The 63101-nt window shown below is 47.4% G+C and overlaps 2 protein-coding genes and 2 non-coding genes across 10 annotated transcripts; 2 read left to right on the top strand and 2 right to left on the bottom strand.

Moving 5' to 3' along the window:
* Window positions 1–2522: 2522 nt before the first annotated feature.
* SUPT16H (SPT16 homolog, facilitates chromatin remodeling subunit) lies at window positions 2523–22681 on the top strand. 5 transcript variants are annotated; one of them, XM_088655187.1, is made up of 27 exons: window positions 2523–2631; window positions 5565–5732; window positions 6414–6506; window positions 6609–6779; window positions 7492–7644; window positions 7729–7875; window positions 8534–8685; window positions 9193–9365; window positions 9899–9989; window positions 10097–10170; window positions 10373–10485; window positions 11071–11136; window positions 11548–11643; window positions 11822–11937; window positions 12068–12221; window positions 12477–12604; window positions 13152–13287; window positions 13462–13588; window positions 13879–13997; window positions 15069–15194; window positions 15317–15429; window positions 16664–16739; window positions 17568–17737; window positions 18176–18305; window positions 19459–19588; window positions 20702–20779; window positions 21490–22681. In XM_088655187.1, exons 4-27 carry the CDS (start codon window positions 6645–6647, stop codon window positions 21651–21653), a joined length of 2967 nt encoding a protein of 988 aa, XP_088511313.1. In that variant the 5' UTR covers window positions 2523–2631; window positions 5565–5732; window positions 6414–6506; window positions 6609–6644; the 3' UTR covers window positions 21654–22681. The 5 variants fall into 5 exon arrangements, with proteins under 5 accessions (XP_088511313.1, XP_088511311.1, XP_088511312.1 ...); XM_088655185.1 differs by having other exon boundaries at window positions 20699–20779; XM_088655186.1 differs by having other exon boundaries at window positions 6276–6506; window positions 20699–20779.
* Window positions 21803–56586, bottom strand: RPGRIP1 (RPGR interacting protein 1). Of its 3 annotated transcripts, none has more exons than XM_088655181.1 (26): window positions 56475–56586; window positions 54680–54793; window positions 52200–52259; window positions 50718–50856; window positions 49711–50018; window positions 47450–47549; window positions 45311–45436; window positions 44147–44252; window positions 43252–43275; window positions 42995–43141; window positions 41011–41084; window positions 39980–40110; window positions 39367–39506; window positions 37657–37830; window positions 36538–36655; window positions 34448–34900; window positions 32173–32342; window positions 30613–30949; window positions 28781–28962; window positions 27981–28109; window positions 26935–27070; window positions 25833–25927; window positions 25184–25376; window positions 23574–23658; window positions 23353–23483; window positions 21803–22909 (listed from the first exon to the last, which is right to left on the bottom strand). In XM_088655181.1, the coding sequence occupies exons 1-26, from the start codon at window positions 56482–56484 to the stop codon at window positions 22794–22796; spliced, it is 3798 nt and encodes a 1265-aa protein (XP_088511307.1). In that variant the 5' UTR covers window positions 56485–56586; the 3' UTR covers window positions 21803–22793. The 3 variants fall into 3 exon arrangements, with proteins under 3 accessions (XP_088511307.1, XP_088511308.1, XP_088511310.1); XM_088655182.1 differs by lacking the exon at window positions 56475–56586 and adding an exon at window positions 54907–55122; XM_088655184.1 differs by lacking the exons at window positions 49711–50018; window positions 50718–50856; window positions 52200–52259; window positions 54680–54793; window positions 56475–56586 and having other exon boundaries at window positions 45311–45471; window positions 47450–47545.
* TRNAN-GUU (transfer RNA asparagine (anticodon GUU)) lies at window positions 29277–29350 on the top strand. The gene has a single exon. It is a non-coding gene; the product is annotated as a tRNA-Asn (tRNA).
* On the bottom strand, window positions 32662–32743 carry TRNAS-AGA (transfer RNA serine (anticodon AGA)). The gene has a single exon. It is a non-coding gene; the product is annotated as a tRNA-Ser (tRNA).
* Window positions 56587–63101: the final 6515 nt, after the last annotated feature.

Below are 63101 nucleotides of genomic sequence, written 5' to 3'. Positions count from 1 at the left end.
ATGCTGGATAGATGTATGATTTTGGGGTGTTCTTTGGACAATGTCAAAAACCTTTAAAGGTTCCTGCACACTTTTGTTCAGGGTCTTCCTCCTTGGAAGGAGGGGAGGGAACTGTTGCAACAGAAAAATATCCACCTTGTTTTCCACTGGATCCTGCCTCCATCCATTCTTCTCTGACCAATCACAGACTTGAGGGACTGAAGAGCCCCATGAGGAATTGGGCAGCAAAAGCCAAACCCCAGTTTTTACATCAGGAGCAGCATTATTGCTGTGGGTGTGCTTGTAGCCAATTTTTATCTAGGCTAGGGCCTAATCATCCGCCAAAACCAGAGCACAACCTCCTTTTTTCTTTCACAACACATGCTGAGATGGAACATGGCAAGCTATTCGTCAAGCGGCCATATGCTCTTGTGCATAGACTTAATTTTACTTCTGTTTTTGTCATACTCTTATTTTGAGGGCAAATTTTGTTTTGAAGAACTGTCCCGTGGGTGTCTTGACCATCAGCTCTGTCAACTGCAGCTAACAGCTTGAGCTTTTCCTGGGCTAGTAGTGCTGGCAGCTTTTTGGACACTGTTGACAGAATTTTCTCGAAGAGAAATTATAGGCTAAGTCTTCCAATGGTAGAAACTTTGGCCCTGATTTCATTTGGGTACCATTGGTTTTGGCTGGAAAAAAATCAAGGTCTTACATATACATTAGGAAGAATTTCCTGACAGTAAGAGCTGTTCGACAGTGGGATTTGCTGCCAAGGAGTGTGGTGGAGGCTCCTTTGGAGGTCTTTAAGCAGAGGCTTGACAGCCATATGTCAGGAATGCTTTGATAGTGTTTCCTGCTTGGCGGGGGGGGGGGGAGATTGGACTGGGTGGCCCTTGTGGTCTCTTCCAACAACTCTATGATTCTATATAATAAATGTTCATCAATGTACCAATCAGATACGTACACAAATGTACTGTATAAACCACATGTGTGAAGCAGCCACGATGACGCAACTGGACAGCAAATGAGGTTAACCGGGCGTATACTACGTATTTGGAATGCTGAGCGCTCGGTTGTGCTCCTGCGCATGCGCTCTTCCGGCCAAATGGCCAGCTGATGGGACCTGAAACCCGCGCGGTGATTTGATTGTGTCAAGCTGATCAGAGAGCCACGAAAATTTAGTAAGCCATCTCGCTGTCTGGATATGGAACTTCCGGGTTCACATGAGAGAAGCCATTTTTAAGCAGCGCCCCGCGAGAGGAAATGGTAGCCGCTCATAGGAAGCAGTGGAGAAATTCAGAATTTCGCCGTAGTCTTAGTTGCGGGACACAAGAAGCCCAGAACCCATGGCCCGCATAGCTCTTGCCTTACTTACCTCTCGGCTTGCAAAAGACTGGCAGGCGACGGACCCTGCAGTGCAGTCTACTTTTAATATTACAGGTTATTCTAGCCAAAAGGTCACCGATTGTGACACCCCGTAAGTTTGCAGCAAAATTAAGTTTTAGCAGCGGCTTCTCTACAGGACCCCAGTTCCAGCACTCGGTCGCGTTTGAGAAACCTTCAGCTTCATTGGCTTGTAGGGAAACTTGATGGAATTTATAAACTGTTATTTAAAATATAATGAATGGATCGTTCGGGGCGGGGGAAAGACCCGAGTTATGGAAGAGTAGGAGCTCGTCTTGGCTTCCGCCTTTTGGCGTTTGTTTGTGTTGGGTAGAGGGGTTGGATAGGGAAGTTGCTGCTGTCCCAATCATAGCTACAGTACAGCAAAATCCTAAAATAGTCCATTGCTATCTGTAGGTAGCAAGGAAGGTTGTGGGAAGTCATATCGACCTCGGAAGTTCAAGCAGATGTGTCACTCTATTTCTAAGAGATCCGAGAGGAGCAACATGGGCGGGGCTCGGGAAAGGCTCACGCGGCCTCCGCTACTAAGATAGAGGGGCGGAGGGAGGGAGCGAGCAGCTCCCTTGGTCACGTGCCCGATTGGCGCCGGAGGGCGCGAAATCTGCGAAGAACGGAGTCAGAGCTCCGACTCGAGGCAGGCGGGTCCTGCTCACGTGACGCCGTAAAGCCTCGCGCGCTTCTTTGAGGCAGGCGCGCGACGTTGGCTGGGAAACGGGGTGAGGGGCGGGGCTGAAGCGAGGCGCATGCGCAGCTGCCCCACTTTAAAGAGTGGCGGGGGGGAGCGGGGCGGAATCCCTGTGACGGAGCAATTAGGTCAACATTGCCGCTGTTATATATAATTTATTTTAATTATTTTTTTAAAAAAATACAAAACTATATTATTGGATGTAAAATCAATATTGCTTATATTTAGATATGAACACACAGGTTTTATTTACGACGTCCTCTGTTGTTTTTAATAAACAAATAAACAAATAAAATAAATAAAATTAAACGAGACGATAAATAAGCAACAACAGGAAGTTGCGTCCTGGGTCAAAGAGCCGCGGGAGGGAAGGGGCCGCGGGGGTTGGCCGCGGGAAGCGTTCACTTCCGGGGTCGGGGAGGTCGCGGCGGCGGGGCGCGAGCGTGCGAGGCGCGAGAGGAGGCGGGGCTTGCGGAGGGCGCGTAGGAGCCGCTTCCATGGCGCTGAGTCTGGACCGCGAGGCCTACTACCGCCGCGTCAAGCGCCTCTACAGCAACTGGCAGGTGAGGGCGGCGGGGGTGGGACGGAGGGAGAGAGCGAGGAGGGCGGGGGGCTGGGCCGGCTGAGGGATCCCCCCTCCACCACCACCACATACCTCGGGTGGGGTGGGAGGATGAAAGCGGGACCGGACCCTCCCCTTGTGATCCATGGACGCCAAGGAAGCAGGAGGGATAGATTCCTATCATGCAGGCGCTTTTAAGCAAAATAAATAAATAAATGCGCAGGTATTCCACCTTTGCAAAAGTTCCAAGGTGCCCGATAAAGAAGGGTAGCGAGGAAAAGCTTCCAAATGCATGTTTGCATTTCCGTTTCCTTCCTTGCCCCACTTCCTTGGCATCTCATCGTGTCCCCCCTTCCCCCTTCCTTTCACCTCTTTGTCAAATGCCATTTCTCTTTAATTTTCTTTCACGAGTGACTCCCCACCCCCGGTTTTGTCAGGGATAGTGAGGGTATGCTTTTTTTTAAAAAAAAAAGGTTTATGGTAATACAGGTGTTGTAACGCTGTGCTTCTGCTCTGAATTCTCAGTAGGGTTTGCTTTAAGAAGCCACTTTCTCTCTTAGTGTCCTATTTGCAGTAGGGGGGTAATAACAATGATCTGCCTTGCAGGGTGCTTGTAGTGATATAAATAATGTTAACTCTGTAATGTTAACATATCCGGTAATTATCTATATCCAATTTATTTGTACATAATGTAAGATTTCTTGCTCTGCATTGTAAAAGCAGCTTTCACTGTAACTGATAATCATGTATAGCAGGAGGAATGGAAACTTGTAGCCATTCAAATGTTGTTTCTTAGATCAGCCTTAACTAGTATGGCCAGTCATCAAGGATGATGACAGTTGTTCTCCAACAGCATCTGAAGGGTTGCCACTTCCCCATCCCAATGTATGGCTTTAGTTCAGCATTTCTCAACCGCTGTTCCGCAGCACACTAGTGTGCCGCGAGACGCTGGCTGGTGTGCCGCGACATGTGGCGACGAGAAGGACGATTTGCATTGTCACGTGCCTGGCGGCCGCCAATATTCAACACTGACCCGCCGGAAAGCAATATTTCTCCTCCTCTTTCCCAAAGCTCAGTGCAAACGAGCCTGGCGGCCGCCAATACACAACACTGACCCGCCGGACGGCTTGTGAAGCCTTATTACAGGAGATTGCAACCAACACAGCAATTGGCAAGTGTTTCTTACAGTCATAATTATACTCAATATAGGGCGGCACAGAGTTAAATTTTTTAACTTTTTTAATGGTGGTGTGCCTCGTGCTTTTTTTCACGGAACAAGTGTGCTGTGGCCCAAAAAAGGTTGAGAAACACTGCTTTAGTTGAATGTGCAATCTTACTCAGATTTACGTGCTTGGCAAACCAAATTTTAAAAAAAGTTAGAAAGGGGGCAGCTGTCCAAGGGGAGAAAAAACTTTGGCAATCCCATCTGTCATTGCACCAAATAGCTATTGACTATGTGCAATTTTGACTTTAGGCGGCATTTCCAGATCATAACCTCCCCCCCCCCCCCGGTGCATGTGCCAAATGTGAAGGCTTACTATACTGTATATGTTTTGCTACTCTTCCCATATGTCATTCTATTGCTGTGTTGCCTGTTAACTCACCATGTGATTGTGCCCTTGTATATGACCGTGCAGATCGCAGCTGTTGTTTTGCTCATCGCCTTTTGCTATCCTGATTGTGAGTGTGGTTGGGCAGTGCATGTTAATGGGCCACTAATCAGCATTAAGTGACTCCATTGAAAATACATTAGTTGCAGGAGGTAGTAGTGTGCATATTTTCTATCTAGCTCCATGTGACTAGCATGTAACTTGCAAATCATTTTTGTAACACTAGCAGAAGATACCAAGCTAGTGTTGGAGAATCTCTTGCAGCTGTTCTGGGCAAAATTTCAAGAGTGCCCAGGGTGGAGATACTGCGTTTGGACGCAGAGCTTGCAAAGATAACAGTGTCAGTTTTCTTCCTATCCCCCAGTTCTTGTTATTTTACCACTCTCACCATCTCAAAATGAAAAGTAGGATTCATTGCTTCCAGGACATACGGTAGAAATGCAAAACGGTCCATGTGGGTCAAGAGCACTTCTAGGCTGTTTTGGATAAATTGCCTGTACAGCAGGTGAAACCCAATCATAGCGATTGGAAACTTCACAGGAGAAACACCTTGCAAGCTAACATGTAGGACTTATGAGCCAGATTTCCTAGTATCATCATCACTATTTGTATGCCACCTTTTGAACAATTTCATAGTAACAGGAATAATAAAACAATAACATAATATCAAATGTATCAACAGTAAGGTGTTCTAGAAAGGGGCAGCAAAATATAAGATTGCCCTCCCAACCTGCCGTTGGGGTAACTCAGAATAGTTGGTAGCAATAATCAATACAGGGGTTAATCAAGGATGGGGTTAGGGAATAATCATAGGATACATTTGGGGAGAAAGCAGGAACTTTTGGAGGAAAGGCAATAAGCAGCAGATCATACAGTGGACGTGGCTTTCAGCTGTACAAAATTCTTTTTATGTAGCTCTTACCGGTATGCGTAGTTTGTTGGACTAGCCAAATTTGGTATGATGCCAAATTACAGAGAGTGATGGAATCTTTCCAGCTTAAGGGAGAAAGCCTTGACATAGAGCACTATTCCTACTTGCCTGTTGACGTGGAAATCTTTTATGAGCTGGGAGTAGTTGGACATTGCAGCTTTAGATTGCAGATTGTTCCCAGGGATGTTAATCCAAAAATGCTAGTAGTTCTCCATTCACTTCCTGTCTTCACCTCCCTCCTGGATGCTGTGTCCTATCTTGGTAGTGGGATTTCTCCCACATTTGATAATACTCTGTGTCTTTTTGAGACAGCATGTCTAGCTGTTGAAAGCTTTCCTTTTGGTGCCGGGACAAGGAAATTTGGTTCACGGTGCATTTCTTTACCTTTCCCAGAAGAACATTCAGGACCCAAACAGCAAAATGGTGTTACCCCTTATAACAGCCTTCCTCAGCCTGGTTCCCTCCAGAGGTTTGGAGGTTGGGCTCCCATTATCCTTGACAATTGAGCATGATGACTGAGGGTGATTGGAGTTGCTGTCTTAAGCATCTGGAGAGCAACAGGTTAGGGAACATTGTGTTATAATGCAATATACAGTTATCATTGGTTCTCCCATTTCTGATGTGTATGCTCTTGCTTATGTGGCCAAAAAGAACTACCCACGCACAAGTCTGAGGTTTGTGCTGGCTTCAGGGCCCTAGTGGTTTTGAGAAGTACGAATAGTGGGGGCAGGGATAGGAGGAAGGGACAAGAGTGGCTGGAATCCTGGATGACAGCACTCAACACTACAATACTTTGTTGCAGGTCCCAAGTTCAGGCGGTAGTCCTTCAGGAAGTGTTTTATAGTGATCAGGCATACGCTTTATTTGGTGTAGCTACTTTAAGAGATGCACATATGTAATGAAATGACAAAAGCAGAATTACTGGTGACATTTTTCCCAGAGTAGCTGTGGGGGTAGAAAATGCTGTGCTGAAGAAGTAATGGTGTTTGGTGACTGTTAGGGGAAGGATCTAGGGAAATAACAAGGTGCTAAAGCTGGAAACTGCTCCATTGTCAGAAGACAATGGTCAGCTGTTTCCCATTTTTCTTTCTTGTTTCTTCTTAGGAATTGTAATCTACTACTGTTGTTGGGAGGAGATCAGCTCCCTCTCACGTGACAACAGATGAGAGGCGAAATTCACTTTGGCTGGGCTTAATGCAAGTTCGTATGCACAGCACTATCTGAGGCTTTGTTCTCTTGCAGAAAGGAGAAGACGAATATGCCACCATTGATGCTATTGTGGTCTCAGTTGGAGTAGATGAAGAGATTGTCTATGCCAAGTCCACTGCCTTGCAGGTGAGCGGGGGTGAGGCGTGCTCCTGCCTCAAAGTGATGTAATGATTAGGCAGAAAGGAAAAGAGTATCTTTGCTCCTCTTGGAATCCCCTTTCCCTTGCAGACATGGCTGTTTGGCTACGAACTCACCGACACAATCATGGTTTTCTGCGAGGACAAGATCCTCTTCATGGCCAGCAAGAAGAAAGTGGAGTTTCTCAAGCAGATTGCAAACAGCAAGAGCAATGAAAGCACCAACGGAGTGCCGGCTATCACATTGCTTGTACGGGAGAAGGTGAGTGGGCCTCTGTTTAGCTCTGTCCGAAGTGGCAGGTACCCTGTTTCTCCGAAAATAAGACGTAGCCATGAAATAAGTCATAGCAAGATTTTTAAGCATTCAAGGAATATAAGCTAAAACCTGAAAATAAGCCATAGTGAAAGGCAGTTTAACCTTGTAGGTTAAACTCTACCATACTTAATTAAAAAAAAAAAGACATCCCCTGAAAATAAGCCATAGTGTGTTTTTTTGAGGAAAAATAAATATAAGACTGTTTTATTTTCAGAGAAACACGGTAATATGGAAGGAGAGAGCTTTGAGCCTGAAACTCGGAAAATTAGAATATTGTCGAAAAGTGCATTTATTTCAGTAGTGCAACTTAAAAGGTGAAACCAATATATGAGATAGATGCATGACATGCAAAGCAATATATATATATAGTCAAGCCTTTATTTGTTGTAATTATTTGTCGTTAGGCGGGTCAATTATAAATGGAATAGAATTAATGAACTGTAATAGCAATGTTTATTTTTGTATTATTGTAACTATTTGTTTTATTACTGTGGAATTTCCAAAAGAAAGCATTTGTAAAAATTTAAAGAAAAAGAAAAAACAATAAGTTGCATTATTGAAATAAATACACTTTTCGACGATATTCTAATTTTCCGAGTTTCACCTGTAGAAACTGCTAACACTCCCCCCTCCTTCCTCTTTGTTCTCCCGACTCCAGAATGAAAGCAACAAGGGGAACTTTGACAAGATGATAGAAGCCCTAAAGGGCAGCAAGAATGGCAAACGCATTGGGATCTTTAGCAAGGACAAGTTCCCCGGGGACTTCATGAACAGCTGGAATGATGCTCTCAGCAAGGAAGGCTTTGAGAAGGTGAGGAGCACCAGCTCCGGCGTGTGGGTTTGAGAAGGAGGGTTGAATGCTGCTCTTGCTGATCCTCCTCTGACCCTGGTGCAGGTGGACATCAGTGCGGTGGTGGCCTACACGATTGCTGTCAAAGAGGATGGGGAGCTCGCCTTGATGCGCAAAGCAGCCGCCATCACTTCAGAGGTCTTCACCAAGTTCTTGAAGGAGCGTGTCATGGAGATAGTAGATGCTGATGAGGTGAGGAAGGAGCCTGGCCGTGGGTTTGACATCTTGGCTCGGATGTAAGGATGCTGTCTAGGTTGGCATTACATATTGGCCTTGAGTAAAGTGGGCTATTTTAAGTGGGGGTGGGAAACCTGTGGCCATCCAGAGGTTGTAAACTCCTCAGCCAGCATGGTCGGGGTGATGGGAGTTGTAGTCCAAAAATCGACTGAAGGGCCACCATCTCTGACTTTGGCCCATCTTTTTTCTTGGATCAGTGGGATTTCACAAGCAGTTTAGCCTCTGTCTACCAGGCCTATTTGCTGCTTTCTCCCACTGCATGGAGTCTCCCTGTCTCTCCTGGTCCATTTAAGATGGGACTCATTACTAGGATGGCCATGCTGCCTTGGAAGAAGAGAGAGGGTTGAGGTATACGGGCTGTGTGCATGCTCTCTTTTTGTCTTAATGGTCAGTGGAAATACATCTTTAAGGGTCAGAGAAGAGAGGTCCGCTGCAGAATCCACATTGCTGTAGTGCCCTAGGTGCATGCCCCTCTTCAGCAAAAGAATTGGGAAAACTGGCATGTTGATCTTGCGATGGCTGTGTATGTGTGTCAACCCTTTGGGGTTATAATCCCCCCCCCCGCCCAATCCTCAAGTCTACTGACCTCTGAATCCTCTTTGTCCTCTGGCAGAAAGTGCGGCACAGCAAGTTGGCAGAGTCTGTAGAGAAGGCCATTGAGGAGAAAAAATACCTGTCCGGAGCTGATCCCTCCACTGTGGAAATGTGCTACCCTCCCATCATCCAGAGTGGAGGAAATTACAACCTCAAGTTTAGCGTTGTCAGGTAGGCAAATCTCCATGGGGGCATGCAGACTGTTTTCAAATCACCAAGGAAAAATGTTTCCTGGTTTGTAATTCATGCACTTCCTAAATGAGCATGCACTCTTAATAGTTTGATTTTATTGTACTGTACTGGTTTCCATTCAAATGCAGCCTACTTAGGATTGTATCCTAAAACCTCGGGTCATGCAGCCTCCGTTCCTTTGGCATTGTTATGATATATATTAAGAAACAGGACAGTGCAGAATGCTGAAACTTAAGAGATTTCAGTTTGCCACTCTTCTACATTTCTTTCAATACATTTTTATCCCATCTTCCTCCAGGAAGCTCAGAGCAGCATATGTGGATCTTTTTTCCTAAATAAATATAGGATGAGATTTGTTGGAGGCAAAAGTTCTGCATGGAAGTCCCAATTGTTTGTGTTTGAAGCTGCCTGTGTGTGGCTTGCCAGTTGGCCTCTCCATATAGCTATCTGCTCTTAACCTCCCCCCCCCCGCTTCTTTGTCCCCAGTGAGAAGGGCTACATGCATTTTGGTACCGTCACTTGTGCCATGGGCATCCGCTACAAATCCTACTGCTCCAACCTGGTGCGCACACTCATGGTGGACCCACCCCAGGACACTCAGGACAACTACACCTTCCTGCTGCAGTTGCAGGAGGAGATGCTCAAAGAACTGCGGCATGGTGAGTGGCAGAAATGGGGTGCTTGGGCATGAAGGGACGCGGGTGGCGCTGTGGTCTAAACCACTGAGCCTCTTGGGCTTGCTGATCAGAAGGTCGGTGGTCTGAATCCCTGTGACGGAGTGAGCTCCTGTTGCTCTGTCCCAGCTCGTGCCAACCTAGCATTCAAAAGCATGTCAGATACCACTGCGGCAGGAAGGTAAAGGTAAACGTCATTTCCGTGCGCTCTAGCTTCCGTCACGGTGTTCTGTTGTGCCAGAAGCAGTTTAGTCATCCTGGCCACATGAACCGAAAGCTGTCTGGACAAATGCTGGCTCCCTTGGCCTGAAAGTGAGATGAGCGCCGCAACCCCATAGTTGCCTTTGACTGGACTTAACCATCCAGGGGTCCTTTACCTTTTTACCGTTTCAGTGCAAGTGATGGTTGGAGTAGGCAGGGGCAGGGCAAGGGGCAAAACTTATTGAAGCATCTATTCCAGTAGGACCCAGCTTGCTCTTTCCCTCCTTGACTCTCCCCCCCCCCTCCGCTTATCCTAGGTGTAAAGCTGTGTGAGGTCTACGCTGCTGTCATGGATATGGTGAAGAAGCAAAAGCCGGAGCTCATGAGCAAAATCACCAAGAACTTGGGGTAAAAAAAGGCTCTCCGTTGGGACAGAGGCATCCTTCGTGCCAGTTTACAGGCTCATGAATGGTTTAGTTGGAGAGTTCAGTGTTTTCCCTGCTCTTCTTTCCCAGGTTTGCCATGGGCATCGAGTTCAGAGAGAGTTCACTCGTGATCAATAGCAAAAACCAGTATCGGCTCAAAAAAGGTGAGAACGTCCCTCCGTCAGACTTAAAAAGAAAGGATTGTAGAGCTGGAACACACTGGCAAGGATGTCCTGCTTAATTCGTTCATTTGTATATATACTGCTCTAAGCTCATCTGCATTTTGGAAGTGGGTAGCTCACTTCCGCTTGTGAAAAGGTTTGCGGAGGCTCGCTCTCCTCTGAAGCTGTGTTCTGTCTGATGCAGGAATGGTTTTCAGCCTCAACGTAGGGTTCTCAGACCTCACCAACAAAGAAGGAAAGAAGCCGGAGGAGAAAACGTACGCATTGTTCATCGGGGACACAGTGTTGGTGGAAGAGGTACGAGGAGCACATAGAAGGATGGGGAGGCGGGAGGAACGTGAGTCATGGTGGAGAGACCACAGTGGACAAGAGGGAGCAAGACCTTCAGAAAGTGTGACGTCTCATCCAGGGAGAAGATGCCTCCTACATTCAGTTCTGTTTCTGCCTTTGAAAAGAAGGCCTTGTCTCTTCAGTGCTCTCAGTAGGCCTGCACTGTGAGAGCATGATCTGCAACCCCACCCCACCCCCTTTCCTTTCCTTCTTCTCCCAGACTTTGCTCATTCCCAATTACCTGCACACTTACTTAGCTGAGAAAGGGAGTTGCATAGGGGCTGGGCACACCTTCCTCAGCTACAAACAAAGAGTCCATGGAGTCCTACCAGACATACATAGCTTGGGACATCCCATCTCATTTGCCCCCTGTTCATTCCCAGAGTTCCAGCTGTCTTGCTGTTTCTCCTTGCACTCTGCACCCCCATCTGCAGGTGATCAATATGTGGACTTTAAGCCTCTGAATACACCTCCCTCACCTAAACATCCAGGGTGGTGGGGAGCTCTATGCTCACATTGTCTGTGGTGATACTGTTATTTTTCCTCCTCCAGGATGGTCCAGCTACTCTCCTGACTTCTGTCAAGAAGAAGGTCAAGAATGTCAGTATTTTGCTCAAGGTTAGTCCTGGGACAAATCTTAGGCACTTGACAAGTGGTTTGCTCTGTGGTATGGTCAGGAAAAAGCATCGTAGTTTTGAAAAACTTGTGGTTAGAGCAGGAGCAGAGTTGTTACCTATAGGTATTTTGAAATCCTGTTAAGTTCTCTTAAGCTTCTAACCCTCATTGTTGAGGACGTGGTTTTGTTTCGAGCATGAAAATAACATGTAGGCAATTTGGAACAAAAAGGGGCGCCCAGTGTTGTAATTTCTTCTTGTTTTTAACTGCTAAATAGAACATTTTGAAGGAAATTCATGAACAAGAATACTGTGGAATAAGTTTGGGAATGAAAACCTAGCTTGAGGAAGGCAAAACAAGTGTATGTGTTTATGTGGGTGTAGGTTCTAAGTTCTGCTTTTTTTATTATTCTAGAAAGAGGATGAAGAGGAGGAGGAAGAAGAAGACGATACGGAGGGAATACTGCTTGGCCGTGGTTCCAGGGCAGCACTGCTGCCAGAAAGAACTCGGGTATAGAAGGCTTGAGTGGATGGGTGGGTGGGTGGGTTTACGTATTCAAGGACTGAGAAAAGGTCTTCAGGGTGTCTCCATGTGGGAAGCTGCCTGTATTCAGCTTGAAGAGGGGGGTGTCTGGCAAATGGTATGTGGGCAAATAATAAACTCGCCGTCTTCCTTTCATCCGGTCCAGAATGAACTGACAGCTGAGGAGAAGCGTCGGGCGCACCAGAAGGAGCTGGCTGCCCAGCTAAATGAAGAAGCCCGGAGGAGGCTGACAGAACAAAAGGGGGAGCAGCAGATCCAGAAGTGAGTAGAAGTGATGCGGGCTTCTGTTGCTTGTAAAGTGGCTACCTTCTGGCAAGGTGGTGAGTAGCTGCCTGGAAGCCCCCCCCCCCCTGCTTGGGTCTGGTTTCTTCACCTTTCTGGTCCCTTGCAGGGCTCGTAAGTCGAATGTCTCCTACAAAAACCCGTCTCTGATGCCAAAGGAGCCTCACATCCGGGAGATGAAGATCTACATTGACAAGAAGTACGAGACTGTCATCATGCCTGTCTTTGGCATCGCCACCCCTTTCCACATCGCCACCATCAAGGTACGGCAGCTGCAGCAGCTGGGGGCCTCGATGCCTGCTGTGTCTTGGGATAAATGCCGGTCGCCAGCCAACAGAACCTTCCCCAAAGAAAATGCACTGGCACTCCTCTTCGCAAAGTTGTAGTCGCAACTCTGATTTGTGTGTAGAAAAGGTGCTTGGGGCAGGACAGGGAGTTGGCTTTGCATGACGGGGGTATATATGTGAAAGGCAATTCGCAAATCAACAAACCATTAAACCCTCTCACCTTCCTTACAGAACATCAGTATGTCAGTGGAGGGCGACTACACCTACCTGAGAATCAACTTCTATTGCCCGGGCAGTGCTTTGGGTCGCAACGAAGGCAACATCTTCCCCAACCCGGAAGCCACCTTTGTGAAAGAAATGTGAGTCACTCTTGCATAGTCTGCACCAACCGCAGGGTCTAGTCAAGAAGCCTCATTGCCCTGCAAGCCCCGCACCTCTTTATGAGTCACCTCTTGCATTTTTGCAGGGCTTGAGATTTGGTGTCTGTACATCTTGCTCTGCAGATTCATCGCTGTGGGTCTTGGGAGCATGCCCAGTGGCTCATCCCATTTATGCAATGGAGGTCAATGACCTTCCTTTTCCTTTAGCTTTGCCTGATGAGCCTGCTGCATTTCACTTGATTTGCCTACTCAAGGTCCCAGGCTCGATCCTGGGATATTTAGGTAGGGTCCGAAACAGCTGCCTCTCATTAAGCTACGTGGGCCTGTGGTCTAATTCTGTATAAGGCTGCCTCCTATGTTGCTTCTAAAAGGCCTCAGTAGAGTTTTGTATTTTTCAGTCCCGTCTTTCTTTCTGCCATTCCAGTAGCAGGTTCTGGGCGAGTCTTCTCAAAGCTCCCCCTCTATCCAAAAGGAACTGGGCCTGCGTGTTGTAGCCACACAACTCTGCTCTTCTCCCCCCTCCCAGAACATATCGGGCATCCAATATAAAAACACCCGGGGAGCAGATGGTGCCAGCTCTCAACCTCCAGAACGCCTTCCGCATCATCAAGGAGGTGCAGAAGCGCTACAAAACCCGTGAGGCTGAGGAGAAGGAGAAGGAGGTGAGGCACAGAGGAGCTCCCTTGCACACCTTTCCAAAGAATTGCTGAGAAACTGCAGCGATGGAAAGGACCCCTTGAGTTGGGGAGATGGCTCTTGGGGAGGGCGAGGGTGGAGTTGGTGGAGCTATGTGGGAATTCCACCCTGACATGGCTGTTCGCTTTCTGTTTCCCCAGGGAATTGTCAAGCAAGACTCTCTAGTGATCAACCTAAACCGCAGCAATCCCAAGCTGAAGGACCTTTATATCCGCCCCAACATCGCCCAGAAAAGAATGCAGGGGTCTCTGGAGGCCCACGTAAATGGTACAGAAGTCTGTGGGGTGCCTAGAACTTCCTTTTGGAGGCAGACAAGTGTTCGTACCCTTGAGGCTAGGAGGAGTTCATTGAGAGGACCTCTTTCGTAAGGGATTTTGGCCTAGCTCTCATGAACGATCCTATACCTAGGTTCATTCCAGCGCTACCCATCGGCTTCTTTCTCATCCTCTTGTGCTGGGGGTGGGCGGGCAGTAATTAGCACCCACCGTGCCAGCAACTCTGGCCCAACCACCAGCTGGGAACAGGTGGCTTCCTTCTCTGACAGGCCTCCTTTGCAGGTTTCCGCTTCACCTCGGTGCGTGGGGACAAAGTGGACATTCTGTACAACAACATCAAGCATGCCGTGTTTCAGCCCTGCGATGGGGAGATGATCATTGTGCTACACTTTCACCTCAAGGTAGCTATCCAGCTTAAAAGGGATGCGGGTGGTGCTGTGGTCTAAACCACTGAGCCTCTTGGGCTCACCAATCAGAAGGTCGGTGGTTTGAATTCCCTCAACGGAGTGTGCTCCTATTGCTCTGTCCCAGCTCGTGCCAACCTAGCAGTTTGAAAGCACGCCAGTGCAAGTAGATAAATAGGTACTGCTGCAGCAGGAAGGTAAATGGTGTTTCTGTGCGCTCTGGTTTCAGTCACAGGGTCCCATTGCGCCAGAAGCGGTTTAGTCATGCTGGCCACATGTCCCGGAAAGGTGTCTGTGGACAAATGCCGGCTCCCTCGATGTGAAGCAAGATGAGCGCCACAACCCCATAGTCACTTTTGACTGGACTTTACCATCCAGTGGTCCTTTACCTTTACTGTACCTGCTGTCCAGCTTTAAGTTAGGAGGAGTTACGAGGCGTTATTAAAACATGCTGTTGCATGACCCCAGTGGAACATCCCCTATCTGTGTCTTACTCAAAGCAAAGGTGTGGGTCCCCTTCCTTGCTCCTAGACTTCTCTGTATGTGTTCTGCGCAGAGAATTTGGATTCAATACAGAATTCCTTTCCCCCAGAAAATCCGTGTCCTTATAAAAAGAAGCTTGGAAATAAGCTTGTAGTAGGTGTCACTTGCTTGGATGAAGTCACAGCTAATTAAAACTTGTTATTTGGGATGGGGGTGTAAGAAGGAAGAGAGAAGAGCAGGTGCTTCTGACATAGCTCAGTCGGTAGAGCACGAGACTCTCAGGGTCATGGGTTCAAGCCCTGTGTTGGACAAGAAAATTCCTGCATTGCAGGGGGTTGGACTAGATGACCCTTGTGGTCCCTTTCAACCCTGCAATTCTTTAATTTTCTGGTTTTTAAAATTATCCCCCCAAGCCAGTATAAGCATAATGAAGTGTGAAAAATAACTGCCCCAGAAGTGCAAACTTATCCCTTTTAATTGGGGCAAAACCTATGTGGCCCAAGCAACAGCTTTCCACTTATTTGCTGGTAGTGCGCACAAATGAGCAGGCCCTGCTTAACTCCTTTCTCTCCCCCTGCACCCCAGAACGCCATCATGTTTGGCAAGAAGCGCCACACCGATGTGCAGTTTTATACGGAGGTGGGCGAAATCACCACCGACCTGGGCAAGCACCAGCACATGCACGACCGCGACGACCTCTACGCTGAGCAGGTGAGAGAGGGGGCTGCTTGTGGCCCTGTCCCGGGAAAGGGGGGAGCAGGGGCGGAAATCGGATCCCGGCAGAGCTAACTCCGGGCTGTGTGGCCGATCCCGATTGATCCTGTTTGGCACAGATGGAGCGTGAGATGAGGCACAAGCTGAAAACGGCATTCAAGAATTTCATTGAGAAGGTGGAGTCTCTGACCAAGGAGGAACTGGAATTCGAGGTGCCCTTCCGGGAGCTGGGGTAAGGACCCATGTGACAGGGCAGCTTCTGTTTTTCAGGACAATAAAACATGTATAGTTTGAGCTGAACTTCCAGGATTCTTCTGAGTAGGAGAGGGGATGGCTGGGGATCAGAGGATGAATTACACAAGGAGAAAATACACAGGGGGCAAGGAATTGTGGTGCCATTGGAATATCCAGCTTACGTAAATGGGCTATAGAGTGCCTGCATACACACACACACAGTCTATTTCCACCCTACCTTTTGCCTCAGGGACGCGGGTGGCGCTGTTGTCTAAACCACAGAGCCTAGGGCTTGCTGATCAGAAGGTCAGCAGTTCGAATCCCTGCAACGGGGTGAGCTCCCATTGTTCAGTCCCAGCTTCTGCCCACCTAGCAGTTCGAAAGCATGTCAAGTGCAAGTAGATAAATAGGTACTGCTCCGGCTGGAAGGTAAATGGCGTTTCCGCGTGCTGCTTGGGTTTGCCAGAAGCGGCTTAGACATGCTGGCCACATGACCCGGAAGCTGTATGGCAGCTCCCTCGGCCTATAGAGCAAGATGAGCACGCAACCCCAGAGTCATCCCGTGACTGGACCTAACGGTCAGGGGTCCCTTTACCTTTACCTTTTGCCTCAGGGAACCAGGAAAGCACTATCTGGCTAGTGGTGGGAGTAGGAACTAGTGGTGGCGAGGAATAAATGCACCACATTTGTGAATCTTCCTGACTTCTTCTTTTTAATAAACATTTTAATTAGATTTTCCAATTTAAACATCTAATTCATTCTCAAATTATACAAATATCAGTTAAACAATTAATCCAAATCTTCTGCCAAATTATACAAATTTAAATTTGACTTCCCATGCTTCAGACTCAGAAAGCCCATTCCTCATATAGTCACTGCTTTCTAGTCCATAAATTCCAGATCTTATCCAATAATCTATTAAAATCCTTTCATCTTCTTTCAAGCCTCTGAGTTTTCTCAGGCAAGCAAGTTTGACCAAACCATATATGTGACCAAACCATATATGTGAATCTTCCTGACTTCTAAATCATGTAGCAGAAGCTGCTGGGGGCATATTTTGTCCCGGAGGAACTCCATGCCCTCATTATATTCTGACTTCGCAGGCACTCCTAGGCCTTACTTGAATGGGCGGCTTGGTTGCAAACATTGAGATAATTGGCTGTTTCTCCTGCACTAGCTGCTTCACACTCTTCTTCTCTCTCTCTCCCCCAATCCCCAATTTGTCGCGGCAGATTCAACGGCGCCCCCTACAGAAGCACCTGCCTGCTCCAGCCAACCAGCAGCGCCCTGGTGAATTGCACTGAGTGGGTGAGTGTGAGCTTGTGTTTGACTGGGGAGAGCACAAGTTGACCGCCTGGCGGAGGAATATCCTCAGCTTTCTCTCGACCACAGAGACCTTTTAAAATGAAAACTCTAATTATCAGAAATTGGCATGATGTTGACCCTCTTGTATGAGACTGAAACGGATCTAGGAAATCAAAATGGGGCCAGGCTCAATTGTTTTTCATTTTTGTCGTCCAGGCATTTGGGTAGTACCCATGACTGGGTGTTTGTTTTCTGACTTTTTAAAAACAGGGTTAGATATCTTTATCATTTCAACTTTGGTTGTAAGTCACTTTGGGGCTTTTCATAGTGGGAAGCAATATATAAATGTAATAAACTTATGAAGAAACCATGAGCCTTAAAATTGGTCTTCATTGCGGGGTATGTCGGCCTACTAATGAAAGTCCGGCAAGGAGATCCCTCTTTTATGCAGGCATTATTATGTGCTCTCAGTACAGTGGTACCTCTAGTTGTGACCACCTCTGGATACGTATCCTTTGGGCTACGCACGCGGCAAACCCGGAAGTAACGGAAAGGTTTCCGTCACACGCAGAACAGGCGCCTCTGGATGCGAATGTTTCGGGATAAGAGTGGACCCCCCAGAACGAATTAAATTCGTATCCAGAGGTACCACTGTAGTGATATTTGCTTACTGTACTTCACGGTCTGTCGAGATCAGAACAGCACTGGAGGTTCCAGAACAGAAATTTGAGGTGGTTGTGGATTGCGCTGCCTCACCGCATCCCACTTCTGCCCTTCTGAATAATTTGGGAATTTTAGACAGCTAATACTTCCTCTTCATTCTGCCTCCAGCCTCCATTTGTGGTGACACTGGATGAGGTGGAGCTGATACATTTTGAACGTGTGCAGTTCCACCTGAAGAACTTCGACATGGTCATCGTCTACAAAGACTACAGCAAAAAAGTCACAATGATCAACGCCATTCCTGTGGCTTCACTCGACCCCATCAAGGAGTGGCTCAAGTGAGTACCCTGGGGGGGGGTAGGGGCTGGGAGTGCTCTTGGGATCACCCTGCAAGCAGCCGCTGGCAGCATTCCTGTGTTAAGTTATTGCTGGAAAGCCCCTCAGAATTGCCTTCTGCTCCCTCCTGTCTCGTCACACCCCCAAAAAGTGCTCAAAAGAGGCAGTGCTGGCAGCTTCAGATTAGAACATGTCAATTTTTTACCTCTGCAAAAGTAGTTGGGTCAGGAGTCCTCTTTGGACTGCATTGCCTCTTCAAGCGATGCAGAATGGAACTGCAGCTATCCCCCCCCCTTGCCATAAGTGAAAAGCTATGGGAGAATATTTACTCCACCCTCATATGAACTAGCTTTTGGAAGCAAGTTAGTAGCTACGGAAGCAAGTTAGTGCTATTTTGACTCTGTGCATTCATCTTTTCCCTCCCTCTCCACCCACATCAGCTCTTGTGACATTAAGTACACAGAAGGAGTACAATCCCTTAACTGGACCAAAATCATGAAAACTATTGTGGACGACCCAGAAGGCTTCTTTGAGCAAGGGGGCTGGTCATTCCTCGAGCCTGAAGGAGAGGTATGTTGAGCAGGCACGTACAGGGGCAGCCGGAAAACAGGCGTGGCGAATTGGGAACAAGACCTCATCTTTAGCTGTTAGGTTGCTACCTTTTCTCGAAAGGCTGAATGGCTTAAAGTTGGGATGTTTGTACAGTGGTACCTCGGTTTACAACCACAATTGGTTCCGGAAGTCTGTACTTAAACCGAAGCATACTTAACCTGAAGCGAACTTTCCCATTGAAAGCAATGGAAAGTGGATTAATCCGTTCCAGACGATGAAAAACACCCCCTAAAACAGCAACTTAACACGAATTTTACTGTCTAATGAGGCCATTGATCCATAAAATGAAGGCAATAATCAATGTACTGTACTATGAAATAATTAAGACAGTATTGTAGAAGAATTTTTTTTAAAAAAATTCTTACATGGGCTGATGATAGTCATTGTTTGGATGGGGGCTCAATCACTTCTCTCCTGCCATTCCGCAGCTGCCTGGAGTGTCCATGACTGGGCCGCAGCCACGGAAGCGCTCTGATGGCTCCGCGAAGGCCCGGCCTCCGCGAAGCCATCGGGCACTCAGATGCCTTCGCTCCAGGCCTCACGAAGCCATCGGAGCGCTTCTGCGGCTGGGCCGCAGCTGCGGAAGCACTCCCATGGCTCCGCGATGGCCCAGCCTCCGCGAAGGCATCGGAGCGCCGTAGGCCTCGGAAACCTCGGTTTACTTACTTCTGGGTTACGATTGTTCGTAGCCCGAAAATTCGTAAACCGAGGTGTTCGTAAACCGAGGTTCCACTGTACAGAAGTTGGGGTTTTTTTTTTTGAAATTCCTCCTCAGAAGCTGGTGCAACAGGAAACGGGTGTTGGGATAAAGAATCCTGCATTAGCCCAACTTTTCCATCCCCACAAAAAACAAAAGCAACCCTAATGCTGGGGAAAGGACCATAGCTCCATAGTAGAACATCTGCTCTGCAGGCAGAAAATCCCTGTTTTGATCCCTGGAATCTCCAGGGAGGGCTGAAATCCGGGAGACCCACTGCCGGTCAGGGTGGACAGTGCTGAGTTGGATGGACCAATCTTGACTTCATATTCCTATCCAAAACTTTCTGTTAGGAGAACGGAATTCCTTGGATTACTGCCACGTAGTTAAGACTGTTCTTCCTTCTCCTTGCAGGGAAGTGATGCCGAGGCTGGGGAGTCAGAATCCGAGATTGAGGACGAGACCTTCAACCCTTCCGAGGAAGAGTATGAAGATGAGGAGGAGGACAGCGACGAGGACTATTCTTCTGAGGCAGAGGACTCTGGTAAGGGGAAATAGCCAGCCCTAGGCCCAATGAGAGCAGCCCTTGCTTCCCCTTGGGTCTTGTTTTTTCAGCACACCCAGTACACACACAAGCACCCTGTACTCAGGATGTTCCTGGGCTGTTTTCTTCCCACGCTGTCTCTCTACCTGTGTGTGGATGCACATTTCACTGTTCCTCTTGCTCTTTAAAAATGTTCTGCTTAAGCATCCATATCCACCAACCTTTTCTGCACACCCAGTCCTTCCGAGAGAAGTCACTCATCTTTGCTTTCTTCATTTTTATAAAAGGAGTAGCCTCACCATTTCTTTTTAAAACCTTGGGAGCTGGTTGCTGATGGAGGGGTGTGTGTGTGTGTGTGTGTGTGTGTGTGTGTCCGTGTGTCCCCAGCGTGACCTGAATAGAAACTTAGAGGTGGCTGCTTGAGTTGCTATCCACTTGTGTGGCATAATATGTCCTAGAAGCTGCTGCAGCAGCATCAAAAAGGGTTCTGTGCCCTGCCTTGCCTGCCTCCCTTTCCCTGCATTGTTCATGGTGTTGTAGCGTAACAAAAGTTGCACGTGTTGCTCAGAAAGTTGACCTGGAGTGTCAAAAGTGTGTGGAAACATTTTGATCAGCGATGTGCTGAAACGGCACCGACTGCAGATCCAGCTTAAGAAATCTCCTCATAGGAGAGCTATTTAGTCCTTCCCTTGTGAATTGTCTTGAAATAGTAGCTCTGTCCTTTGACTCTTATGCTACATGCGCCAACACACACTAACTCCCAAAGTCTTTGGAAACTCATAGAACTGGAGCCGTTCTAAGGCTGCAAACCTAACCACAGGTACACAGAGCAAATCCCAGTGAGGCTTACATCTGAGTGAACAGGCATCCTACTGTACTGCAAGTTAGTCGAACACTCATGCCTGACCTGGTACTCCAAGTCCCCGTTGATCTTTTAAGTGGGAGCTAAGTGACGCTAACTTGGTCTGTTTGCATCCTGTTATCACTGGAGAACCTGAAATCAAAGATAGAGCCTGGCAACTGCAGGTTGCTCCCTATCAGGGTCTCCATCGTCACCCCACTTCCTCCTTGGTTGCACGGCAACTAATTCTGGGCCCCTCCCACTTCCAGCAGATTACTCCAAGGAGTCCATGGGCAGCGAGGAGGAGAGCGGCAAAGATTGGGACGAGCTGGAGGAAGAAGCGCGGAAAGGTGAGAGAACCTTTGCTCAGCCCAACTTTGGTGCAGAGGCGGGCGGCTTCTGGGCTCGCTGCTTTGAGCGTTTGTAAGGCTGTTCACAGGAGCAACAATGGGTCCCAGGGTAGGACCTGGAGGCACATGAGGCCGGCTGCTTCCTTGGTTCTGGCCAACGTCTGGATAACTGACTGCTTGAGAGGTGTATGTATGCCACCTTTGGTTCCACAAAGGAAGGGGGGGGGAAAGGCAGGATATATCCCCAGTTTGTGGCGAATCTGCCACAAGGGAGGCTGCTGTTGCACCCAGGACCTGAATATAGACTTCTCACCAGCACCTGCTTAACCACTGCGACAGCAGGACACGGATATGGAATGGGCCTTTGACCTGATACGGCAAGGCTCTTCTTAAATTCTAAAAAATACTTTGGGGAGCCGTATTAGGGATTGGAAGCCAGTGCTTCTCTAGATGTGTTGGACTCATAATGTTGTGGGGGTTATTGGTTTGTTGTTTTTACTGTGCACTTTGTGATTTATTAATATGTTGTGATCTTCGGATGAAGGGCGGCATACAGATTCAATAAATTACTAAAGGTGCTTAGCATAGCACAGCAAGTATCTCATAATATATGTGCCCAGCCGTAAGAAATAGCCATGAGTTGACTACAGGAATGTAGGCATCTTCTTTTCCCACCACCACTGAGTCCTGCCTTTTGCGTCTCTCTGCAGCTGACCGCGAGAGCCGATACGAGGAGGAAGAGGAGCGTAGCCGCACCATCAGCCGGAAGAGGAAGGTCCCGTCATCGTCGTCCCAGAGTTCGAGGCACCACCGCAGCTCCCACAGTCGCAGCCCCGGCCGAAGCTCGGGCCCCTCCAAGAAGAAGAGGAAGTAAACCGCGAGCCCTTCCCACCCGCCAATCTTTAGGGGGTTCAGGCTTTCAAGGCCTCATCCAGCAGCCAACGTTTAGGGCATGGGGGCAGCCAGCCAGCCCCTCCCCACAAACTTCTCCCCTCTTTCCCTCACGCACCCTCACCTTTCCCCCCCCCCTGTTTCTCTGGGGAGTATTTTGCTTTTGTTCCTTGAGTCTCTTTTTTTCTTCTCTCTGACCATTTGTACGGACCAATCAGCTGGGAGAGAATGCCAGGCCCTGCAGTTACGTCAACCACGGACGCAAACTCTGCCAAGGAAGAAAGGCAGGGGAGAGGCTCAGGAATCTGGTGTCCGTGATCTGCTGTTCCCACCTACCCTTTTCTGTCACCTGCCCCTTGGCCTCTCCATTCCCACTTACATCTCTTCCCCGACTCTCGGTGTCTTTGTTCTCGGACGGATTGGGGGCAGGGAGGCGCAGGTTGCCCTGAGATCTACTCCAGAACCAGAGCATGTACTTCAGCAAAATGAACTCTGCAACTTTTCGTGGTATTTTGTGCTGGGGCAAGGGGGGGAGGGTGGTTGCGTTCCACGTTTTTGAAGCAGGACCCCCACCCCACCCCGGGTTGTAGAGGAATCCCACTTTGGAACAGTGACAGAGAAGAGGGCAAGAGTTTTTGAACAGGTGGGAGACCAGGGGGACGCAACTGAATGAAAAGGGTTCCTGCTTTCTCTTCTCTTTTTTTTTTTTAAAAAAAGACAAAAAACGTCAGGCACTGTCTGTATTTATCTGTTTCCTTGGCTGCAGAGTCTGGTCTCCAGTGAGCAAGTGTTTTAGGGACAAAGGGTAGGGGGTTGAATGCTTTGTCTGCCCTCTGCCTCCCTTCTCTCCTGTGGGGAAGGGGGGGAGTCAGTGATCCACCCATGGGAGGGCAGGGAAAGGCTTTTTCAAAACTCCTTTCTCCCCGCCCCCCTCCATCCTGTAGCAGTTAGCACTCTTGGTATTTTTGACTTTGGAAAAAAACCTGATCAATAAAAATGTTTTTTTAAGTATTTGGAAAGTTTATTCGTTGGCTTCATCCTTGTCTTGTGTCAAACGCCCGAAAAGCATCTTTTTGGTCATGGAATCCTGTTAAGTTTCTGTTGTCTTCACCCGTTCAGCTTATCATTCCTCACTGCTCTTCCTTTTGCCTGCCCAGTAAATGGCTCTCAGGGCAGAAGCTGCTTCCATGGACACTTTCAGCTTCCCAATGTTGGCATCAGGATCAAAAGGACTGATAACTAGAATGACAAGGTTAACATAGATTTTTGTGTGCAAGAGATGTGGAACCAAGTCTGTTATTACTAAAGAAGGCAGGAGAGCCTCAGTCTTCATAAACAAGGACTAAGGTTATAGCACCCACTCCTGTTACGGGAGCATGGGGGAACCTGCGAATGCTGTTTTTTTAAATATCCACTGTTGATAAAAAGCAGTAACCAAAGGAGATTGTCATTACAGCCGATAGGGCTGGTTTGAAATGGCAGGTCCAGAACAAGTGGCATAGCAAGCTAGCATATTTGTAGACCAGCCTTCCCCAAACCTGGTGCCCTCCAGATGTCGGGATGCAACTCCCAGCATCCGTGGCTAGTGCTGATGGGGAGTTGTAGTCCGACATCACTTGGAAGGGCTCTGAAGGCTACGTCTGACATGGCTTCAGTTTTGTCACGAGACGCCAGCTTCTTACCGTCAAGTTCTCGCTCCAGCATATCGCTACCTGTCAGAAGGATCTCCCGCATGTCCAGGGAGGCAAAGCCGACGTCTTCGCATTCTCCTCCGGTCCCTGGCAGCGGTTCGCTCACCACTGCAAATTGCAGCCTGTGTCAAGGAAGAGGACTACATGAATAGAGGCACTGGGATCAGTCTTTATTTGCCTGAGGTTTTCAGAGGAAGGGAAACGACACTCACCAGTTATGCTGGGGCTCCTCCGCATCCAGCATAGAAAAGAGCAGCTGCCTCTGAAGGCTCTCTGGGTCTGGGTCCACTTTGATCACTGCAGAAGGAAGATTCAAGATAGAAGACATTTACTGGAGCCGCTGCTGCTCTCTGTGATACAGCTCTTGGCGTGTTGAGTGCAGGGAGACAGATAAAAGCAGACTCGGTAGACAAAAACCATGCTGTCGATACTAAAATACGCCTTCTCCAGAACGAGAGGACCACAATGGAATTAGTCCTTTGCTACTTGGGGGCCAAAATTCTTTATCCCATGGTCTCAAACCTGCCTTATGCCTGGAAAATGGGCCATGTGGAACATGAGTTCCTCAAACTGGTCCCGGGGGGGGGGGGATTTAGGACGGCGGACAGTGGCGTATAACAGATTCTTGCCCCATCCCCGTCAGTCGTGCAATGGAGTAGCAATCTGCAAGAAGGGAAAATGAAGATAGGAGATGCTGGCCTTTGAATGCGGGGAGGCAGCTTAGAGTTAGGTTTGAATGGCGGTTGTTTTTTTTGTCGGTGAGACCTGACATGAGATAATGACTGCAGCTGGGGTGGGCTGGGAGGCGAGTTCTAAAATGGCCGCAGAAAAGTAGCCTTCTGCGGGTATCTTTTGCAGCCTAACGCACCTCACGGGGTCGTTTTTATGGTGGGGATAAAATTGGAGGTTTGGGTGGGGGAAGGGAATTGTGTATCCCGCTTTTGGGAGCAAGGTGAGTGCAGTAATTACCGGTAGCATGGAGCCCTTCAGATGCGCACTAGATGGTGCTATTGAGCATTGTATCCCAAAGCACCTACCGGTAGAGGGAAGTAGGTTCTGATCTAAACAGCTGCAAGGAGCTAGAGAAGGATTGGACAGCTGAATTTCATGTGGTGGGAGGGGGGGAGAAGAAATGGGGGCTGCTGTGCGTTGCGAACCACCCTAAGATCTATGGGTATAGGGTGGAATACAAATTTAATAATAATCGGCCCCTGAGAGTTCATCTCTGATGGAGTGTGGCCCTCAATGGTCTTTGTAAAATGTTCCACACTGCTAGATGACTGTTTCCCAAACTTGGGTCTACAATGGTGTTTGGACTACAATCCCCATCTTCCCTGACCACTGGTCCTGCTAGCTAGGAATGATGGGAGTTGTAGTCCAAAAACAGCTGGAGGCCTAGGTTTGGGAAACACTGGTATATAGACCCTTTCTCTGCCGGAGGGCAACATTCACTCCTGGGTGGGGCTACATACAAAAGTGGGCGGAGCAACAGGTATAAACCTTTGCTACAGGAGTTCTCTCTCAACTCCAGCCTGGCAGGTAAGAGCCCTGCTAGTTCAAGGGCACATTCCAGCCAGGCAAAAATACTCGAGGAGAGTTGTGAAGTCACAGGCAGCGAGGGGTGTGGCTTGGGAAGCAGGGTTACATCCCCTCCCCCCCCCCCCGCTTGAAATTCCTCACCCCTGGCTTAAGAGGCATGTAAGTTTGGGCATATAGCAGGGAGCCTTGTAGACCATGCCAGCTCTTACAAGTTTATGGGTTTTTCTTCCCATAGATCACAGTTTCCTTCTGCGGCAAGGAAACCAGACACGAGCCTCCTCACCTTTGCTGAAGTGGAAGTAGATTTCCTGGTTTCCTTGGGGCTTCCGCAAAGAGAAGGGGGTCTCCGTTTCCTCCAGCAGCAGGCCAGGGAAGCGATACTCCACGTACAGCTGCTGGATGTTTTCATCAGCAATGGGTGGGCTGTCCGGGTGCAGGCTCAGGGAGATAACCTCCACGCGGATCCTGTCCGAAGGCTGCCGGTCAAGGTGGGAGAGGAATAGGAATGGAATAAAACCTTTGCAAAAAAAAAAAGTTTGCTTACCAAGAAGCAAATCAGTTAAGTAGAATGATGCTCACTGAGAAGAGAGAGATGGGGAACGGGATCAGGAAGGCAGGTGGGTCAGATCCATATCTTTACACCCACATGGCCATGTTTATCAGATGTGTACCTACCTATCACCCGATGTCAAAATGCAATCGTTCCCGCACCGCAATTAAGGTGTGGGAAAATGTATTATCTACTGGCGAAATAAGGCTTCTGTCACGCCTCATTCCAGCAGTTGGCATGAGAGCCTGTGGGGCCCAGGGAAGATCCCATTGGCACATCGTGACCCATGTACTACATACAGCATTGAATAAGGCCAACTCAAATTGTATTTGGTCAATGTTTTCAACGCACACCCTACAAGGTTAGAAAATCCAGTACCCACCGGTCCCAGAGACTCCTGGAGCCCGGATGATTGCACCACCACTTCGTCGCTCTCTGTGGTCTGGGCTTCACTGGAAGTATCTGGTCTCTCTGAGGCTAGAGGCAAGATTCGAGAGACAGACAACCTCCTTATTTCCCCCCCCACTCCTGTTGCAATCTCACTGCCAAACAAGACCTAGTCCAGGAAAGCTTATGCCACAACTGATCTTAGGCTTGGTTCTAATATTTACAAGGTGTGACTGGAAAGTTCAGTGAATAGTCACAGAAACCGGACACTGAGAAATATTCGAATATACATGCCTTGCAGGCCTTCAAAGTACCGGTAGGCCCCCTCTGATACAATGCACCGTTGACAACATTCATAGAACTGTTGGAAACTTCTGGAAAAGTCCTCTTTTCGTACTGCTTTCAGTTCCCTCGTCACAGCAGCTTGGACGTGTGAAATGTTGGGAAATCTGTGCCCTTTCAGTGCAGATTTCAGTTTTGGAAAAAGAAAGAAATCCGGTGGGGCCAGATCGGGAGAATATGGAGGGCGGGACAACTCGGTACCCTCAGTAACGATTTCACAGGGAATATGCTATTCTTCCGCCATCATTTGGACGAACAAACACCGATCCCACAGCAATAACTCGAAAACTCTGCCAACATTTGCCGCCGTTCTGCTCCTCGACGGTCTGCCAGACCGAAGGTCATCTTTGATGTTTTCCTGCCCTTCACGGAGACGCTTAAACTGCTCGTACACTGTCTTTCGAGTTACAGCTTCATCTCCCTACACAACTGTGAGCATTTTGTGGGTTTCCGGTGCCGATTGTATGTTCGAATATTTCTCACTGTCCGATTTCCGTGACCATTCACCAAACTTGTATTTCGTTTCATTGCTCCAAAGGGCAACAGTAGCGCGACCCCACCCATAACAGAAAGAGCCCATGTTGCGTCTTCCAGCTGTTACTAGACTCCATCTCCCATCATCCCTGACCATTGGCTATGCTGGCTGGGGCTGATGCGAGTTGGAGTCCAGCAGCAAGTGGAGACACGCCGGTCCCATCTCTCCCGCCGCTCCCCAATCCGGAGAGCTACTGATTGTAAGCTTTCCGTGACAGTACCATTGTCACTCAGCACGGCTGCTTCAGCCAATGGCCTTGATTTCGCTTCCAATTCCTGGTGACTTGCGGTCATCATCTCTTCTTCCACTGCTGCCGCCTTGTGCTCCTCTTCCTCTCTTCCTCCTTCCAGAGCCACCTGCGCAGACAGATACCCCACCGAGGTCAGGGTCTGAGAACAGCACAGCAACGGGGCTTCTCTCCTCTGACTTCTAACAGAAACACTGGTGTTAAATAAGCAAGTATACAAATCTGCTTTCATATGGAGGGTCTGAACATGCTCCATAATTTAGCTTCTCCTAAATGTGGAAGTCGGGTGGCGCTGTGGGTTAAACCACAAAGCCTAGGGCTTGCCGATCAGAAGGTCGGTGGTTCGAATCCCCGCGACGGGGTGAGCTCCCGTTGCTCAGTCCCAGCTCCTGCCAACCTAGCAGTTCAAAAGCATGTCAAAGTGCAAGTACCTTTTCTAGCGGAAAGGTAAACTGCGTTTCCGTGTGCTGCTCTGGTTCGCCAGAAGCGGCTTTGTCATGCTGGCCACATGACCTGGAAGCTGTACGTCGGCTCCCTAGCCAATAAAGCGAGATGAGCGCCGCAACCCCAGAGTCGGTCACGACTGGACCTAATGGTTAGGGGTCCCTTTACCTTTAAATGTGGAAGTGTGTATGAGCCCTTACGGACTGCAATCTCCTTTGGGCAATCAAAGCACTATAAAAATGACCTGACCCACCAGCAAAGGTGCCATATGCACTATGCATTTAAAGCACGCTTGAACCACTTTTGGGTTTCCCCCCAAAGAATCCTGGAAACTGTAGTTTGGTCAGGTTGCTGGGAGCTGTTAGGAGACACACATCCCTTCCCTTCACAGAACTACCATTCCCAAATGGGCATTGTAGCACCCCAAGAGGAATAGGGGCCTCCTAAGAATTTTTCAGCACCCTTAGCAAACAACAGCTCCCAGAATCCTTTGGGAGAAAGCCACGGCTGTTTGAAGTGGCATAAGAGTGCTTTAAATGTATAGCGCACACAGGGCCAAAGTCTTCCTCTCTCACCTGCTGGATGGCTCCGTTTTCTGGCCTGGCATGTTTCCGAATGCGTTTCTCCGCCTCGGACATACAAAGTCGTGGCTTTTTCCTTTGGAGACTGGAAGGCAGACGGTCACTACCACTTTCTCGCAAGACCTGAACGGGCATAAGAGAAGCCAGAAGTAAGTAAGGGACCAGCCTATAACTAAGCCATCTGGCACCCTCTGGTTTCTGTTCTTAACTTCACAAATACTTATCTCGAAGAGTTCACTACAGTCATACCTCGGATTAAGTACGCCTCGGTTTGAGTATTTTCAGTTTAAGTACTCCGCGGACCTGTCTGGAACAGATTAATCCACTTTCCATTACTTTCAATGGGAAAGTTCGCTTCAGGTTAAGTACAGACCTCTGGAACCAATTACACTCATAGCTCGGGTTAAGTATGCTTCAGGTCGAGTACTCCGCGGACCCGTCTGGAAGAGATTAATCCACTTTCCATTACTTTCAATGGGAAAGTTCGCTTCAGGTTAAGTACTCCACGGACCGTCTGGAACGGATTAATCCACTTTCCATTACTTTCAGTGGAAAAGTTCGCTTCAGGTTAAGTACGCTTCAGGTTAAGTACAGACTTCCGGAACCAATTGTGTTTGTAAACCGAGGTACCACTGTATCTCCAACTTCCCATCAGGGTTTTGTGGAGGGGCCGTGTCAGAGAGTTGTTTTACTTAAAATGTCCATCTGATTTTAATGCCCGCTTGCTCTGTGACAGCCAAGGGGACTGCAAAGCGTGGCAGCCAACTCTGATCCTTGACACTGACTTTACATACCCGGCTTCGCAGCTCGGCTTTCTCTTCCTCGATCTGCTGCTCTAAAGACTGCCGCTGTTGCTCCCAGTCAGCGGACGCCTGATGGCGGAAGTCCTCTGGGGGCATGTAAAGGAGTTTCCACTCCAGACGTAGGCGGATGGAGCCATTGGGTTTTCCTGCTGGATCCATAAGAACAAAATCTCCTGCAGGAGGAAGAGATCGACACAGGTGGTTTGTGTTTGGGTCTCAGCTGAAATGATTTTGTCACACTGAATGATGACGCAACCCAGGCTTGACACTGATGACTTAAAAAGGTGCAGTTCCTACAATAAGGCAGCCACTTTATTTATTTACCTACTGAAAATCCTCTCCCACCTTTCCTCTAAGGAGCTGAGGGTGCCATACATGATTTCCATTCATCCTTGTTTTATCTTCCCAACAACCCTGTGAGGTTGATTAGGCTGAGAGATAGGGACTGGAAATCGTGGACGACAAATGATAGAGGGCCTCTGCAGAGGTCTCTGTGGTGCAATCGGTTAGCGCGTTCGGCTGTTAACCGAAAGGTTGGTGGTTCGAGCCCACCCAGGGACGGTTCAGTTTTTTTATTATTAATCACGATCTAAAATTACAGAGGTTAGTAATTTAAATGGCCTCTTAACTTAAACACCAATGTTCCGCCTAAGACATTTTGCTTAATCTTGAGGCAACATTTACTATTTGAACAGCTTAGGTGCATGTGTGAATAGCTGTTTATAATCATTATAGTTGCTGTTGTTTACTGCACCATCAGTGGACATGGCTTTTTTTACAAAGTACAAGAAATCCAAGTGGCTTACAACCCAAAATCAACACAGGAGAAACAACAAAGAGGTGGTCGTGAAGGCAGGAAAGCAATAAGTGATTGATGCAGTCATAAGGGCTTTAGCATTATGCCAACAATAATAGTTGCATGAAGAAGGGCTTCTCCAAATTGGTACCCTACAGATGTTTTGGACTACCTTCTATGCTGGCTCAAGCTGATTGTGGCAATTGTCCAAAGCACCAGGTTACAGAAGGCACTAGGTCAGGCATCCCCAAACTGCGGCCCTCCAGATGTTTTGGCTTACAACTCCCATGATCCCTAGCTAAGAGGACCAGTGGTCAGGGATGATGGAAACTGTAGTCCAAAACATCTGGAGGGAACAAAGTCTGGGGATGCCTGCTCTAACCTCTACACCAGCAAAAAAAAAATATGTGTAGAAAGATGCTCATTGTAGTGAAAATGCATTATATCGGGGGGAATTCCTTGAAAAAATGTAAACAGACAAAAACATTACCAGGATTACTGTAATAACCTGCAGTTTCAAAAGAGTACCGGTATATATTTACACTAGATAATTAAACAAGCAAGTTACCGTAAATGAATTTGGATATGCAGAATATGTTTTTTTTAAAAAATTAAGGAACTGTAGAAAAAGGGGGAAGGAAGTCAAATCTTGAAATGTTACGAATTGATTGTAAAGCTAACGGAATGTATAAACTTGAAAAGTATACCGTAAATAAAAGCTTTTAAAAAAGTATGAGTTGAGCCACACATTATTTATTTATTTATTGAGATAATATTTATGTGAAATGAGAAACTATGGCTGCATCCACACCCTACACAGAAAGTTCATTTAAAGCACACAACTTCCCCCAAAGAATCATGTGAACTGCAGTCTGCTAAGGGTGCTGGGGATTGCAGCTCTGTGAGGGGGAAACTACAGTTCCCAGGATTCTTTGGGAGGAAGTCACGTGCTTGAAACATGCCTTAAATGTATCGTGCACCTGCAGCCCGAGAGAAATTCCTCCACCCCGAGATGTGCCCATCTCACCTGCGACGCTGCACCCTTGTGCCAGGGGCAGCAGCGGGATCTGGGCCTTTCCCAGGTAGCTACCCGCTTCCTCGTCTTCGTCGTCGAACACATAAACCTGCAGGCTGTCCCAGAGCAAGTAGTGGTGCAGCTCAGGCGTGATACGCAGAGCAAAGCTCTGGGCATCCCCAAAGTGGGGGTTGTTGCTCGAAGGGATGGTGATGGTGTCGTGGTCCGGGAAGGTGAAGAACCGGTACATGGCGTAGGGGCTAGGCTGAGAGCCCAACCAGCGACTGCGCAGGCTGGAGCAGCCTTCGATCCGCACACAGACCTCATTCCAGCCTGCTCCCAGGGCCTGCTACGGGGGGGGGGGGGAAGAGGATAGGGTAATAATTTCACACACACACACACACACACACCGCCCACCTGGCTGGGTTGTTCCAGCCAGATGGGCAGCTCCCAACAGAATATTAAAAACATGATAAAACATCAGACATTAACAATTTCCCGATACAGGACTGCCTTCAGGAGTCTTCTAAAAGTCATATAGCTGTTGACATCTGATGGAAGGGCGTTCCACAGGGCGGGCACCACTACCAAGAAGGCCCTTCGTCTGGTTCCCTGTAACCTCACTTTTTGCAGTGAGGGAACCGCCAAAAGGCCCTTGGCGCTGGACCTCAGTGTCCGGGCAGAACAATGGGGGTGGAGACGCTCCTTCAGGTCTCAGGGTGATGATGGAAGAGTGAAAAGGCAATGTAGGGAGCCTGGGGCCCTTCAGATGACTTTCGACTCCCACAATGAGTTTGGATCTACTTATTGTGTTTCATTTCTTCAGTGCCCCTACCCACCTTGAGCCTTTGGTGGGGATGGGGGAATGGACGTCACATCTGAATTGTAGAGTTGGGGGGGACCCCGAGGGTCATCCAGTCCAACCCTCCGCAATGCAGGAATCTCAGCTAAAGCATCCAGGACAGATGGCCATCCAACCTCTGCTTAAAAGCCTCCAAGGAAGGAGAGTCCACAACCTCCTGAGGGATTCTGTTCCACTGTCAAACAGCTCTTACTGTCAGAAAGTTCTTCCTGATGTTTAGCCGGAATCTCCTTCCTTGTAACTTGAAGCCATTGGTTCAGCTTCTACCCTCTGGAGCAGCAGAAAGCAAGCTCACTCCATCCTCTCCGTGACAGCCCTTGAGATATTTGAAGATGGCTATCGTACCTCCTCTCAGTCTCCTCTTTTCCAGGGTAAACATGCCCAGCTCCCTCAAGCATTCCTCATAAGGCTTGGTTTCCAGACCCCCGATCTTTGGTTTGAGCTGGTTGTTGTTGTTGTTTTTTTTGCAAAGAACCGGTAACAAGTTCATTAAAATTGCTTTCTTAGTCCCCTTTCCAAAGCTTAAGGTACTGTCCAGTGATGGGTAGAAGAAAATAAACCTGATATTTAAATATGGTTATCACCTCTCCTCTCAAGCTCAGATTAAAAAATATTTACACAATCGCCGTTTTGCCCATCATCATGAGGACTAGAACACTGGAGCTATTTGGCAATGTACACAACAGTTCCCCCCACTCTGCTGTCCTCACCTTCTCCTCTTCCTGCCTCCAGCCCTGATGGGCCACCATTGCGTGCTGGACTCCCGCAGACAGGTAGCCCAAGGCTTTGGTTCGCTGCCGGTGGAGCCTCAGGATCTGCTCGATCGGGAAGCGAAGCCTCGCCCAATATTCCAGGATGCCGAAATCCTCGCCATTGGAACCTGGAGTTACGTGGTGCAGAGGTGTGGGCAGGAGGTTGCGGTAAGGATTGTGGGAATAACAAAAGAGAGGTGTCAGTCCCTCCTCCAGAAGCCTGCCGGAGTTGGGGAGGGAGGGAGCAGGGGTGTGTGGCCCCCAGCCCTAAAAGACTCCCCACATCCCAAAAACTTAAGAGCAGCCTGCCGGATCAGGCCAATGGCCCATCTAGCCCAGCCTCCTGATCTCATAGTGGCTGACCTGAGCATGTGGGGAAACCGTGAAGCAGGATTCAAGCCCAAGAGCCACTCTCCTCTCCCACGTTCAGAAGGAAAAGCACAATTACGTAGTCGGCAGGATTCGAACCTGCGCAGGGAAACCCCAATGGATTTCTAGTCCATCGCCTTAACCACTCAGCCACGACTACCAGCTGCTCAGCCAAGAGATTAAGTGATGTAGGGAAGGAGGTTCTCCATCCCTGTTCTGTAAGAACATAACCTGCTTTGGAAAACAAGAGAGGGATGTGTGCTGTCGAAGTCTGACAGCAGAGCCATAGCTGCTGATAGCCTCATCCTCCATGAATTTGTGGTTTAAAGCCCTCCACGTTGTTGGTCATCACTGCATTCTGTTCCATCGTTTAACTTTGTCCTGCGAGAAAAGGTACTCTAATTTATCTGTCCTGAATCTTCCAATATTCAGCTTCATTGCAGAAGTGCTAGCGTTATGGCTGGGGGGGGGGCTACTTTTCTCTATCCACTTAACCCATGCCATGCACAATTTTATAAAATTCTATCATGCCGCCTCTTGCTTGATTTTTCTCTGAACTAAAAACCCCCCAAACGCTGCAACTTTTTAAAAGAGGGGAATCACTCTATCCCCTTATTCAAATTATTAGACCAATTCATGGAGGTGAGGGCTTTGCTGCCAGTCAGAGACAGCACTGCTTCTGAATACAGCGGTACCTCGGTTTTTGAACGTCTTGGAAGTCGAATGTTTCGGTTTTTGAACGCCGAAACCCCGGAAATAAATGCTTCCACTTTTGAATGAGCCTTGGAAGTCGAATGGCTTCCCCTGACGGTTTTTTTCAATTTTCTCTATTGAATTTGCAGGCTGCCCTTTACACCTCGGTTTTCAAATGTTTTGGAAGTTGAATGGCCTTCCAGAATAGATTATGTTTGAAAACCGAGGTACCACTGTACCAGTTTCTGGAAACCACGTGGGTGAGTGGATGGGTGATACATAGGTAGCAGTCAAATACAACATTCCTTGTTTTTCTAGAGATGCAAGGGAATGTTTGGTCCACCCAGTCGAAACTTCCTGTTTCCTCCTGGGCTGGGACATGCTTCCTCTTGCATGTGACTAGAGGTGGGCATGACCTTACCTGTGCAGGTAACAAAAGCACAAGGCACGCAGCCCTCTTCCCCCTACTTCCTTCTTTTCCATCTTCCTTTCGTTGTGTGAACTGCAGTGACTGCCAGTCTGGCAGTCACTGGGATTAACCCCCATATGGGGTAGATCCACATGTATATATTTTGTAACTACGGTAAGTCTGCCTTCAGGGATCCAACTGTGAACTGATGGTGTGAGTAAACCTCTTTTGTATACTTTAAACAAAATTGTGGCGTGTTTATTCTTTTAAGGAGGATGTAAGGGAACTTACCAGGAAGCTAATATTAAGAGGCTTAAACAAGCCTGCAACCAGTTATCCGCACTGCGTTTTAAAAGGGGAATGTAAAACTCTGCTGAGTTATAGAACTTGCTAGCACAAGTTAGGAACATAGCTGCCAAGTTCTCCCTTTTTTAAAGGGAAATTCCCTTATGCTGAATAGGCTTCCTCGCGAGAAAAGGGAAAACTTGGCAGCTATGGTTAGGAAGGATATTAATAAACAATATATCCTCTCCTGCCTCCCTGAACATTCCCACAGGGGGAAACTGCTTTCATGCTCAAATCCTGTTTGCAGATTTCCCACGGGCATCTTGTCGGCCACACAGAGAACAGGGTGCCAGACTATATGGGACACAGGGCTGACCTGGCAGGCTCTTCTTATGCCCTTTATCATTTTGGTTGCCCTTCTTTGAGTCTTTTCTGACTCCAATATGCCTGCCACAGTTGGAGCAGTGCAATCCTTACCGCGGAGCACCGCCGTGGCGTGCACTTTCTCCCCGCTGCCCAGCACCTCGCCAAAGCGCAGCCAGCAGGAGGCCAGGGTGGTGTGTTCGACTGCCGAGGCAAGGTGGAGGTCGAGGCGGGACGTGGCGCCTTGCAGGTACTGCAGGAAAAACGGCTCAGCCTGCACCACGTACTGAGAGGTGAAGTCGTAGCGGGCGCGGGAGCCACGCACCACTGGCGTGCAGTGGGTCTCAAAGTCATAGAAGGAGTACGTGCAAAAGGTGAGGGGCTCCAGGTCCCCCAACAGACGCAGTGCCTCGGCCGACAGCACCATGCCCGAGATGTGCAGCTCGAAGAGGTTCTCCCCACGCCGCAGCTGTGGGGCCTGGTCAGGGACTGCTTCTGCGGATGGGTCACCCTCTCTGGGAGGAAAGGGGGCTGCCCTCGTTCCGTAGGCCACATCTTTCAACTGCGCTGGAGTGGGGTGGGTGGGTGGGTGGGAAACAAGACAGAGCCACAAAGACCGGTTCACAGAACCACAGAATTGGAAGGGACCCCGAGGGTCATCTAGGAAAACCCTCTGCAATTGACAGGCTTCAGGGAATTGGCTTCCTCCCCCGTGGCAGTAGATAAGCAGAACAAAGTAAAAGGAGTCTTCTTACCAGTTAGAAACTTTAACAATCACAACGAGAGAACAAAGAACACATCTCCTAGACTGGTGGTGCTCCCAGTTAAGGATCTCACCCTCTTCTGTCCCTATTAATCTACGTCACACCTATATCTTGTAATCTGAGCTTGTATCCTCTGTGCTTTCTGTGCTGCCACTTTCTGAGCTGTCCGTGGCTTTGGAGAAGGGAGGTGAATGCTGTCCAGAGACTGTGAATCTGTTAACCCTCTCTCTTCTAGTGTTTCTTCTCTTAGCTGTTCCCCATCCAGTATTTCCCAGCTTCTGCCTTCTGAACTATGTCCCTCTGCAAACCACTGTTCCAAATCTATACTGTCTTCCTGCTCCTGGGAAGATTCAGGATCGGGTGCAGGAGCAGGGGAAGGTTCCCACCATTCCTCCTCAGTGTAGCCCTCCTCAGCACGGTCCCTGGCAGCAATGCAGGAATCTCAACTCAAGCATCCCTGACAGAGGACCATCTGACCTCCAATGAATGTCCACCACCTCCCGAGTGAGTCCGCTCCGCCCTGAACGGCTCTTCCAAATGTTTAGTTGGAATCTCCTTGTAATTTAAACCCATTGGTTGGATTCCTACACTGAGGAGCAGCAGAAAACAACCTTGCTCCCTCTTCTGTGGCAAGTATTTGAAGGTGCCTCTCGTATCAACCCCCAGCCTTCTCTTCTCCAGGCTGAACATACCCAACTCCCTTCATAAGGCTTCCTTCCCAGACCCTTGATCATCTTGTTGACCCTCGTCTGCACACTTTCCCCCTTGTGCAGATCTAAAGAGTGCTTCCGATCTATGGTAGGGTAGGGAGCTAGAGATTGCATGGAGAGGAGGGCATGCCCTGTTGGAGATGGACCTTACCATCTTGCAGGTGGTTCCAAGGGGGAACAGGTGATACAGAAGTATACTGCATGTATGACAGCTGTATGATTGTTGCAGTTACACTGATGACTGCAGCACAGTTCCTGAATCGGGGGAGGATGTTGGAGATTCATTCCCCGTGTGCAGTCATAGGTTTGTTGTCTGTCACATGACTGTATGTGTCTTCATTCCACAGAGTGGGATGTGACATAGACAGGATGTTTGTCTTACTGTGTTCCTGAAGTCGAACTGTTGTTCTTTGTTCTTTCTCTTTGCTGTCTGATGCTAGAGAGAGAGGGAGCCATGTTACAGTGCTCCGTGTGTTTATGTGTAAATAAAGTAGACTAGCCAAATGCTGTGCTACTGAGTTCTGTTACGCAACTGCGCAAACCTCTGCGGATCCGTGAAGTGTGCTGATGTCTTCTGGCATCAGTCACTGTGATGTTCGGGCTGGAGAATGCTTAAGAAGCTCCCGAATGATCGCCCAGGAGGGAGAGAACATGCCAGCCGGGCATGTGTCTCTGCCAAGGTCCTACTTGTGAGTAGGCAACCTCCTGGCATGCCCATCCACATGCCTACCTTCAAGTTGGCGGATGCGGGCCCCACGCAGGTCCAGAAGGCGGGCCATTTGCTGCTCCTTCTCCTCATGCTCATGCTTCTCTCTTGCCGTCTGCAGCAGTACCCCATCCAGCTCTGCCTGGAACCAAGGCATGCCCGCCAAAGAGTATCTACAGTCAGCCTCAAAACTCAGCCGGGAGAGAGATAATGAGGACTCTTGTTTCCCTACTCCTCCACTTGCAGCTGCTTTAGGTTATTTATTTATATACAGCCTAGTCCCTTAAGCGGCTTAAAAAATAGCCAATGAAACACATGTGCCGTATGAACGAAACTGAGAAGCTACAATAGAACACAGCACAATGTAACAAAACAATATAACTCCACCCCTGAAAGCAAACTCATAGGAGGACATTTTGAAACGTCTTTAGTGAGGGATGTCCGCCTGCCTTCAGCCTCCTACTTGGCAAAGCGCATCCCTGATTCACAAAATACCATGCATCGTGCCCAAATGCTCCCTTACAGCTACACAAATCATGCAAGAATCATATCCAGAATTTCTGTCTGCCATACAGCTGTTGAAAGGCAGGGGAGCATTCCTGGGTGGGTGGGAATAAGGTGGCAAAACTGCTTTGCTTGCCTAAAGCTTGTGTTTCTGCAGAAAATGTGTGAAGGCACTAATGTAAGGAAAGGAATTCTATCGATACATTTGTTGAAAACTGAAATTGGCCATGCCCCCAGAAAGTATCCTCATTTGAACAGGTTAGCGTTAGCCCCAATAAAATGTTGTTCTCCATACCTAAAAGTTGCATCTCCTCGTTTTTCCTTGGATGCTTTGTGAATTGTGCCCTTGCACATTTGGGCTATTCTGAATTCCTTTCCCGTTAAACAAAAATGTAAAAGTTGCAAAATTATTCCACTGATGTGGGATAGCGAGAAGTTTCTTGAGGACACCATGGGCGCTAGCCAATCAGCGCTGTACCCATTCCAACTTAATGCAAACTGACAGAACTAGCTTTCACTGAGCTTGACCCTGGTGAACACACAGTGAATATGCTTGTCCTCACACACCCTGAGTCCTCCAAAAATACCCCCCCCCTTTGTTCCATCTCCCAGGTGGGCAGCTCAGTCTCCTTGCTTCACCTGGTAGTCCCGGTTGATGCGGTGTTGTAAGATGAGCATGTCCCGGGTCTTCTCTAGCTCCAGCACGGTCTCAGCATGGGCCGCCTCCGTCTCGTGGAGTCTTCGCTTTAGACTCCGTTGGGCAAACATCTCTTCCTTCCCTGGATCTCTCTCGAGACCTTCCACATAGAGGGGCTGCAAGGAAAAACAGTGGGGGGGGGAGGAGAGATGGAAGGAAATGTGTGGGGCTCGACATGTGTGTGTGACTACCATGCCAAATCAGAAAATGGAGGAAAAGCAAATCCATTTCAGGGAACTGGGCTGATCTATATATCACTGACGACTTGCTCCCTCTATTGCAGGGGTGGCCAACTCTCAAGAGACTGTGATCTACTTTCAGAATTAAAAACTGGCAGTGATCTACCCCCATTTTGGGCGGGGTTAGCTCAAAGTTGTTGAGGGGTTTTTTAGGAAGGAGGAAAGTCCTGTTTGTTGTTGTTGTTGTTGTTGTTGTTGTTGTTTGGAAAGTGGGCTTTTTGAGGGGAAGGAAATCCCCTTGAGGGGGGTTAAGAAAAAAGCTTTTGGGGGATTCTGCTTTTGTGGCGTTATAGGCAAGGGACAAAGGCGTAAAGTCACTCACATAAAGATCGCTATGGATCAAAACAGCAGCACAGAGAAAACTCCATCTTCCCTTTCAGAGATCGTACAGCAATGGAGGGTGGGGCAGGAGTCTGTTTTAGCATCTCAAGGCGGTCCTGTTTAGGGAAGCTTTTAATGTTTGATGGATTTCTGTATTTTAATATTTTGTTGGAAGCCGCCCAGAGTGGCTGGGGGAACCCGGCCAGATGGGCGGGGTATAAATAAATTATTATTATTATTATTATTATTATTATTATTATTATTATTATTATTATTAGCGACGCTAAGGAAAGGGAGCCAGGGATCGACTGTGATCTACCAAAACCTCACGGGAATCTACCAGTAGATCGTGATCAACCTGTTGGACATCCCTGCTCTATTGCTTCGGCGTTTTAATCCGCTGGTATCTGCTTTACCTTGGATCAGGTCATTTTTACATAAAATGCCAATCTGTGCAGGGAGAGGTGTTTTATCTCTCCTCACCCACTGAACTGTTCTAAACTAAATTTCACTGGCGATTAACCCTAGCAAGATGAGCCTTACAAGAGCTCAAGCTGCCTGTTCAGATTGGAACTCCTCGCAATTTAATTAAGACCAGGAAACGGCAGCCGAAGATTTGCAATGCTTATGATAATTTGTGCGTGCGGATACTGGAGAATTCTGACAGAAACAAAAACGGGAATGGGATTTGCCAGCGTTTTGCTTATTCGTCCCATATCCAGAATGGAAATCAATTCATCAAATACGACTGGTATTCACTGCTGCTGTTGTTCTCAGCCCGCAAACAATACGTGACGGATTACTTTCCCACTATATTTGCATTGGGCTGTCTTTGCATTGAAACGAACAGGGTGGAATCACGTAATCATAACATAATGAACTGCGAGAGAAATAACATAGTCTTTGTAGGAAGCCAAACAGCAGCAGGATGGAAACAGAGCTGCATGTGACAAACAAAGGTCAGAATGGAAATCGATGCCTACTTGCAAATATGTGTGTGTTTGTGTGTATGAGAGAGAGATTAGCTCACAGTACAATGCTGGTATCTAAGGTCCAGAGGTTGCTAAGTGTGTGGTTTTACCCAGTGCCTACCTCAACTACTAGACTGGATGGAGTGTCTTCCTCTCTAGTCTGGTTTTCCAAGATGGCCGCCTTCTCCCGCAAGAAGCCGACTTCCTGTGGGCGTTCCTGCAGCAGCTGGCTCACTTCCTGCTTCAGTTCCTCGTTCAGAGCTTATGGGGGGGGGAAGAGCAAGGATTTGGGATGAATTGCAAGGTTGCCACCTGTTCTCAATAGGCCTGACCGTTCCTTTCCCGTAACTTGCCAATTATTTCCCCCCCCCCCCTCAATTCTAATTATCAGTCCACTTCCAAGCTTGGAGCAGGGGGAAGGTATTTATAGAAGCCAATGAAATAACAGCAGCAAGAATAAAGGCCACATTCCCTCACCAGGCAGCCTTCTGGGGGCCACATGCCATTGGTGGGCGGGGCCAGAGGCAAAGTGGGCGGGGCAACTGAGGCAACATTTCTGCAATAGGCTACAGTCCAACTTGATCAAAGCCCCGAGGGCCAGACAGAAAGGTGCAGAAGGCTTGCGGTCCCCCACCTCTCATTTCGAACTTCACTGTTATTGAGGCGCAAAGGGATGTTTGGGGTGTTTTGCCCATTCCGTCATTTCCCTGCCAGCCTCCCGTTGGCCCCCTCACCTCTTTCCTTCTCCAGCTGTTCCTGCAGCTTCTGCTTCTCCTCAATTGCTGAGCTGAGTTGTTCTGCCAAGCAAGGGGCGTTGTCCTTCTGGGGAACCACGTCTAGGGAGTGCTGGGTATTGCTGAGGCAGCTAAAGAGACACATAGATTTGCTGCACCTCAAAAAGGGCCACAAAATCCTTGCCTATGTTTCTGTAAATTCTAGCAGGGAGCCCTTTCCCCCATACAAAAAATGCCCATCTAGTTCTACACGCCTCCTTTACCCAAAGATATCGGCCATATTCACACCTTGCATTCAAAGCACTATGGTATCATTTGAAGCAGTTATGGCTTCCCCCCAAAGAATTCTGGGAGCTGTGGTTTGTTAAGGTTCTTGAGTGCTGTTAGGTGACCTGTATCCCCCCATCGGAGAGCTACAATTCCCAGAATTCGCTGCGAAGAGGGGTTGATTGTTAAACCACCGCAAGAATGTGAGGGGTCTCCTAAGAACTCTCAGAGCCCTTAACAAACTACAGTTCCCAGAATTCTTTTGGGGAAGCCATAACTGCTTAAAATTATATCATAGTGCTTTGAATGGCATCCTAGTGCAGGGAAGCCTTTTAATCTGTAATGCTCTTTAATGTTTTTATATGTGTCGGAAGCCACCCAGAGTGGCTGGGGCAACCCAAGGTGGATCTACACACAAGGGGGAGGGACACTATAAATGAGTCAGAAATATTTATTATTATTATTATTATTATTATTATTATTATTATTATTATTATTAAATGTATGGTGTGAATGTGACCAATATCAGAGTTCACAGACACATTCCAAAACAGACAGGCCAAAACAAAAACACTTAAGAAGTGGGGAAAATGGGCTTCGCTGAGAAAGGCGTTTGACCTGGAAAGTCCCAAGGCTCAAACAGAGACTTGAAGGTTCAAATTCGGCCCCTGTGTCTGAGGTTCCCAACTGCTGCACGAATGGCTTTTGTTGAGAGGGAACAAACTCCTGAGTTGCTTATCCTTTCCCGACAGCCCATCTCTCACCTCTCCAGCAGTTTGTCGTAATCTTCCTTCAGCAAATCTCGCTCCTTCTCCAGGTCCCGGACTCTCTCCTGAAACTGAAAAAAGGGTACACAAAATGGGATCTTGTTGTGGAATCCAAGCTGCCAGCAGTGGCCCAGAGATTGGATGGAAAGCAAGGTGGGAAAATACTGTGCCGCTGATCTTCATGGCAGATTTAGAACAACGTTTCCTAGACTCCTACCCACTCAAACCTCTCTTGTACAGACTGGAAAGAGAAGTTGCTGAATTGGAACTCATTACCAAGCTTAAAACCATGGAGCCACCTGGGATGAACAAAGACATTGGATTCTTATCTCATTATGCATGATCAAGCTTTCTTTAGCGCCTCAGCCCTTGCTTTTCCCCCGCAGGACCAATTGCAGTCATCAGCAGTCGTTAACAGCCATCTACAGGTTTACCACTCCCATCAGCCCATCACCCATTCCCACCCCCCCCCACCCTCTGTATATACATAAGGGTCTGACTTCTGTTTCAAGTGTATCTGAAGAAGTGTGCATGCACATGAAAGCTCATACCAAAATAAAAACTTAGTTGGTCTTTAAGGTGCTACTGAAGGGATTTTTTTATCATATATATGACTGACACCCTTCTTTGGAAACAATATAGAAAAATAGGGGTGTTTGGCTTTTGCTGCCCAACTCCCCAAGGGACTGAGTCCCCCTAAGTCCATGATCGGTCAGAGATGAATGGATGGAGGCAGGATGCAGTGACAGCAATGTAGATCTTCATTTTTCTGTTGCAACAGAGTTCCCTTCCCTCCTAGCAAGGAGGCAAGAGAGACCCAGCACCAAGAAGAAACATCTCTTTTAGGGGTTTGCATTTTGGCACAGAGAAGGACATCACCTCTACAAACAGTCAGAAATGGCATCACACATAAGGTGGGGTTACTGTGGCTTAGGCAGGCCAAGGTGTGATATTCCTGAAGATTTAGCAAGTTTTTCCATGGTTCCAAACACAGTTTACACAAAGCATTAGCATTTATTTTTTAAAAATAAATTTTTATTAAAGGTCTTCTCAGTTTACAAAGACGTGTGCAATGTCTCTCATGGCATTTTTACAGATCAGTTTCAATTGTTGAGACATTGGGGAGGAGAAGGGGGAGAGCGGTAGGTAAGGGAAGGGTGGGGGGTGGGGATGAGACAATAAGGATGCCCGTCACACATCCCTCAATGCAGAGCATCTGGGCAAACAAGGCCAACTAATACAAAGGAGGTTCATAGATATAGGAACGCCCCCCCCCCCACATTGTTATCTGCCTATGTATTCTCAGGCAAGAGGGATTAAGGAGGCAGAGGAAATATTTAGAGTCTTTAGAAGAGCCAAGATGGCTTTTGGATTCCTCTCCTGTCTTGTTTAGACATGTGGTTTATATACTTATGCAGTGCTTTTTTCTGGGGGGGGGGGACACGGGGGTGCGCATACCGCTAAACATTTTGTGAGTTAAGTTTGGTCTCATTGAGGGGCAGTATTTCAATACGAGAAGGAAAATGAGAGCACCCCTAAACATTTTTTTAAAGAAAAAAAGCACCGTATGTGTGTTTTCCTTGTGCAATTATCAACATTTATTCTATATTTGAAACCTTGGAAGTCCTATAACAGAAATTAAATGTCCAGACTTCAACATTCAAAAGTACACCACAAGACAGAAATCTCAGGGGCATATCACACATATCTCCAGAGCTTTTTTTCCTGGGGTACACAGGGGTACACATACCTCTAAACATTTTGTGAATCTTTGTACTTTTGTCCATTTACTGTATTTATTTTCCTGATTTGAACTATAAAATGGTGATTTTCTTGAGTAAAAATGAGCGTACTCCTTTTATTAGGGGGGGGGAAGCACTGCATATCTCAGTATAGAAATGGTTTCAGTAAAAATAAGAGAGTGAAGTTTGAGAAGACGGTGAGGAGCATTTTCTTCTGGATAATTTCTGACATGACTTACATCTTCCAGCATTCCCTGCAGTGGAGAAAGGACTTCTACTTGGCTCTCCAGGGCTGTCACCTTCTGACTCTCCTCCCTGAGGTGGGCATTCAGCTTTTCGACCTGAGCTAGCAAGGCCTCGCTGGCTGACCTCAATGCCTCTTGGTTCTGGAGAAGCAAAGAAGAAAGGAAAGATTCATGAGAGCTATAGCCTTGAGGGACCATGGAGTTCCAATCTCCCAATGCTCCCACCACCAAACAGAACTGGAGAAAGTTACCTGCTGGAGCTGAGTCTCGTAAGCCTGGAGGAATAGGAAGCAAAGCACTGGATTATTGGGGTGGATGAGGAAAAAAACACCTTCCTTGTCGGAAGTCACAAATAAGAAGGAAAACGGAGTCTCTATACTGTCAAATAATTGAATCACTGAATGCATTGCTAAGGGCTTCAACTACCTGTGACACGGCATCTCCAGAAGTAAGCATATTTAAGTACATGTAAAACAACACTCTTCCCCAAAGAACCCTGGGAAATGTAGTTTAAGGTGCTGGGAACTAAAGCTCTGTGAGGGGTGAACAACAATTCCCAGGATTCTTATGGGGAAGTCATGTGGTGTGCGTGCAACAGTAGTTTGTGGGGATCAGGGTCCCTCACTTTCCCTCATGATCTGTTTTTAAATAATTTGGGCTAGATCTAAACAGCTAAAAAAAAAACGCATTGAAAATGAACTGCAAAAAAACCCCACACTGTTGTAAAGCTCACAATTGAAAATGTTGTTGAGATCAGGGATGAGGATGAGGAACCTTAGGTCTAGGGCTCAAATGCACTGTTTCCTCCCCCAGCCACAAGTGTTTTTGCCTTGCTGGACTTTGCCCTTGAATTTTGATAATGCTCTTCCTTGCCTGGAGAGCAAGGTGCTGTGTGTATGTGTGTGTGTGTGTGTTTAAGAACTAGCCTACTGCACAAAGGCAAAATGTACATCCATTATCCCACCCACTTTTGCCTCTGACGGCCCCAGGTTGCCACTGGCCTGCACCCCTTGGGAGGGCTCAGGAGATAAGGGGTATGGGTATGTGAAATGGTTTGGCTTGGGGAAAAGCCCGGGGGCCAGAGAGTGAAACCCAGTGGGCCACATTTGGCTACCACGGCCCGGGTGTTGACGTGGCACGACTCACTTCCTGTAAGCCAGCAAACTGGGCTTTGGTTACCACCAGTTCTGAATTCTTGGCTCTCAGAAGCTTCTGCAGACGAATCAGCTCCACGTTTTCCTGGATGGCGGCTCTGGAAAAGCAAGACAGACGAATAGGTGCCGATTATTGACATTTATTAAGGACTGGAAACTTCTGGCGGACTTTTTGCGCAAGAGAGAAAATGAGCTTGTAATGTCTGGATTTGAAGATTGAAAAAAAAAATATTGGCTCATAGAAAATAGAATGGCTGGATGTTAATGAGTCAATACTATATTTAGCTGACAGATAAAGAACCGGAAGTCTTTTTATCTTTTCCCATTTTCTTTACCTTTCTCTCTCTCTCTTTTTCTTTTCTCCCCCCTTTCCCCCCTTCTTTCTGCCCCTGTTCCTCTTTAGATTAGTTTTTTAAAGTATTTCTTTTATTCTGGTGTGTTTTAAATAGGTACTTTGTACTGAACTTTTGGTAAGTATTAATAAAAATAGATTTTAAATAATCATCAAAAAGAAATAGATTGTCTTGTTAGGTCTGGGTTGGAAAAAGGGACCAGCATTAAATGTGAAACCCACCTGTCCCCTCTTTCTCCTTCCCTCATGAGAAGAAAAAGGCTGGAAACTACTTTAGGTTAATAAATTTTGGGGGGGGGGCGGCGGCGGCGCATGGTTGTAACAAAATACTTTCCAGCCATTTCTGCTAGTGCATACAGATATCTGAATTTTTATGTTCCTGATGAACCAAGAAGTTAAAATAAAGGTTTGGTTAATTTATTTTACAAAATTCATGTACATGTACCATGTAGGAAAACACCCAATCTCAAAACTGTTTACAGTAAATAAAACAATAAAATTATCAGTAATAACCCATGAAAAACAACTATTTAAAACATTCAAAAAATAATTAAGATCAATGACAAGCCAAAACTCAGATTAAAACCCATGTCAACACTCCCAATTTATGTTTGATTTCCCCCGTTTTAAACTCAAGCCCTAAAAAAACATATACTTTGACATCCCAGAATCTGGCTCTCTCCAGAACGAATTAAGTTCGATTTAAGTGTTTTGGTGAGAGATGGAACAAGAGTTGAGAAGACCTTAAAACAGAGCTAAAGAGACCAAATAATACGTGAATGAAGCATTGTGCAGGTATTGTACCGGCGTTCCCGGACCTCTAGGTGGCACTGGAGGGAGCGCCCGCTTTCTGGGTCCGTATCTCTGCCGCGTGTGGAACTCATCGACTCAGGATCCAGCTCCAATGCTGCAAGGACCAGGCTCTGGGTACTGAAAGGAAGAGCAGAGCGAAAACAAAAATATCCCTGGGAAAATGGGAAGAGGAGAGGATCCAGTTAACATTTGCATGCGTTAACGTTATTTATTTCATTTGTTCCATCTCAAAGTGATTTACAATATACTGACATTTATACATATATACAGTGGCATACAGTGGCATACAGTGGTGCCTTGGTTCTCAAACGCCCTGGTTCCCAAACACCAAAAAGTGTTACAGTTTTCAAACGTTTATCAGAAGTCGAATGTCCTATGCGGCTGTCGGCTATTGTTTTCTGTGCGCCTGCACCAATCAGAAGTTTGGTTTTTGAACATTTCAGAAGTCAAATGGACTTCTGGAATGGATTAAGTTCGAGAACCCAGGTGCCCCTGTATTTGGCGCTTTAGGTTTTGCTATTTATTTTCCTTTTTTGTTTTTGCAATTGTTTTTATTGATTTTCATATTATATATTTACACATTCTTACAATATTAGTAACCTAAAACTCTCAGGGTTGCCACTTCCCTCTACCCCTCTTCTGGTTTTCTTGTTTCCACATTGATTTATATCAGCATACTGTTCATATCTATACATAGTTCTTTCTATAATCAACAATGACTATCATCAGAACAAGTAAGAAAAAATAATAATTTTAATTTTAATCATCTACAATACTGTCTTATTTATTTTGTAGTACAGTACATTGATTATTGCTTTCATTTCATGGATCAATGGTCTCGTTAGAGAGTATAATTCATGTTAAAATGCTGCTTTAGGGGTTGTTTTTTAAAACTCTGGAACAGATCCGTTTTGCATTACTTTCTATGGAACGTTTTGGTTTTGGAACGGACTTCTGGAACGGATTAAGTTCGAGAACCAAGGTACCACTGTATATGAAAACAAAATTAAAAAAAATAACTCTAAATATAAGAACATTTTAAAACAACAACAGATACGTAAAATCAATTCAGATCCACAACAGATCCCAACTGGGATAGAAGATTTTAAGAGGCTTATTGAAAGAGGAATGTTTTTCTTTTTCTTTCTTTCTTTGGCAAAAAGGAAAGAGGGAGGAATGTCTTTACCTCGCATTGAAAAGCTAACAGGGAAGGTGCTTGCCTGTTATGCAATGAGAGAGAGTTTATGAAGCGTAGGCAAAGCAGATTCTCTGCCACTGAGCCTTGGCTTCTTCTCCCCACAGAGCAAGGTGAGCCAGTCATATAGGGACGGTCATAAAAGTCTGCGAACCAATGAGAATCACAGTGGCCACGATGGTATCTGACTCCCAGTAAGTTAGCAAAAATGTATAAGGCAGGTACAAATATCTGTTGGAAACGTAAAGGAAAGGAAGGCACCTTTTATCATATGTGGTGGTCTTGTAAGGTAATAAAAGCATTCTGGGAAATGATTATATAATGAGATTTAAAAAAATGTTTAAATTAGCTTTTGTAAAAACAACAACAACCAGAGGCTTTTTTTATTAGGAATTATAGGTGCCGATATTCCAAAGGAGCAGAAAAGACTTTTTAATGTATGCAACGACAGTTGCCTAGATGCTATTAGCCCAGAGATGGAAATAAGATAAAGTCCCTATGAGAGAGGAATGGCAAATCAATTTGTTGGGCTATGCCGAAATGGCAAAGCTCACCAGAAAGCTTAGGAACCAAGAAGACCAGAACTTTAACAAAGAATGGGGGAAATTCATCATTTACCTTGGAGACCACTGCAAGCAGATGAAAACATTAGCAGGATTGCAATAACACTTGTAATGTAGCAAGTACTATGGAGACAATGGAGTTATATAAAACACAGATTATCAGAAAAGATGTGTGTGGGGGGGGTGAGGTTTAATAATGGGAACCATGGAGGGGAGATGGGAAGTCCAGAGATTCGGAGTAATCTGTAAATGTGGATGTGTATGACTGTATTGTTATAATTTTATACTTGTAAAACCAAATTAAAATTATTTCGAAAGAAAAAAATCACAGTGGCCAAACGGTTGAGGGAGGGATGGGCAGGCAAGACTCACAGTCTCTCCGTCTCAACTCGAGATCCCTCCAGAGTGTGATCGCCATAGCGGGCAGGAGCTGTGTGGGTTGGTCTGGCCGCTGGCCCTTGAACCCGCATTCCTGCTGGGCCAAAAATATTAATAATTACGAGCAAGGCATTGTGCACCCCGGCCCATGCCCTGTTGGGTTGCACATTCTATAGAGCAGTGGTCCTCAACCTTGGGCCTCCAGATGTTTTTGGCCTACAACTCCCATGATCCCTAGCTAGCAGGACCAGTGGTCAGGGATGATGGGAATTGTAGTCTCAAAACATCTGGAGGCCCAAGGTTGAGGACCACTGCTATAGAGAGCAACAAAACCAGCAGGGTGCACGAAAAGCCAGCACAATTTGCTTCAATGAAGTCTACTGTCATGGGTCAAAGGAATGCACATACGAAAGATAGCTAACTCTCTATTGTTAAAACCGGACACTTACAGTTGCTTCTATGGCTCCAAATAACTATGCACACCACTCTAGCATCTAGGCAACTATCCCCAGGTCTGTTCTGTGCTCTGTGGAACAGTTGCAGCAACAGGGGCTCACTCCCTCTCCCCCAGTTTATGGGCTGCACGCACACAGCTGGAGACTGTGGCCGTGTGGAAGCTGCCTCTGCTCTTCTCTCTTCAGTTCCCTCCTGGTTCTGGGAGACATTGGTACAGGAGAGGGTGGGGAACCACCTAGCCCTCCACTTGCTTGACCTGCCTCTTCCTCCTCTTCTTCTGATCCATTCTGCACCCCACCTCCAGCTCTGAAACTTCCCCTGCCTCCCACTCTTGTCTCTTGGCTGGTACAGTTTCCCACAATTCACTGTGCCCCCCTCTCCTGAGTCCAGGGCCGGCCCTAAGGCAAGGCTGGGTGGCGCAATGCGCCAGGGTGCCGGGCCGGCAGGGGGGCGCCGCGCTGCAGCGCCCATCAGACAGCCATGCTGGGAAATGGGATGGGGGGCGCCGGAGGAATCTTCGCACCGCAGCGCCAGGGCGCCAGATATGCTTAAGACGGCCCTGCCTGAGTCCCCCCATCCCCACTGCACCCCAGTCAACAGCCTGCTAGTTGCTGACACATTGTTGCTTCTTCCACCCTTCTGGGAAATGAAATTGTAAGCTAGGTATTGAGGAATTTGTTAGACCTGGGATTCTTGGCCTAATTTGAGTTGCAAGAGATATTGGGGTTGTTGAAGTCTCCCATGACTACGATAGCTCTCCGTTTTGAATGTTTGCTCATCTACTATAGGAAGGCATCATCCAAGTCTTCAGTCTGGCTTAGAGGTCCTTAGCAGATATCCTTCTCCTCCAAATTTAACCACATATTCTCGATCTGCCTTCCATGCTCTGGGTCAGGCATCCCCAAACTGCGGCCCTCCAGATGTTTTGGCCTACAACTCCCATGATCCCTAGCTAACAGGACCAGTGGTCAGGGATGATGGGAATTGTAGTCCAAAACATCTGGAGGGCCGAAGTTTGGGGATGCCTGCTCTGGGTCCACAAGTGTACACATCCTTTACATATAATGCTGCTCCTCCTCCCTTTCTGTTTCGTCTATTCCTTTTGAATAGGTTATACTCCTCAATTCCTACATTCCAGTCATGAGTATCATGCCACTAAGTTTCTTTTATTATTATTATTTTTAAATTATTTTATGTATGATTTTCAATTTTATACATTTCGATCATTTTATAATCATTTTAACATTTCAAAACTTGACTTCTTTCCCCCTCTTTCTGCAGTTCCTTAAATTTATTTTTTAATATTTTCTGCATATCCAAATTAACTTAATTTGCTCATTTATTCATCTACTTTCAATATATACTCTTATAAAACTGCAGGTTATTACAACAATCCTGCCAATGTTCTTATCTGTTTACAATTTATTTGTAAATATTCAATGAACCATTTCCATTCTTTTATAAAACATTTGTTATCTTGATTTCTTATTTTTCCAGTAAGTTTTGCCATTTCTGCGTATTCCATAAGTTTTTGTATACATTCTTCTTTTGTTGGGACTTCTTCATCATCCCACTAAGTTTCAGTAACACCTGCCAGATCATATTTGCTATCCTGTACTAAAAGCTTTAATTCATCTTATTTCTTTCCCATACTCTGTACATTAGTGCAACTGCTGCACACCCGTCAGCATCCTGCCAGTCCCTGACACTCATTATGCATCCTTTTGCATTGCAAAATCACTGCTCACCCCAGAACCTCCCTGCTGATGAACACAATACCCCACACAAGCCCCTTTTACCTTTGCGTAGTTTCTCAGGCACTCGTCCAGCGGCTGTGTGTGCCCGCCGAAGTCCTGTGTCTACCCTGGGAGAGACATGGCCATAAGGGCCATGTCGACTCAAACTCTGCAGCTGGAGCTGCTGCTTATAGAAGAGCAGGCGGTTCTGTAGACCCTCGTTTCGTCTCTCCAGTTCCCGAACCCTCTCCCGAGTCCCTTCCAGGTCCTCCTCCAGGTCCAGGTTTCTTCCAGAGCTTCGGATCCAGCTCCCGGGTCTCCCGTCAACTTGCATTCGCTCGTGGCTGAGCCTTGATAGTTTGGTGCCCATCCTGATGGAGCAAAGGGAGGGAAAGACCCAGTTTTGGCATTCTCAAGAAATAAAACCTCCTCTGTAATTGGTGTTCGTAGGACCATGTTTGAGATTCAAGTTCTGGGCACCACCATTTAACAAGGCCAAATCATGTTGGAAAAGATTCAGAGAGGGATCATAGAAAGAAAGATAGAAGGAACCAGATATACGCAGACTTGAGAAAATATGGCTGATGTGAGAGGGTGTGTTGATGGTGCAATCTGTACAGGTATATGTGTTTTCTGTTTTTGCAGACTTATGTGGCAGCTAGTTTAAATTCTCATTAGACTGAAGCCCCTTCCTGCTGTGGTGTTGTTGTTTTTAAATTTGCAGTGTTGCAATGCTTGCATTCTGCCATTAGAGGCCACCCTGGTGCTCTTGGCTTCAGCATGCACACAGAGAACACAATTAGCAGGACAGCGACACCTGGTGGCAGAATGTAGCATTAGTCTTCACTGAGCAGAGGCATTCACGGAACAAAGGAAAGCATTAATTGATCTTAATTAAAGCAATACTTCCAGTTCTATTGACCGAACTGGAATTTCTGCAACATATTAGATTTAAAACACCTATTAACTGAACAATCAGCCAGTTGATTGTGAGTAATGGACAACACACAGTAATATACGGTACTCTGATAACGGACAACAATTAAATTAATATCTGCCACTCCCGATACCTTTTGATCCTGTCCTCTTGCTTCCGGGCAAACTCTTTGAGCAGCAGATTTTCATCATGAAGTCGCAAGAACCCGTCCTCTAACTCTGTGCGGTTCACTCTGTTTATCTGGCGTCGAGTCCTTGCCAGTGAACCTGATGCTGGGGAGCAGCAAGAGAATTGGGAAGAACATCATCAGCTATGTGGTCTGGAAACAAAGGAAGAAGTTTCCAACCATACAGAAATCTTGTAGATTTCGTGATTTCATCATTCATGACAGCCTGCAGGCCTTTGGAGGTGAATCTACAAATGTTAACAAGGGCTGGGAGGGTAGAACTGTGTATTGGGTGGAGGTCAAACATGGCTGAAAGCTGATGGTTTTTAATACATTTGCAAAAAATAAGTTTCACCCTCTAGTCGTACTATGCCAGGTACTCCATCCTGCAGAGTCCAGGGCTCCAGGCAGTCACCTGGGCTGCCTGCTCCTAAAACTGGCTCTGGTGAGAGTGACTGGCCTAAGGCCACAGTGAGTTTCATAGCTGTGGGAGGATTTGAACTTAGGTCTCCCCAGTCCTAGCCCAATACTCTAACTCAGGCATCCCCAGACTTCGGCCCTCCAGATGTTTTGGACTACAATTCCCATCTTCCCCGACCACTGGTCCTGTTAGCTAGGGATCATGGGAGTTGTAGGCCAAAACATCTGGAGGGCCATAGTTTGGGGATGCCTGCTCTAACTACATAATGCTATTTCTCTTCATAATGGGAATTATTATGTATAAGGATACAAGGTTCTCGTTGGCCAACATGTTCTCCTCAATAGTACTCTAAGCCAGGCACCCCCAAACTCGGCCCTCCAGATGTTTTGGGACTACGATTCCCATCATCCCTGACCACTGGTCCTGTTATGTAGGGATGATGGGAGTTGTAGTCCCAAAACATCTGGAGGGCCGAGTTTGGGGGTGCCTGCTCTAAGTGATAAAGAGCTGAAGTAGGGTATCGTCACCTCAGTTTCCCCTTTTCCTTTTCCAACACACTCAACATCCTGTGCTAGGCTGACTATGCTCAATTCTCATTGGACAGTTGGGGGAGGGTTAATATAGGGTTGCCATATGTCCGGAATATCCCAAACATACCCTGAGTGCTGCTATAGGAAGCAGTATCCGGGCGGAATTTCAGCAAAATGTCAGGGAAAATCTGGGCATATGGCAACCCATGTTGCCAGAGTAGTTTTGGGCGATTTTTTAAAAAAAAATAGTTCAAAAACTTGCAAAAAAAAGCTTAAAGGACTTCTCACTTTTTGAGATATGACAGCCCTAGTTAATATGTCCTTCTAGAAACCTCAAAGTTCCCCAGTCGGGCAGACACTTCCATCTTGTTTCTCAGTAGTCCTGTTTCATCTCAATTTTTCTTGGCACGCACCATTTGGGTTTGCTATTAGAAGGAGTGGTTATGTGGAAAGTTTGATACGACGCATAAAGACAGTGAATTTCATGATCTCGCCTACCTTTCATCCATGTTTTCAACCCTTGGGATTTGGCAGGGAGGACAGCAGAAGATGACACATCTAGAGGAAAGGGGGTTTGGAGATGGAGAGTAGAGTTATCAATAGATAAAGCCATTCTTGCATAAAGAACACAGGTTTATGCATGGAGAGGGGGAGACTGGGGAAAGAAGAATTGCGCAGACAAAAACCACTGCATAACAACATAGTATTAAGAGTCTGGGGCAGGTAGGATATATGCGTGGGCCTCCTCCGAATTCCTGGATCCAGCAAGTGTTGAAATCTAAGCAAGGATTCTTGTAGGTGAGGTAATGACCTACATAGGGGTTGCTAAGATAACAAAGGAAGCGACTCTGTGCTAGATGACAAATGGGTGGGAGCCTCTCTCCCTCAACTTGCTGATAGTTAGAAAAACAAAGGGGTTTTGAGTTACGTGAGCTAGAAGGTGGAAGCAAGAGAACCATGCCTGATTTCTGCTGGAATCCAAGGCTTCTGGGGCGATGGGAAAAGCAACACCTTTTTGGGGGGTGCTGATGCTGTGATTCTGTACAGCATAGATTCAGGTTGCACATACGCGTAAATAAACCACATATTCTAAAGACATCACAGGGTCCGCTGTGCCTCATATTCTCAGGGTGAGCGACACAAACCCTGGGTGAGCGACTGGAACCCCTGGAATATCGCACAGCTTGGAGATGGGGGTGGCAGGCACAGTGTCATAATGTGGGTTGTGAGCAGCCAGGGCAAGGAAAGTATTGCGCTGCCACTGCCACAGTAGACTCCCCACCCCACCCCCGCTATACTTCTTGGCATGCCACAAAAGGAAACGGGCTTGTCTTTATTTAAAGGTAAAGGTAAAGGGACCCCTGACCATTAGGTCCAGTCGTGACCGACTCTGGGGTTGCGACGCTCATCTCACGTTATTGGCCGAGGGAGCCGGCGTACAGCTTCCAGGTCATGTGGCCAGCATGACTAAGCCGCTTCTGGCAAACCAGAGCAGCACACGGAAACGCTGTTTACCTTCCCACTGTAGCAGTACCTATTTATCTACTTGCACTTTGACGTGCTTTTGAACTGCTAGGTTGGCAGGAGCTGGGACAGAACAATGGGAACTCACCCCGTTGTGGGGATTCGAACCACCAACCTTCTGATTGGCAAGCCCTAGGCTCTGTGGTTAACCCACAGTGCCACCCGCATCCCTGTCTTTATTTACCAACCCTCTTTTTGCATAAGGGTAACCTGCAGGGGATGCGGGTGGCGCTGTGGGTTAAACCACTGAGCCTAGGGCTTGCCGATCAGAAGGTCAGTGGTTCGAATCCCCGCGACGGGGTGAGTTCCCATTGTCCGGTCCCAGCTCCTGCCAACCTAGCAATTCGAAAGCACGAAGTGGAAGTAGATAAAAAGGTATCGCTCCAGCAGGAAGGTAAACGGCGTTTCTGTGCGCTGCTCTGGTTCGCCAGAAGCGGCTTAGTCATGCTGGCCTGGAAGCTGTACACCGGCTCCCTCGGCCAGTAAAGCGAGATGAGTGCCACAACCCCAGAGTCGTCCACAATGGGACCTAATGGTCAGGGGTTCCTTTACCTTTATCTTTACCCTATAGGGCCATACCCTCTTGGCCTGTCCAGCTACAAGGGAGTTTCTGAGCCCTACTTTCAAAGAACCTTCCTTCCAATTCTAGAAACATAGGAACATAGGAAGCTGCCTTGTGCTGAACCAAACAATGGCACCATTTATCTACATTGACCAGCAACTGCTCTTCAGGGTTCCAGACTGCAGTCTCTCCTGGCCCTACCTAAAGATGCCAGGGATTGACTCTGGAACCTTCTGCATGCAAAGCAGATGCTCTCCCACTGAGCTATAGCCCTGAATTCATCACTATGCACCTACACGTTCATGCTCTGCTTGCACACAGCTCAAAGGTCTCGAAGGGAGCTTGCATCAAGTTTTGGAAAGGCAGAACTGTATGTGAAACTGAGAGAATTTCAACCAGAGTTTCACATTGCACCACACTCTTTGCAAATATTATCTGCGCAGCAAAGGACACCTAACTCAATGCTTCAATTTCCGGTATTGCACTGTAGAAATGTTAGAATGTAGTATTTAAGGAATTGAAGTTTCCTTGAGCAGGGGAAGCAAGGAAGAAAAGTTGCTAGTCCTTTGGGCCACAAAGATAAACTGTCAAAATATGATAAAACTGAATGAGAAATACCAGAGGGGGCAGATCAGGAAGTTCCTGGGTCAAGAAATGGTGGAATTTCAGTATTCTGCACAGTTTACCCCTCTGCATGACCCAAAATGATCAAATCAATGAAGATTTACATAATTTATTCTAGTTGCAGAATTAAACTTTTCTTGACACGGAATCTGAATTCCATGCGCAGCTCTGGACATCACTGTTGTTTATTAAAGTTTCAGAGCCAGTAACACAACTATAGTAGCAAACACCCTAAAAAAACCCCACTCCTCCCCACCAAAATTTTGACCTTGTATAGCCGCTATCACGGAGGGCTTCTGGCTGGTGTCTCGGACTGGCAGATCGCCTGTTGTTTCGTCCAACACAAGCAGCGACATGCCTGGGAAGGAGGCCTGGAACAAAGCTGAAATAACAAAGATGGGACTTAGGAAGAGAGCTTTGGAAGGAACACGGTGGCTTTATTAGGCACACCCTAGTCTCCAAGTGGTGAAAGGTTTCAAGAACCCCAGCACGTACCTTGGGATTCTAGGGTTGTGAGATCAAGCCCCACTTTGGGCAAAAGATTCCTGCATTGCAGAAGGATGGACTAAATCAGTGTTTTTCAACCAGTGTGGCGTGGCACCCTGGGGTGCCTTGAACGATGGTCAGGGGTGCCGCAGGAAACACTGACCTCTGTCTCTCTTTCCTTCCTTCCCTTCTCTGATGCCCTCTCATGACTCTGCCTCCCAAAGGTTTGCACAGTTGTTTGTTACAGCAGCCCTGGCTACAAGCTTTGCAGGCAAATGGTGCCTCGCTCTGGGGCTGACCAGGGGGTGCTGGTTGCCAGGAGCTGAGGTGGCCTCAGAGTGAGTAAGCAAGCAGGCAAGCAAGCAAGGAAGCGGACGAGGGAGCCCAGCCAGCCAGTCTGCCAGCCCTTGCTGTTGGGAAAGGAGAATAGTGAGAGGCGGGCAAGTGGGTACTGCGCTGGCCTTTCTTCATCCTGGCTCCTCTTAATCCTGGAGAGAAGTGACTAGTGGGAAGTTTTTTTTTTCTGTATGCCACAGCAGCAGCAAGGATTGTATTAGCAAGGAATTGGAAATCCGAAGATCTACCTACCGTGGGCGATTGGCAGATGAAACTGATAGAATACATGGAACTGTCTGAACTGGGAGAATCCGAGATCGGGGAGAGGAGACGGTGGATGAAGATTGGAAGAAATTCAAGATTTATTTAGAAAAGAAATATAAGATTAAAAATGGACAATAAGGGAAGTGGAAGTACAAAGAGGCTGAAGAAGCAAATAGATATAGGAGGAAATAAGATTAAATGTAAAATTATTATGGGACCTTAAAATAACCTGGGACCTTACGAATGCAAAGCGGATGCTCTGCCACTGAGCTATGCAGCCTTCCCTAAGGCTAAGCACTTTAAATTTTCGATAGAATATACTTTGCTTATAGTGGAAAGGTAAGCTAGATATTTCCTTTTAATAAAGAAATGCATACTCATTTTAGTGGAAAACACAGCCCCGTATTGACAAAGAGATAGAGTTGAACGGGGCAACCCTTGATGGGAGAGAGGGAGAGAGAGAGGTTTTCTGGGCCTGAGGTTGCTCCCAGACCTAGAGAACACCAGTGATTTACAGAGCCTTCACTCTGAATTTGCTTGCCAAAGGAAGTGAGGCAACATCGTCTCAAGCAGCCGTTTCTCCCATGCTTTCATTTCCCCCATCCGTCGCAAAAAAAAAGGTCAATATTTTCCTTTTCTTTTGGAAGGCAGGTTTGCTGCACTAGAATTCCCAATCAACTTTAATTGCACAGCCCAAATTGGCTAGTGTGTGGCTGAATCCTTCCCCAAAACGGTGATCTTTGAAGCATCCTTTGAGACTTTGTTGAAGATCAAGGCCTCTCTCGCCTCCGGATGCTTTTGAAGCTGCCTCTGCAGCCGCTCGCTTGCAGAGGAAATAACTGCACTCTGTTTCTTGATCTGCTCTCTTCCATCTCCCCCCTCCCTGCCCTGCCACCACGGCCTGGAGAAGCACTTGATCTCGCCACCCACACAGTCCTGCAAGAGCAACTGCGGATTTTCTCCCCCCTCCCACTGACCTCTTGCCATCTGTCAGAAAGAGCTCGGTCCAAGCTGTTTTGTTTTCAGTTCCTGTCTTTACAGGCACGCCACACTGGCGTTTTATTGCCGGTGTCTTCTGCAACAGGTTCTTGACGGAACAATTGTGCACCAGTGGTTTGATTTATTCTGATTTTTTTTAGTTGTTCTGTTCCACTTCCTCGAGGCTACCACACTGCTGCTGTCTGGAGGAGCTGTAAAAGTGCATGGTTGAACTGTGGAACTCGCTCCTGCAGGAAACAGCAACAGCCTTCTACTTGGATGGCTTTAGAAGAGGATTCGGCAAATTCATGGAGCCCAAGGCTGTCTGATACCAAGTCAGACCAACAGTCCATTACTCAGGTTTCAGGGAAGGATCTCTCTCAAAACCTACCTGGATATGCCAGGGATAAAACCTGGATTTCTTCTGCATGCTCTCCCACTGATCTAGGACCCTTTCCCTATAAGAAGAAGCTGTAAGCTAGAACTACAACTCCCAGAATAGTGAATGAATGAATGAATCTTTACTGCTAAAAGCTTTAAGCCATCACAATTGGTCACAATGCGTCGGATACAAATAATTGATTTTAAACTGAACAACAGCAGCAAAGCAAACATACAAGAATGCATAGATCACTGTTGCATAAGTTAAGCACTCCACGTCTCACACTCCCCCTTATGATACTTGTCTTGGTGCCTAGCTCCCAACTTACTCGCAGCCAAGGCAAATTTTGCAACCCGTGCAGTCATAAATGCATTATTGCCAGCCAGTAAAATAGAGATTTGCTCAAGAGGAGTTCGGTTGGAAAGAGAGCAAAGGATGGAATCGAGGAATTTTTGTCTATAAAGGGCATCATAACAAATAGTGTTGAATGTCCTCCACGTCTCCCAACTCACAGATGCTTCCCACAATAGTTTTGCAATAATAGAATCGTAGAGTTGGAAGGGACCCCAGGGGTCATCCAGTCCAGCCCCTTGCAATGCAGGAATCTCAATGAAAGCATCCAGGACATGATGGTCACAGGGGTGTAGAAAGGGGGGGTGGCCCAGCATGGGTATCATCCCTGAGGGGGGTGACAAAATCCCCCCTGGGCGGATCGCTGTGCCGATCGCCCCCTGGACGCTGATCGCAATGCCAATCACACTTAGGGGTACCTCGTGCCCCGCCCTGTCCCTCCCTAAGGGCGCCATGTGCCCAGTCCTATCTCTATGGGTGCCCCGTGCCTATGGGTGGTTCGCCCCGCCCCTGGGTGCGCCGCCCCAGGTGCCCAAGAGGCTTCCTCCGCCATTGGATGGTCATTCAACCTCTGCTTAAAATCCGCCAGGGAAAGGGAGTTCACCTCCTACCAAGGAAGTCTGTTCCACTGTCAAACAGCTCTTACCGACATAAAGTTCTGACGTTGAGTTGTAAATTCATTTCTTGTAACTTGAAGCCATTGGTTCGAGTCCTACCTACCAGAGCCAGCCCTACAGCCAGGCTGGGTGGCGCAGGGCGCCAGGGCACCCACCCGCCGCAGAGCTGCAGCCCCAGCAGCCACGCTGTGCGCTGTGCCCGCCCGCCCACGCAGCTCCGCCCACCCGCCGCGCTGGGAAACGGGGCGGGGGCGCCGGAGGGGTCCGTCACACCACGGCGCCAAATATACTTAAGACGACCCTGCTACCTACCAGAGCAGGAGAAAACAAGCTTGCTCCTTCTTCCACGTGACAGCCTTTATGATATTGGAAGATGGCTATCATATCTCCTCTCAGTCTCCTCTTCTCCAGGCTAAACATACCCAACTCCCTCAACCGCTCATCATAAGGCTTGGTTTCCAGACCCTTGATCATCTTGGTCGCTCTCCTCTGCACATGTTCCAGCTTGTCGATATCCTTCTTAAATTGTGGCACCCAGAACTGGACACAGTATTCCAGTTGTGGTCTGACCAAGGTAGAATAGAGTGGTATCAATCTCAATTCCCAGTGAACTCTGGGAATTGTAGCTCTGTGAGAAGAATTGGTGACTCCCAACTACTCTCATCGCCCTTAACAAGCTACAGCTCCCAGAATTCTTTTGGGGGAAGCCATCGCTGTTTAAAGAGGCAATAGAGGGCTTTAAACACACATTGTGGATGTAACTCTGGTGTATAGGATCGCACTGTGAGTCTCTCAGGTGACACATGGCTCTGCTGTTTTCGATGCAACAGGCTACGGTAGCGTAGCTTCTTGTCTGGAATTAGGTAAATGATCCTTTTGTGGGGCAAATTTAGCTGGGCACATTGGACTATGCAAACCTTTTGAAGGACTCTGGAAGAATGGAAAGGGGGCAAAATTCCATGCAAGAAGTGCTAGCTTTGTTCTAACACAAAACATTTGCATTGCTGAGGGCAGGCTCCGAACAACTCAAAAGACATTTACATTGTTTATGGGAGATTTGCAAAGGTAGACAATAAATGGCTGATAACAGTTCCTGAGGGGAAGAAAAAGACGGAGGGTTGTCTCTAACTCAGCCCTATTCAGAGAAGGTGAGCTGAAATTAATGAGCCTGAGTTAGTCTGCGTTCAAATGGCAGTTTATTCTAATTCCCTGATGTTTCCCTGCTGCTTAATTTCCACATTATATTTGCGCTTTCGCTTGATGTCGAAGTCCATTCCAGAAAAACCAAGAGAATATTGCATACGTTTAGCGCTCAGTTCTGTGTTATCTGATTCCAGAAAAAATCCATTTGCAGCCCCTCCCCCCATTGGGAAAAATCACAGGAACGTAGTGACAAAATTTGGGGCAGTATACCAGCATACACTTCCCCCCTGCTGTTTTCACGGGGGAATCGTGACGGAACAGAAACACGCATGTGTGAAAAGCGTAGGTGAGCGGTGACATCGTCCAACGGCGTTTATTGTTGTTACACCACCCCCACACCGACTGGTGTGAAAGAAATTGAGCATGATGCGCTGCTATATCTGTCAAAAAGCCAAAATTACGTAACACAACACATCCTGCAGTGTGAAAGGAACATTAGAAACCTGTGTGGAAGCAGTATAATCAGCAAAACTAAGCCAATATTCCCACATCTGAATGCACCCTTAGTCAAACAGACAGACAGACGTACCCTCTAGCACTTCTCCGATGAAAATAGGGATGTCCTATTCTATAATAATGATGATGATAATAATAATATTTTTAACTATTTATACCCCACCCATCTGACTGGGTTGCCCCAGCCACTCTGGTTCTGGCTGATGAGCCTCAGGGTTTGGGGGAAATAAGCTCAAATAAGATCTTGCAAGGTTGAAGTCCACCTGCCCCTGCTTAGAAGCATCTCTCTAGGACAGGCACCCCCAAATTCGGCCCTCCAGATGTTTTGGGACTACAACTCCCATCATCCCTAGCTAACAGGACCAGTGGTCAGGGATGATGGGAATCGTAGTCCCAAAACATCTGGAGGGCCGAGTTTGGGGGTGCCTGCTCTAGGATTTCAGACAGGCATCTCTTTCTGCCCAACCTGAAGATGCTGAGGAATGAACCTGCCACGGCAAGATTTCTTCTGTTGTCTGTTCTGCTCCCTCTCTGCTCCCCACCCCAAACCATGCTGTGATTTTAAATTCCCTCTCTGGATATTGAAATTAATCAGATTCCAGCTCACGCTTATACAGGCCGAGACGGAGATGGGGATTTGCGCTCTATCCAACCCCTCCGACGCTTTTGCCCCAGTTCGCTTCCGCCTTCCACGCCACTTAAGACGCTGTCTTCCCGATGGTTCCGTATTTCGGTTTCTCGGTGAGTCATGTTAGGCAGATGCTGCCTGGAAGGACGAAATCCCTTTGGTAATCCTGGCCTACCTAAGCTCATTAATGGGTTGAGGAGGAGGAGGAGGAGGAGGAGGAGGAGGAGGAGGAGGAGAAGGAGAAGGAGAAGGAGAAGGAGAAGGAGAAGGAGAAGGAGAAGAAGAAGAAGAAGAAGAAGAAGAAGAAGAAGAAGAAGAAGAAGAAGAAGAAGAAGGGGTACACTTTGGGCAACAGAAGGATGGAGAGATGGGCAAGCTGCTGGCCAGTTAACATGGCAGCAATTAATCCCTCTCTTTCCACCGCACAGAAGACTCAAAAAGCAAGTCGGGGTGTGCAAAGAGACTTGGGGTGTTGGAGCAAAAGGGGAGAGACCGCTTGTATACCTGAAGGAGCATCTTCACCCCCATCGCTCAGCCCAGACACTAAGGTCCAGCTCCAAGGGCCTCACTGGGGCAACCCAGTTAGATAGGGGGCATGTTGTTATCATTATCATTCATTTATTGTTTGATTTGGATTTATTTTCATGCATTTATTACACCCCACTTCCTTCCAACATGGGACCCAAGGTGGCGCAAATATGATCCCCTCCAGGAATTTCAGCAAAGTGGCGGCCTGGTCTAAATGTCACACTGCATCAGGGAGACAGAAATCCAGGGACCAGGCAGTTCCTTGTTTAAATCTCACCTGGGTCATGCACTCACCAGATAGCCTCTTTAGCAGGCTGCTTTCTCTCACGCCAAGCAATTAAAATCTGCAATATTGTGTGGGGGGGGGGGGATAATACTGAGTGTCCTTACAGCAGGGATGGGCAACCCTTACCCACCTGAGGGCCACACATTCCCTCCAGTAAACCTTCTGTAGGGCTCCATCCCAGGGTTGGACGGGGCTAGAAGCCAAAGTGAGAGAAGCAACGTATGTTCTAGCCAGGAAAAAACTCTCAAGTAGGGGGAAAAGAAGGGCCAAGAAAGGAGTGTGGCCTAAAGAGATCGCCCCAGGGCCAGAAAGAGAGACCTGGAGGGCCAGATTGGACCCCCAGGCCAGAGGTTCTCCATACACATATTCCTCAACCGTCCCGATTTAAGTGGGACATCCCATTTTTAGGAGCCATGCTCTCTCACGAGTCACCTGGCTCCCGCTAGATCACGGCTTTATCATCTCTTTCTGTGTTGATGTTGTGCTGTTGTTTTAATTTCCCTTAAAGTACATTTAAAAATCGTGCCTTCTGGAGCATCTGCTGCCACGATAGTTACTAAGGATGCTCTGATTCACATACTTCCTTCCTCTCCTGTCTCACCATCCGGAGCATCAGAGCACCAGTGCTTAGGAAAAAAAAGTGCTTTGAATCCTGCTGCTCTCCCTTTGAAGACGGCTGATTAAATCAGATTATGAGAAGTGAAGGCCGGGATTAATTCACGTCTATGAGGGGCATCGATGAATGTGTTCATTTATTTGCCTGCCTTTGTCTCACTTGGCCCAAGTTAATTTTTGCCTTTGAGGAACATTGATAAATGAGTGTATGCGTATGATTGCAAAACGGTCCTCCTTATTTGCAGCTTCTGAATTGAGGACTATTAACGTTGTCTATATGGACTTGTCCTTTGCTGAACTAAACATTGTCTCTGTTGTGACTGTGGCTGTGTTGTTGATTACAAAATAATTATGAATGCAGCTTTTCATTGGGTGGCTTCAAATTAATTGTGGCGCATTTCACTCGGAAGCTGCTTGCAGGATTTTTATTTCAGGTTTGGTTGGTTTGAGTTTGGGAAGGGGTTACTTGCATCTTGGGAACTGAAATGTCACCTTGATGTTCAAAATGTGACTGATGTTTGGTGGAAAGTTTAGTTTTAGTGAACACAGATGTGACTGTGAGCTGTGGTTTGAGATTACTTTTTCTGCACGTGAAAAGGAGAAGCTGACCTTGAAGGTTGTACTTTTCCGGCTGTGTGGACCTCCGGTTGCAGTTTGTGAGACGAAAGCCTGCTTGCCTCTGCTGGGGAGAGAAGTTTGGAAGAAAGTAAGTTTCATTTCGTAGCAGAGTTAGCAATATGGCAATCGTTCCAAGCACATTAAAACTTGGTTAATTTCTATCTGCCCTCATCCACCTTTAAATAAATGTTCCCCAGAAAAATACTTACGCTAGAATACACCACAGACACTTAGCTCAGCAAACAGGCAAAGGTTCTGCTCACAGTTTCAGACGTTGCAACAAACAAGCCTCCATCGGTAAAATATAGATTAAAATGGGTTCTGAACGACTGAAAGGAAAGAACTGGGTTTCCTTACAAAAAGAATCATGCAAAGATGCAGGCTGTAAAGTCTCCCTTTTGGAGATATTCAGTTCACTTGGTTTTTCTTGTGGTTGGGAGCCATTGGCCGGCCGCATGGCTCCTTGCTTGTTCCAAGAAGCAAAGGAAAAAGAGGGGGGAAAGCAAAGAAAAAAAGAATGGGAGCACGGAAACAAAAGTCGGTTGTCAGAATGGGAGGGAGTCAGTTGATGTAATGAGAAAAACAAAGATGGAACAAACTGGCAAAGCTAGTGTGGCACAGTGGTTAGAGTGCTGCGCTAGGGCCTGGGAGACCAGGGTTCTAATCCGCACTAAGATGTGAAGCTGATGACTGCTGACTGCTGACCAATCACTGCCTCTCTCAGCCTAACCTACCTCATATGGTTGTCGCGAGGATAAAACGGGGAGGAGAATTATGTATGCCACCTTGAGCTCCCTGGTGGAAAGGTGGGATACAAATGTATTAAAACAAACCCACACTTCTACAGTACAGTGGTACCAGCGCCGTCTTAAGCGCCCCTGTCGCCCTTCCGCCCCGTTTCCCAGTGCGGTGGGCGGGTGGGCGCGGCGCTGCTGCGTGGCG

The sequence above is a fragment of the Zootoca vivipara genome, chromosome 12 (genome assembly GCF_965207765.1).
Source record: "Zootoca vivipara chromosome 12, rZooViv2.hap1.1, whole genome shotgun sequence".
In the NCBI taxonomy this organism is placed as follows: domain Eukaryota; kingdom Metazoa; phylum Chordata; class Lepidosauria; order Squamata; family Lacertidae; genus Zootoca; species Zootoca vivipara.
The sequence above is the reverse complement of the archived record's forward strand: the minus strand, read 5'-3'. Positions and strand labels throughout refer to the sequence as shown.

Coding starts and splice junctions, on each gene's coding strand:
- SUPT16H (XM_035135823.3), top strand. CDS start 2,566: ATGGCGCTGAGTCTGGACCGCGAGGCCTACTACCGCCGCGTCAAGCGC. Junction 15,430..16,663: donor GTGCCCTTCCGGGAGCTGGG/GTAAGGACCCAT, acceptor TTGTCGCGGCAG/ATTCAACGGCGCCCCCTACA. Junction 20,780..21,489: donor GGAGGAAGAAGCGCGGAAAG/GTGAGAGAACCT, acceptor GTCTCTCTGCAG/CTGACCGCGAGAGCCGATAC.
- RPGRIP1 (XM_088655181.1), bottom strand. Junction 52,260..54,679: donor CGTGATAGCGGCTATACAAG/GTCAAAATTTTG, acceptor CCTTTCCTCTAG/ATGTGTCATCTTCTGCTGTC. Junction 50,019..50,717: donor CAAGAGGACAGGATCAAAAG/GTATCGGGAGTG, acceptor TTGCTCCATCAG/GATGGGCACCAAACTATCAA.